The sequence below is a fragment of the Macadamia integrifolia genome, chromosome 14 (assembly GCF_013358625.1).
Source record: "Macadamia integrifolia cultivar HAES 741 chromosome 14, SCU_Mint_v3, whole genome shotgun sequence".
Classification (NCBI taxonomy): domain Eukaryota; kingdom Viridiplantae; phylum Streptophyta; class Magnoliopsida; order Proteales; family Proteaceae; genus Macadamia; species Macadamia integrifolia.
In genome coordinates, this window is record NC_056570.1 from 23,546,644 (window position 1) to 23,618,732 (window position 72,089).

Sequence of the window (72,089 nt, forward strand, 5' to 3'; positions counted from 1 at the left end):
TTGTTTCTAAGCCAATTACGGCATCTAATCTAAAAATCCATACATAATCGGGAAAACGTCATCATCATAATCCATCTTATGGCAAATCCATTCTCAATCATTAAATCAAGTAATCATGCATATGGAATTTAAATTACAACATGTTTAGTTCTAAATGCATTGTTCATACATCAATCACATGCATGAGAATGGCAATCGCAATATCAATATGTTAATGGATGCAAATGATGGCAAAAACACTCCACAAATTAAGATCAAAGTCCCCTCCCCACTTACCTATTTTGGTAGAAGAATCGACACTCTTGGTACGGCCGTACAGGTAAGATTCGAAGTGAGAGGATGAGTTTCTTGAATCCTAGCACAGACAAAGGAATTAGAAATGCCTATAAATCAGGGCCTTAAATGACATAAGATATGGTCACTATATGAATAATAGCATAAGGAAGGTTATCGATGAATTTGAATTCAATCGGAGCTCATTTGGGTTATTGGTAGTTCATACAAGTGGGTCAGGGAACCCACCAATGAAATCTGTAAGACCGGCGGGTCATACAGGCAGGTCAGGAACCCGTCGGTCTTACCCGTCTGTAGAACTCAAGGGCTCAGGTGTGACTAGTAGGTCCTCACCGGTGGGTCAGGTACCCACTGGTCTTACCCACCGGTAAAACCCGAGGGCTCAGGTGTGGCTGGTAGGTCTTCACCGGTGGGTCAAGCACCCACAAGTCATACTTGTTGGTTCTCTTGAACTCTGTTGTTTTTCTTCCTTCTTCTATTCCAACCCTTGGAACTCCAATGGGGTGACTCTCACTTCATTTCCCATACATTCTAAGCTTCACCTACTTGATTGTACCATGGATCTTAGATAACAACAAGATTTGGGGGAAGAAATCATGCATTTACTTATAAAAGCCCCAAATCTTGAAACTTTTTTCCCCAAACTCAAATGCCACTTCAATAACCTCCAATCTTTGTTTCTCTTCACAAATGCTTCAAAAAAAATCACACATAATGGCTTTGTTACCCTCTAGACCAAACATATACAAAGAGGGTTTCATCAAACCTCAAAATTCATGGTGTTACTGACCTCAAAATGAAGATCTCAAGTCACCGGATGTTATTCCGGTGACGGACAAGCAAGATGTGGCTCTGGAATCAAAGGGGTGAGCCTCCTTTCCCTTCCTTCTCTCCTTCTTCCTCTTCTTTACTCCTCTCACACACTTTTGCTAACAACATAAATGAGGGAGAGAGAGAGAGAGAGAGAGAGAGTTATAGCTATTTATACCCTACTGTTATAAATATCTTGTAAGGTCTGTTTGGTTTTTCCCATTTATAGACCAAAACACATTAAATCGCGTTTTCGGGCGATATAACCGACATCTTTGGGCATACAAGACCTCATTACAATGAAGAGGTCGAAATGCACGTACTCATCCAATCCGGGCATGCTAGGATCCATAAAACCCCAACAGGTGGGTCACATTGGTGGGTCTCGCACCTTCCAATGACACCCACCAATTGGCCAAGCAAGCCATCCATGCTGTATTTTTCGAGAAAAACGGAGTCTTAACATGTATTTCACTCCCGCCACGTGTTGTGGGTCAAGTTCCTACCATTCAAGTATGATAGCGTACCTTTCCTATTCATACATGGCCTTGTGATATGTGCAAGGGCACGGCTTAGGTGTACGGATCATCTAGGGTACTAGAGCAATCTCATCCGGCCACCCCGCATGTGATGTCGTCCTTGCCATCATGCACCACAAGGCACCGGCATCAACCTATTCCAGTTCATATCTTGTAAGACAAAATTGAACCAACCAATCAATAAACCGGGTTTGAAGAGTAGGGCTCTACAAAAAGAGTATCTGAATATGAAGCATTCTCAACCTGTTGATTTAGAGGATTGACCACTAGCCACTAAAATCCAATTCCTTAAAATTGTCTTTTGGTTCTGTTGATTCTATATATAATCTAATCTAGATTTATAGTAGTTGGAACAAAATTAGTCACATTGGAACTTGATTAAGATTTGGTAAACGATATAAGAAAAACATCCTAAAAAACAGAGTATAGCCTACTGTAATTTGAAAAAAAAAAAAAAAAAATTTGCCACAAGGCAGAAGCTTTGATTAGCTCCTCTAGATTGAGTGTGCTGCTATAGAAGGGTAACAATTCCCCAAAAAAATCAATAGATCTGTTGGACAATTAGAATGAATTTCAGATTCAACAGATCTGAAAAAATATCCCAAAATAGAGTATCACATGGAGTGATGCAGAACTTCAATTATAGAGGATCAGGGAGGCTGATCAGCATCAAAACATAGCTCGAGTGTACCTTTTGGAAGGGTGATTCAACCCTTAAAAACTAAGATAAATGCAATGAAGTCTTCTTCTAAATCAAGGTTCTCATTCAGAAGATGGATTCAAAAACAAAATTGAACCTACAAAAGATTCAAACAATGAAAAATTGAAGAATGAGTTCAACAAACGTACCTTCCAGATCAGAATTCAACAGAAAACACAAAGATGATTGGTAGAGGCTCCGACGATGAGAGATGAGAGAAGGAAGAAGACGAAACGATTACCCAAGTCAATAATGGAGACTTACGGGTCTTAGGTCTCTTGACTGAAACCCAAATCAGGAATACCTTAGAGTTTAACTTCTACTCTTCTCGTGTGATGATACATGACTGAGAGAATGTAACAGGAAGAGATTTGAAAGCTTTATCAGAACCCTAAATAAAATATAGGTAAGAGCATCCATTAAAAACCCTAGACAAAAATCAAAGAAGGGTAAAAGGCTTACCGTTCTTACAGCAAATGTGTTTGAAGATCAGATGCTTCAGGTGCTTGAAGATGGAAGAAACTATAGTCCAAGAAGATGGAAACCACAATCGATTTTCCAAATCTCCAATGAAGCTTCTAGCGTCGGTTTACATCCGAGAAATGCAGTACCAACGAGCAATTGAGGAATGTAAACCGAGAAACATAGTACCAACGAGCGATTGAGGAAGTTTTCACGAGTTGCAGATCATCGCTTAGGAGCTCTTGGGAAGAGCGGGTTTGTTTCTCAAAGTTGCAGAGTAGTGCTCCAGTGGAATAAGGGGAGTTGTGGGACGAGAGAAGAAGCGTGGGCTTGAGAGGAGAGAGTTGGACTTGTCAATTCGTTCGAATTTAACACGATTAAGAGATTTGAGCATGCAGATTTAGAAGGAAAATTTCTCTAATTTAGGGACAGTTTGTTATCCGTCTCCAATTTTGCAACGCAAAATTTGTCTCCAATGATAAATATGTATCGAATTAATTGTACAGATTTCAATTCGTTCGAATTTAGTGCGGTTCAAAGATTTGAGTGCGTAGACTTGAAAAGAAAATTTCTTTAATTTAGGGATAGTTAGACATCCGTCTCCAATTTTGTGACAGAAACTTTCTATCTCCAATGATAAATATGTATCAAATTAATCGTATAGAATTCGATACTTTCAAATTTAAAACATTTTATATGTTCTGTACTTTTAGATACGTAGTGATGGAACTATTTGTCTCAAATTATTTATTTAAGGATAGAAAAAATCCATTGTAATAAAGATGTACATTCAATAACAGTATATGTAAAATTTAATCATAATAGCGACGGAAAAACATTTCTGTCCCATATAGTGCGATAGAACTATATCCATCCTGAATAGTTTATCTAGGGATGGAAAGTTATCCGTTGTAATAGATATAAAATTTATTCATAATAGCGACAAAAAAATTCCATCCCAAATATTGGGACAGTAACATTTTTGTCCCATATATTGCGACAGAACTATATCCGTCCCAAATGGTTTATTTAGGGACGGAAAGTAATCCGTTGTAATAGATATAAAATTCAATCACAGTAGCAATGGAAAATTCCGTCTCAAATATGGTGATGGTAAAATATCTGTCTCAACTGCTAAATATGTAGTAACGGAATTATATCCGTCCCAAATGGTTTATTTAGGGGACATAAATTTCGTCCATCCCTAAAAAAGTGTCCCAAATACCTTATTTTCTTGTAATGTTTTAGTAATGTAAGGAGCACTACAATGTCCTAATCTACCATGCCATAAATCATAAAAGAGTCAACAATGTAAACAGAAAAACTTGACATTTCATTAATAAGTTCAGATACACTTAAAACAAATAAACCATCACTCAAAAAGCCTTTGCCCACAAATACATCATTTTTCAACAATACAACTTTATTCGACTCAAAATACAACTTCAACCTGGCCTTGTTTAGAAGTGGCCCTGAAATCAAATTTCTCCTTATATCTGGAATATGAAGGACATTTTTCAAAATAAGTGTCTTTCCAGAAGTAAGTTTTATTGTCATTTGACCTTTTTCAACCACACTTGAAGATTGGGAATTTCCCATGAAGACCTTGTCATCAGTTTTTATAACAGAGTAAAAAAAGGAACTTTGATCTCCACTGATGTGCCTTGTAGCACCAGTATCAAATACCCAATCCATTGGTTTTTCAACCCTTTCTTTTTGCTCCTCCAATCATTCTTGAAATGACTTGGTTTTTTACAAATGAAGCAATTACCTTTTTTTTTTCTTAAAAGATTTGTCCTTCTTAACATGAAGGCCCTTCTTAGAGTTTCCTTACTTCTATGTTTCAACCAAATTTGCTTTGAGTTTGGGAGTCTCAATAGCCTTGTCTTTTGTACTGTTCCTTTCTCTTGTGCTTCATGGTTAACTTAAATGGGTTCCAAGAAAAAGAGAGTTTCTCAATTAATAAACAAATAACAAATGCATCCAGTAGAATTATATTCTCCTTTTCTAGCTTCTCAACAAGTACCTGAAATTTGTCAATCTGGGAGGATATGTCCTCTCCATCAGACATAACATAATTTAGAAAGTTGGACACCACATACGTACTACTCCCTGCATCTTCAAGAGTGTACTTCTTGGACAGAGCATCCCATATCATGTATGCACTTTCAAAAGAATTATAAACACTATATAACTCAAGTGAAAGTGCATTCAAAATCCGATTCTTGTCTTGAAAATTGGCCTCCACCCAAGCAAGTTTTTTTTTATTCAAGTTCAGGATCCTCACTTTGTAGTGGCTTGGGTTCTGTCAATGCAAAAGCAACCCCAATCTGAGACATAGCGAACAGAAGCATTTGCTTCAACCTTTTGAAAGTTTGAACATTGAATTGGTCAATTTTTTAAAATTCAGAAATGACCCCCATCTTCTCCATGACAGGTTGAAGTAATCCAATTGTAGGCACACCATTGGTGGGTGTTGAAAAGTAAGTAGGTAATAATGGTGGAGCAAAGTTAACAGTTGGAATTGGTACATCAGTATTGGTAGGCAAAGTTGGTGTGGCTCCACTTCCATTAATTTCAGCATTTGCATTTACGTGTATCAGAATCCATATCATTTGCCATAGCCTTATACCTAGTTTCAAATACCTTAAGATTGAAAGTAAACAGAAACCAGACAATAGGTATAAGACTTTGACAAAATTAATAGAAATTAATTACAAGTAAAAGATGACTGGCTTGTTCAAGCAATCCTTTGAAAACAATAGCAAAAATTGTCTGTTTAAGTAGAGTTGATTCGTGTACAGATACTACCCTTAAGGTATTTGAATGCCTCCGTATATATGTATGCAACCGGGTTGACCTTACGTTCTCACCTTCAAGATAAAACAACTCTCTAATTACTTAAGCTGCACTCCAATTAGAAATTCCCATAGGTATGTCCGAAGGTAATACTCAGAAATTTAAATAGAAAACAATAACAGAGAGAAAAACAGAGAACAGAAGCACTTGTTGAGAACAGAGAAGCAAAAACTCTCATAGTATACCAGTACATGAATACAGACAGAATACTTGTATATATTGAAGGTAGGCCTCTGTATATGAATGGGTACACCTGTATAGGTACCCATAAGTATACAAGTGTCTCTTTGTATAGGAAGGGTACATTCACTTATGGGGAAGGTTACATGTCACATTCACCAATAATATGTCCCTTAGGAAAAAGTGTGGAATCAAAAATTACATGTAGTAAAAAATAAGTTCTTTGAACCACCCACAACCGACCTCGACCTCGGACTCGCTCACTCAGCTCAACGCACAGTTCAAAAGCACCCCAGGAATCCCCACACACACATGACAAGGGAGAGTACCTCTCCAAAGGGTTTGCACCCTTAACAAATATTCCTACATATATATATATATATATATCCAAGTTTTCTTTCATCCCTAAGCAATGTGGGACTAAACTTTTTTGCGAGTTGTCTTTAGCTCATTCACAACTCCACAAGTGCTAAAGACAAAATAGTAAAAGTAGAAAAAAACACTTTTGAGGGGGAAAGCTGAATTTCAAAAATACTACTTTGGATTTCCAAAAGACCATTTTGAAAAGACCAATTTGACCATAGTTTGATGTAACGTAGATCCAACGGCTGGGAACCCCCAAACACGCAGGTCAAGATACTCCCAACCCCTGGATCTGTGCTACTCGTCGTGTAGTACTACAGAGGATCTGCATGCCCATTTCAATGGAAACGGATCAGGTTCACGTACGAGAACATTCTCGTAAGTCCCTGCTCCGTGGATATGGAATCTATTAAATGAAGAGAGAGAAAATGAATTTCATATCCATGGGATGTCTCGTACGTGAATGTGATATTTTTTCCACCATTTCAACTAGCCATAACTATAAGTAGGTCTGCGAATAGGTCATAAGTTGGCCCAGATTCAATCCTAGCCCAGCCTGTTTATAACAGTTAGAAATTAGGCAGAGCCTGCTCCAGTTTCAGTAGTAATTAGTGATATCATATCTGTATAAGAGTGCTCCATCAGAGAGCATTGTTTCAAAAATAGGATCAGTATCGACAAAATTGCCCAGTTTGGGTACTGGTTGAGACTGATGCATCACCAATCCATTGGTAAAATTCGTTTATAGAAAGGTAATAAAAATTGATTTTTTAAAGACAGTAGGGAAAAATCTGTTTGATCCTGATCTATCCAGATCGGTACTGGTTGAGATTGATTGGAATTTTAAAAACCATGTTGGAGAGTGCTGTGGGACTTGGCTGGTAGATCAAGTTCTCCTCTGGAAAAAACAAAATCTGTGAAACAAATCTTTCTTTTTTGTGATTTTTTTCTTATAAACTAAGGCCTCTTTGGTATCATTTTTCTTTTTTATTTTTGTTCACAAAAATAATTTTAATTGCATTTGGTATCATTTATGGATTTTCTTTCTATTTAAAAAAAAAAATTTGATATAACACAAAAACCAAAAAGAGATCAAGAGTCATTTATGTGTTTTGGCCAAAATTGATTTTCAGTTATTTTTGTACTAAACTTTAATGAGCACATGCTTAAAGTACCAATATGGGGGGTAAAGTAATAATTTGCTTTGTAATTAGAAATCCAAGCCCCTTGTCCCCTCTTCTTTAGTCTAAAGTGGATAAGAGAGAGTTACAAGGAAGATGGGTAAAGGGAATCTCTTCACCCATTTCTTCAAAAAACCATTTTGCACAAAGGGATACTTACTTCTTATAAAAAACCATTTTTGTCAAGTAATTACCAAATCATTTTTATATTTTGATAAAAGAAAAAACTGTTTGAATAAATGATTTTTGTTAAATAGGTAAAAAACAAAAAGAAAAATAACACCAAAGAGGGCATAAGATAAGTTTGGCCATGACCACCCAATGGGGACATGGTTTTAGAGCACGGCATTAGAATGAGCATCGATCATCCCCAAAATTGTTATGGTATTAGAATAGATCAATATTGGATCACCCGTATTGGACAAAAATACCTCTGCTTACCTTAAAAACGATTTTTTTTTTCTTTCTTGGTCTGCACCATTCAACTGATATGATATCAGCTAAGTATTAAGATTGAACACTTGCCAAACTGATACTTAGAACCATGATTGGGACGGCCTTGTAGAAAATCTTGCAGCGATGTAGGGACTATGATTGTGATTGTGATTCTTCCTCTGCAGTCGAGGTTGGGTCTATGTTCTAATAGGAACCCTCATTCTTAGCTTCACACTCATTTCTTTATACCCGTCTACACGTCTCCGCTTGACTTAGGTTTTCATCAATTGGGTACTGCGGTAAAGAAGAAAAGAGAATATGGATATATGAGAAAAATTAAGCAATCACAAAGCCCCTGTTTGTTTGGAAGAAGTAAATGGGTACGATAGTAAAGTTAGTGGAAAGAAAAAGAAAGGAAAGATGGGAAAAGTATAATGGTTGTGGAAAGAAAAAGAAAGGAAAGATGGGAAAAGTATAATGGTAGGGCCCACATTTATAAAATAAACAATTAATTGTTACATCTTTGGAAGCTATCCTCTCGTTTGTCTCTTGACTTGGGTCTTCGTCTATTGAGTCTCGCCCAAAAGAAGAAAAGGGGTGGGAAAAGAAACGAAAGATGGAGAAAATAGAATGGTGGAGCCCACATGTATAAAACAAACAATTTCTCCCATCAGACTAGAGGAATCCATTGCACTTTCCTATTCCCTATCTGAGATTTCTTTTGGTTGGTGGCGGGGGGAGACGCAACGCTACAGGCTACAGTAGAGTCCTTCCAACGCCCGCACCGACAAAGACGTAGTAATACTGTAACAGACCCAAGTCTTAGCTCTTACTTTCATTAATAACCGTTGGATTGAGATTTCTTAGCTGTAAATATATGAGAGAGAGAGAGAGAGAGAGAGAGAGAAAACCGACACCTTCGCTACAAAATGTCAATTGACCGATATTTGGTCAATTTTTTTTTTTTTAAAAATATTTGGTCAATGTTGTGTACAAAAAATTAAATGTGGAAAAAGCTTATACATTATTATTTCACTTAATTTTCTGATTCCGAAGCCTTCATCTTTACATTGTTCACTCAACTGTCTATTGATGATCCCATAAGAATGAGGGGTCTATAAATTAGGAGTCAAACATTAAGGAATGTATCATCACTGCAAACCAAGTAAGCAAGCAACGATGGGCAGCTACAGCACTACCCTCCCTTCTTCTTGCAATCCTCCATTCTTATCCTTTCTTTGCCTAATCATCTTCTTATTCATCAGGTATAAATAAGTGGGTCCATTCCTTTTGAAATAGGGAATATGAAAAACCTGATTGGCTTATCAATAGGCTGGAGTAAATTCACTGGTATGATTCCCTTTGTCCTAGTTAATTTAACCAACCTTGAATATCTATACCTGCACGATAATGAACTCAGTGGTCCAATACCTTCAGAAATTGGAGATATCAGAAATCTAGTTTACTTGCAACTAGATGGCAACAAACTCAGCGGTCCAATCCCTCCTTCTTTTGCTAATTTAAGTAAACTGAAGATGCTCCATTTGTTCAACAATCAATTATCGGGTCCGTTGCCTTTAGAAATTGGATATATGAAATATCTGATTGAATTGGACCTATCTCAAAACAAACTCAGCGGTCCACTCCCTCATTCTCTGTCTAATTTAACTAGACTAGAGACCCTCTATTTGTATGACAATCAATTATCTAGTCTAGTGTCTTCTGAAATCGGAGATATGAAAAATCTGATTGACTTGGAGCTATCTTAAAACAACCTCAGTGGTCCAATCCCTCATTCTCTATCTAATTTAACTAGACTATAGTTCCTCTATTTGTATTCCAATCAATTTTCTGGCGCCATACCTCAAGACTTTGGTAGCCAAGCATCCATTGTAGAATTCTAGTTGTTCAACAACCTCTTATCTGGAAGCTTACCGCAACAAATATGCCAAGGACGATCACTTCAAAGATTCAAAACAATAGTCTTGCGGGAAATATTCCTGACTTCAAAAATTGCACAAGTTTAATGAGAGTTAGACTTGGAAAAACCCTACAAGTAGGAAATATAACTAGTAGTTTTGATGTATATCCACATCTTTAATAAATTGATAAGAGTCACAATAGACTATATAGTGAGCTCTCACCAAATTGGGGAGAATGTAAGAATTTGTCAGCCCTAAAGATTTCTAGAAACAATATTAGTGGGAAGATACCACCTGAGATTGGTTAGTTAACATGACTTGGACTACTTGACCTTCTTTTCAACAAACTTGGTGGAGAGATACCAAAGGAATTTGGTAGCTTATAAAATTTGTCCCACTTGAATATAAGTGGCAACAATATTTCAGGGCATGTACCGGTTGAAATGGATAAATTAATCAATTTGGAGCTTCTTGACCTCTCGGCCAACCGGTTAACTAGATAAATCCCTGCTCAACTTGGTCAATGCGCCAAATTGTTTTCATTAAATTTGAGCTGGAATTCATTGAATGGAAGCATTCCTTCTCAAATTGGTGATCTGGTATCCTTACAAGCTCAATTGGACATTAGTCATAACTCAATTAGTGGACCGATACCTCCACAACTCGCAAAGTTGATGACACTGGAAAATTTGTATCTATCTCATAATTTTATCACAGGCTCAATACCCCTTTCTCTTGAAGAGATGGTTAGCTTAGTATCTCTTGATTTGTCGTATAATGAGTTGGAGGGTGTTGTTCCTAATAATAGGATTTTCAGAAATGCTTCATTTTGAAACAATAAAGGGTTATGTGGTGACCTTCAAGGTCTACTTCCCTGCAATCAATCTCATAGAAGCAAGGGATTGAAGAAAAATGGACATGAGGTTGTCATATCCATCATTTCTTCTTTGATAGGAATTGTGTTCCTAGTACTTGCAATTATCGATGCTTTCTACCTCTTGTGAAAAAAAAACGAAAAAAGGAAATACAGAAGCAACAACAAGAAATCATGGCAATATATTTTCAATATGGAATTTCGATGGCCAGATTGCTTATGAGGACATTATTCAAGTAACAGAGAATTTTGATTCCAAATATTGCATTGGAACTGGAACTTTTGGGAATGCTTACAAAGTAGTGCTACCTACTGGCCATGTTGTAGCGTTGGAGAAGTTCCACCCATTGGAAGGTGAGACAATAGTTAATGATGAAAGCTTTAGGAATGAGATGCGCATATTAACAGAAATAAGGCATCGGAATATTGTCAAACTTTATGGATTTTGTTTCCATCCATGATGCATGTTTCTTGTGTATGAGTACATGGAAAAAGGAAGCTTAGCATGGATTTTGATCAATCAAGAAGAGGCTATTGGATTGGATTGCTGAAAAGAGTAAATGTCATTATAAGTGTGGCCAATGCTTTGTCTTACTTGCATAATGATCGTATTCCACCTATAATTCATCGAGATATTTCAAGCAAAAATACATTGTTGGACTTGGAACTTGAGACTAAGATATCTGATTTTGGCATTGCAAAACTATTAAATCCAGACTCATCTAATTGGACTTCACTTAAAGGAACTCATGGGTATATTGCTCCAGGTATGTAAATCTGTCCCTGCTATATACTATGTTTTTATTGTTTTTTAATATTTATTTATTTTCACATCAGTATTTAAGATCTAGGACTTTTTTGTTGAATTGGGCCATTGAATTGTATTTGTTATATATGTGTATAAAGTGTTTATATCTCATCGTCCAAAAGGAGTGAATTGTTATATTTTATGAAAAAATATCTTGTCCGAACTTTTGAAAGATTTAGTATGCATTCATCACAACTTTGATAAAAAAAATCGTTTTAGTACACAATGTTTCCATGTCCAATTGTTATGATATATGTTTTTTTTACACTTAAGATAATGCATATATAAGTTAGGATGAGTAAAATATTTTATTTTATTGAGTAATTAAATAAAGAAACTAATGAATATTGTAAATTTCTTATATCCCCTTGAATGTCTTGGTGGTCATAAAAAAACTGGGCAATATATTTTTGTAAATTAACTAAGGAATTTAAGAATTTTGAAGGGGATAAAAACAAAATAGAACATTGAAATTACTCATTTGGAGTGAAAAAGAAGCCCAACTATATTCCGTAAGTTACCGTATTAACTTGTGATAAATTATTTGCTTTTCCCAAATTATTATATAGAAAATAGATATCCCCAGGACTATCGCCCTTTCCTATTGAATTAGAAACAAGTTATTATAACTACAGTTCTTTTTGAATGCCCAAAGTTTGAGGAGTCTAGGCCAAACCTACAGAATTTTATCAATCAAGACAAAGTACATATGGTTGGAGCGCCACATCCTACCCTCATATCTATCCCAAAATAAGGGTAGACCACCCTTAATTTGAATTTATTTAAACAAGATTAAAAATACATTGGGTGAGTGTGGTAGAGGGCATATGCTGCCTTATCTACAGACATAAAAACAGTCCCTCAGATTTTTTTTTTTTTGGGTGGGGGGTTGATTTATGTAGAATTCTTGGTAATCTCTACTCTTCATGGTAATTTCAATTTTGAGGATCTCTACCATATTGGCTCAACATACATTTAATGTTTACTCTTTAATTTTTACATTAAGCCAAGCTTGCCGAAATTGATATATCATTTTTCTATGCTATATATTTGACGGGTTAAAAACATATAAGATAAGTTACCACAGGAGTAGACGGTGATGTAGACAACATATTCCCAAAACTTTTAGCAGTGACTAAAAGGACAAGAATTTATAGGTTGTCCCATCTAGAGAGTTATTCAGGCATACCCTATTTCTATCATATGGTATGTCAAATGGGGATGTAATGTTTGTGGACAAGTGGACTAGGTTCCCCCCATCGTATCCGGAACTGTAATTGACACATGAAAAGACTTATTTGCTAATGTGAATAGTATATAAAGAGTGTTTTACTTATACATAATATGTATATATAGGGTGCTAGTATCAAAAGCCACAATACTCACTAGTAAAGAAGAAATATTAGGCACAAGTTTCCTCCAAAACCATATAGAGAAATTTATTTACACCAGCCACCAATTTTTACCCAAGTGCCCAATTGAATGGGACACAAATTTTGTGGAGAGGCAGAGCCCTAGGTCCTTTGTTCACATGTGAAGTTTAACCTCAAGGAGTTTTCAGTGGATAAATAAAACATTAAAATATTCATGATTACAGAGAGAGCGGCATAGACTACTGAGAGATGCATGGACAGAGGGTAAATAATTGAATTTGAACTTTAAAATTGACACCTGATGAGTCCATACCTTTCTCTGCCATATCCATCATTTAAAATATATTTTAGTTTCTTGTTTCTATTTTAGAATTTATTTATTGTCTCATTTATATACTTTCACTAAGCCTTTTACTTTTGTCCCTTGTAAAGCTTGCCTACACCATGGCTATAACTGAGAAGTATGATGTATATAGTTTCGGAGTAATCGCACTAGAAACAATTATGGGAAGGCATCCAGGGGAGCTCATCTCATCTTTAATGTCATTAGTTGACCAAAAGATGTTGGTAAGGGATGTCTTAGACCCATGTCTCACCTTTCCATCAGATCAAAAGGTTGTGAAGGAAGTGATTTATATTGTGAGAATAGCAATTGCATGTTTACGCAGTCACCCACAATCCCGTCCAACTATGCATCAAGTATTAAAAGAGCTACTTGTTTGCTGACCATCATTTGTGGGGCATTTTCGTACAATTTCTGTAGGTGACCTAAATGATGTTGACGTGAAATAATTGTGATGGGATTGAAGCGATTCATTTGAGACTACACTTTAAATTAAACAATAATTCTCAAGGTCTGCCTTTCTGTTGTTATTATTTTTTTAAATCCAATGTTCAAAACTATATAACCCTTTTGGGATTTTGATAGGGATGGTATGGCTGAAGTTCTCATTGTAAACCGCACAACTAGCTAGTCTTTATTTATTTGAAGGTGATTCTTTTTTTATTTTTTTATTTTTTTTTTTGGCTTAAAATCAGCAAAGTATATATATTAAGAATGAAAGATAGAATACAGAAAAAAAAATCTAAATCTTTTCTAAAAACCTTTGTAATTATGATTTCTATATTTTAAAATCTACACTTAGCATTGGTAGTTATCTTATTTTAGTTTTACTAAATGAGGTTTTTTTAATGTCAATTTAATTCACCATGATCCCTTTCTTAATTTGGAACTTAGAAGTGGCAGTTGAAGTTGAAGGAAGCCACAAAGGTTGCTCTTTTGTTTCAACCTCATGTTGTAGTCGCAATTGACTCAAAGGGGTTCTCTTTTCACCTCTTTAGACAATTATGTGGTAACATTCTACCACTTTTCTTTTGTAGTGCCATAGAGACTCAAATTTTAGTTGTATATGATATTATTACAAAATGAGGAAACTTTATGCTATCTGATTATCTTGTTTCTTATCTTATGCTCTAGTCAACGAGTCTATCAAGGTTATTTGCCTCATCATTTTGTGGATACAGAGGGAATATGAAGAATTCAAAGTTCAGATAAATGAGTCGATTTTCATGGCAGAGAAGGTCCCCGAGGAAGGTTGAACTATGCAAGATAGAACTCCATGGCCACGAAACAATATATGGGATCATCCAACTAAGGTGCTATTCTATTTACAGCAGCATGATCCGAGTACCATTAATAGTAGGAGAGCTGTTAAGAGTATGCCTTTCTAGTAGGTTAATATGTGTTAACATACCACAGTTAATCTAGAATGTATTCTTCATGAGAATGTTGTCATACTTAATATCAATTCATTATGCTTTTTGTGCTTGGACGGGGGATCCTATATGTATAATATTTGATAATTAGGTTTCTATCCTTGTAGTGCATTTATACACAAAATGTGGCATCTTTAAAATGTCTACTTATGAAGCATTTTCTTGAAACTAAACTACATTCAAGGACTAGAAAATGCTAAAATAGTTGGGATCCATTGGTTCCTTTGTTTCTTAATGTATGATTTGTGCAACATATATTTCTTAGACAAAATGTTGTTCGTGATACTTAAGCAAATGAATTGCCATGTTTGGTTTATGCTTCTTGAAAGTAGCCACCTGAATTTGATCACCACAAAAAATCTTTTTCAATTTGTTTGTTTATTGAATGTGAGGATCTTTGCAATCATTTCCAATTCACCTTATATTTTGAATGTTGACTATGAAAGTTATACAAGCAGGATGTGTTTTAGGAAGGCAAGCATTTTATGGCTATGATGCCCCTGTAAAGAAGAAACCTCTTAGAAAGACATAAATTGGTAGTTGCGTTATGGTTCTTGGGAGAAAATCAAAGATTGTGGAAAAAGATAAAAGGGGACAATAGGAAATGTGTTCGACATAAGCACCCTACTCTTGACTTGGCATGACTCATGTTGGCTCATATAATCAGATTGATATGGAAGTAGTTGAGTTGTGGGACCTGAACACGGAACTCCAGCTTTAGAAGAGGAATCTCGCATGCCAACTTTCTTTAGCTTAGACCCAATTGGCTATCTTTGCGGTATTATTACTTCCATTGCTCCAAAAAAATTTGACTGTCCTTTGCTTGTTCCGCTATATCCAACTTTATTATTTATTTTGTTCTTTGCAATGTGATGAAATGTCTACTATAGGAAAAGTCTGAGACCGATTGAGATTAAGGTCTTGTTGTGCCGATTTTGTCCAACTTTTAAGTATTTTCTTGATGGTTTTTTCCATAATTTTTTAGAGAACGATAAGTGTTCTTAGTGTAAATGCCTTTTCAAATTTACTCCCACTCTATGGTCCTCAACTATATCACTTTTAATCATATATCTTTCTTTTCTATTACTATTACAATGACCAACCTTTCTTCATTCTCCAAGTTTACATGTTCAAGTATGGTTTCTCACATGATGTATTTCTCCACTATGATCTTGACTGTTGGGTACCTCCCCATGATCAAAACTTGGCTTCTACTAAGGTGGGAGCCAAGTAGTTGTAATCCCTGGTAGCAGTCAGTGGAATGGAATCTCAAGGATAGGGGTGGAAAATTCCACCCAAAGAGGGTATTTTCAAACCTGTCCCTCGGATTCTATTTCCTTGGCTGCTACAAGGAGTTGCAGCCAAGTAACTGCAACTTGAGCATCAGCCAAATTTTTTCCTCTCCTCATGTGGAGGGGGACACATGTCCTTGGTCTTTGGTGGAGAAATACAAACCGCATGAAGCGGTTTTGGAAAACCCTCCCTCTCTCTCTCTCTCATATGTTAATTATATAAGATAGATTAAGGTGGTAATTAAAGACATCACCTCTCTAATTGTCTTCATTTCTTGTTTTCTATCCAAAGCCAGGTTAGTTCCGTAAGTTTCATATTTCACGAGAAATTTTCATAAAAGAAGAAGGTTTTTTTTGTGCTTTGTTTTGTACAAGAATTGTATTGTGACGTCATGACAGAGATCTCCTTGTGTGAAGATAAGGAAGGTGACAGTTTTTTCTTTCATTTTCTATTGTCAGTATTGAGATGAGACTGTTATTATTTGTGTGATTCCACCTTATTATTTGGTGCGAGATTTTATTATCCAACAGCGGCTTATTGTTATTGATGCTTATCAATAGCCTCTAGTTTATCTAGAGAGGAGCATTGCAATCTTATCATTTAGATAGTGAAAGTTTGATTTGGACTAAATCCCGTGATTTTTACTATTCATACTGGAAAGGTTTTCCACATTAAAAATTGGTGTCTTCTATTATGGTTTAGCTTCATTGATTTATCTACGTTATTAGTTCTTCATACATTGTTGTTATATTATATCTCTATTAATTTGCACACAAGTAAGAACATGCTCATTTTTCCCAACATAGATGACATCGGAAGCCTTCTTTTAGACTAGACTTCTTTAATCTAGAAATTAAAAAAGAAAGGTATTTTGTACTCCCTTGCTTTTCTTTTGGTCCTTCTCACTAATCTCATTGTACTTGGACAGATATCTATAGGAATTAGATTTATCATTTATTATAGGGGCAATTACTATCACTCCCTCATACTCAACCTAGTCCCTTCGTCCTCATCCTCCCTACCCCACACCCTCTCCTCCTGTAGCCACCTCCTCCTACAGTCACCCTCGATGCCTCACCCATATTTCCTCACCCCCACCCTTTCCTTGCTTCAAGAAGGGACTCATTGATGGCACATAATACTTGTTCGATCTCCACTCTCAATCCTTCTACATATCACCGTCTCTTATTAGGATCCGGCTCCTCTCCTTAGCACCCATTGCCCAGGTCGACCCATAGCTACCTTGGCGAACGCCATGCGGCAAGGTGATGATCCAATGGTTCTACAGAGGCTTGGTGAATGAGGCGCCAAGAACCATTGGACCATTGCCTCATCACGTGATGCTTGCGCAAGTAACAATGGGCAAGACTGGGCAATGGACGCCAAGGAAAGGAGCCAGATCCCTCTTGTTATTACTTGCTTGAACTCAATTAAAGTGTATCTAGGAATGTATGCACCCCACTTTCCACCATTTGATTTGATTGGATGAGCTGCCAGCAGGATCTATGCATACCACCCCATAAATGGGCCCAAAGCCCACAGATTGGGCTGGGCTGGAGTGAAAAATATAAAGACGCACATGTAATTTTTACAATAATTGCAAGTGGATTGATTTGGAAGAGAGCTTTTGAGTTTCACTTTCTCCAAGTTCATGATCTGCGTAAAAAAATAAATTAGGAGGGAGAAATGCGTTTACGTCTAGACACAGCAAGTGTGGAAAGACCGTGCTACTCCCCTGCTGAAAATGCTCCTGCACGCCCTTCCTAGAGGATGATTATAAGCCAAAAATTGCAACAAACTAAGAAGCACCACAAAAGCCTTAGATTAGGCAAATGAGAAGAAAATATAAGGACCAGATAAACAACCATAAATTAAGTTTTTCATTCCTTGGAATGAAGGTAATACGGGAAAAATCTTAAATGGTGAGTCCGTCCAGTATGGACGACATGACCATCCAAGTCACTAACTTTTACAAGATACTTTAAAGATTTCTTAGAGTCATGCAAAAGGGACAATGAAAAAAAAAGGATCGATAATGCAATCAGAAGAGGAAGGCCACAAATCAGTAATATCGAGGAGTGAAAAATCCTTGTCTGGATTCACAATAGCTAAATGAGGCAAGGATTTGGGTTTATGGTTCATGGGTTTAGATGAGTTTGAAGCTTTGTATACCTTATACAACCCAAGCCCAAGATAAAGGACCTTGGATTTTCAATAAATTGACCTAAACTGAGACCAAATCTTCTTGAGCAGTTCTAACTTTACTGGGCGAATCTTATTTATTTAATTGTCTGGCCCATCTCAACTTCCCATAACTAGGGTTGTCAATAGGTCTTATCTTTTCAACCAAAAACGGAAGAAGAAAAATTAATAGGTGTTATCTTGACCAATGTCCAATCCGAGCCCAGCCTGATTATAGCAGCTCCACTTAGCCAAGTAACAAAAAAAGCTTGGGAGAATGTTTCGCACGTAGTTACCACTTGTCTTGTCTCTTGGATTGATAATTTTACGGTTCAAGCCCAAAAATCGTGAGGATACTCGAACTATAGATGTCTGTTAACACACAGCGCCTTTGAACCAGTGGAACTACACCCAGGTTATCTTGGATTGATAACTGTAGGTTAACTAATAGATAGCTCGGGGAGGTGAGCACCCGTATATTTTGTATAGCCCACCATGTATGAGTTTTTCCTTTTTTTCTCTTTCAATGGTTCCTATTAATCTTATTTGAAAGGTTTTTTCTTTTTTCTTTTCTTTTTTTTTTTCTGGCAAAATCCACAGGAGAGTAGATCCCATGACCCTTATAACCTATTGGTAGGCATTGTACCAACCGCAACTATGCTAGCAGTTGTCATTCTTCATATTGAGTTAACTATCTAACCTCTTAAAAATATGTTTTGAATCTCTTCAATGATATATGCTTTGCAATTCATTTCACTATTGATAATACATGAGTGCCCATCGTGCGAAGGCTAACAGAATCCTTTGGCCTTACCAATAATTGAACTCTAGGCACCAACTTGCTCTATTCAAGAAATGACAAACCTGTAGGTTGGCATTTAATGGTATTTATTAACACACATGAAAATAAAAGACTTCCTAAGGCTACATTATGTCACAATTCACTTCATGTCCCACGTCTCAACCATCGCTTTACTGCATGGTATCGATCACCATCGATATTGATAATAATATTGATATTGATATATATCAGGTTGGATCAGACCATTTTGTTACTAAAAATATTGATATAAAATTTATTTGAACCATTTTTCTCTCACCTATTTTAGTACTTATATGATATCAATCATTGTAGATTGATCAAGTATCGATATCTACCACGATTGATTCAATCTCAATACCTAAAACCATGGTCTCAGCCCCTTGTTCCTCTCCCCAATTTTCCCAATCCCTTAGACCAGGTATGATGTACGGGACAGAATGCTCAACAATTAAGAAGTATTATATCAATAAGTTATGTGTAACAAAGATGAGGATGTTGAGAAAAATATGAGGCAAAATTGAGAAGAATAAAATAAGGAATGATCATAATAGGGTTCATTGGCGAGTCGCTTAGGTTTATGATAAGCTCCGAGAAAGTTGGTTGAGGTGGCATGATGATGTTAAAAAAAAAAAAAAAAAATACCTAGGATGCCAGTAAGGAGTAATGATCTAATTTAAATTGAAAGAGCTAAAAGAGCTAGGGATAAACCTAATATGATCATAGAAAAAAATAGTGAGAAAACATATGCATATTTCAAGTGTTGTCCCGGGTTTGACTTTCAAATAGATTGGATTGGAGGGCTAGAATCCACGTTTTTTATCCCATTTAAATGTGTTTTTACCAATACTTTCGTCATTTTTTTCTTCTGCTGCCTTTGATAGAATCCATGTTGTCGAGCCCATTCAGTAGATATAAGGTTGAGTTGTTGTGTTGGTTAATTATTTTTCAAATCTAAATATTTAAAATCCAAACTGCCCATTTTCCTTCTTTTTTTTCTGTTTCTGAAATATTTGATCTTATTTTTAATCGTCCTGTTGGAATTCTGAGTCTATTTAAACATATCACACCGAATGAAGTTTTTTTTTTAACCATTCTCATTTTAACTTACTATAATTGCTACCCTAACTTAACCTGATTTGACACAAACAGGGCAATTCTCAATCGGAATGGGATCTGATACAGCAACAAGCTGATTCATTGGCTATCAGCACCCAACCTAGGGGTGTCAAGAAAGTCTAGTCAACCCGAACCCACCCTAAGCTGAATAGGGCTTGGGTTGAGATTTCAGCCCATAGGGTGGATTAGGGTTGAAATTTGAGGTCGGATTGGGTTGGGCCTGGGTTGAGGTCTCACCCAACCCAACCCTGTATATTAAGTATATAATAATATAAATATGTTAATGATTATAAATGAGTACTTATAGAAAAAAAGTCTATGAAAAATCAATTGTTTTCCACAATCTACATGTATGACCAATAGTACTTAGAAAAAAAAAGTAACCAATATTACTAAGCTGGGTTGGTTTGGTTAGGCTAAGCCCGGCCCAATCAAGGTCCATTAGGATTGGGTTGGATTAAGCTAAGCCGACAAGGTTGGGCTCAAGCTAGGCTGGATTAGGGTTGAATTAAGGCACCGTTTGACAACGTTCAGTTTCTTCCATTTCTGTATTTTCTTGTTTCCAGAAACGGAGAAACATCCTAAAAAGCGTTTGATAAAGTTGTTCTATTTCACCCGTTTTTAGAAGCATAAATCAAAATTTATGCATATTTACAATTCTAGAAACAACCTTAACGAAACAAGTCTGTTTCTATAAACGAATTTGAGAGAAAAAAAAAAAAAGGTTGTTGTGCCCAATAAATCTCTCAACTAGTTAAACGTAAAAAGAGGCAACCGATTCCGATGATACTATTGGAGTTTTTAGTGGTATTATGTCTGTAAAAAATGTTTAGAGAAATAGGCTTATCAAACATCAAAAAATCCGTTTTTGTTTGTAAAACTTGAAAAACCATTTCTATTGTTCCTAAACACAGAAACAAAAGAAATGTTATCAAACGGTGCCTAAGAAACTTTAGAATTAGGTAAGGGTTTTAAAAAACCTAGCCTAACTCGGCCCATTTACACCCCAAACCCAACCCATCCAATCAAGTTGATTTTCTGGTTGAGAAAAAACCTTACTAGGTCTGATCTTGTGGGTCCATATATAGCAGCGTAGATGAATAAAGCTACCAACCCTTTTCATTCAAGTTGATTTTCGATACATCCAAGGCACTACTGAAATAGACACTCCTTAACCATATAAATCATAGTAGGCAAATCACTGTACACAATAAAAACCAAACTTATATCATTGATTAACAAGAACTTGCTGGTAGAAAGAAGAAACGTGAAACGATAATGAAAGGGTTCAAAGAATACCGATGGGATGTGATGGGGCTCTGTATTGAAAGTGATTGAAGAGTAAATTCTCACATGGCCAATCTTGAATTTGTTCACCTAATTATTCCAATGATTAGAATGGTCAATTCAACACTAATTGTCCAAAAAAAAAAATCATTGCACTAGGTCTCAAACGATTGATTCGACCTAGTTTCGATTGGGCTGAATCAATTTAAACTGAGAATAGGTGAAAGTGAAACTGAAGTTAGTCTGATAAGGAAATGTTTGGCTTAAATTTATTTTGATTTATGATTAAATTTGGATTCGATTTATTTCGATCTTATCTTATCTTTGCATGGTGCTTGACGCAACTATTTTCCTTTTGTGAAAATTGAATTTTTTTTTTTTTTTAGGTAATACCTTATATCCACACGAGGCATGATGGATCTTACATTGTAATGAGTTTAGGAGATTAAATTTTATTTTTACTTGCGTTCGCAATCAACTCTTTCAATTTTGTTTCATTAAGAAAAGGTAAGGAAAAAAAATATATATATATATATATATATATATCTTTGGCAAGCTTGTATAGAGGTTATTCAGGCCTCTTTGGTATTATTTTTTTTTTTATTTTTTTTTATTTTACCTATTTAACAAAAATTATTAATGAAAATCATTTTTTGTCAAAACATAAAAATGGTTCGGTAACTACTTGAGAAAAAAAGTTTTTTGTGAGAAATATGTTGGTATCTTTATGCGCAAAATGTTTTTTTTTTAAGAAATGGGTGAAGAGATGTTCCCTTCACCTATCTTCCTTATCTCTCTTTCTCCACTTTTAATTGAAAAAGAGGGGGCAAGGGGCTTGGATTTCTAATTACAAAACAAATGACCACTTTACCCCTCTATATTGGGACTTTAAACATGTACTCATTAAAATTCAAAGCAAAATTAACTGAAAACTAATTTTTATCAAAACACATAAATGACTCTTGATTTCTTTTTGGTATTTGTATTTTATTCATTTTTTTAAAATAAAAATAAGCTCCATAAATGATACCAAATACAACCAAAACCGTTTTGTGAGCAAAAATTATAAAGAAAAATGATACCAAAGAGAGCCAACTAATAATCTATTTTTGTCACATGGAAGATACCTGACAATCTAATTATTGCATATGTGAGGATTGTACAGAAATAGCAATGAGTTTCAATCAAATACTCCCAAATATATGATCAGCATAGGATATTCAATGCTTTCTATTTTTACCTCTATGATCTTCATATTCTCTCTCCTCTTCGCTCTAATTTTACAAAGTGTGTCATGTCCATGGTTTCAAATATCAGTCTGGGATCGGTCATCTCAGTCGATCCGTGATCCGATACTAATTTGGATAGTTTTAGGGGTAAAATAGACCGATACTTACCGATCCAATCCGATCCAGATCAGAATGCTATCGGTATCGACAGAGATTGATACCGATATTGATATCGTCCTCTAAATCCTTGGTCGTGTCTTCTCTTACATATCCTACCCCGTTTGCTCAAATATCTCTCTTTAGTTTTTTAAATTATTTAATTTGTTATTGACCAATAATTATTGGATTGAAATTAACCTTGATGTTCACTTCTTATTACGATCTCATATCAATCTTATGAGGGTTGATCTCACATAGAATTAATGTGGATTGATATGATTTTGAGTTCCTTCACTTTGTAAATCGATTCATAAGGTTGAATTTTTTTTATGTCTAATTTTGATATCAAAGCAATCGATGCTCATCCCCACCACCCGAGCACAGGACAATCGGGGGTGGAACTTTGTGAGTAAAATTATCAATTGATTCGATTCAAAATAAAATATGTACAAGTCAAAACCAAAATAAAATCAAATAACTTTCCTAACATCACAAGAAAAAAAACAAACTGAATGATACCTTTCAACCTTTTTATACAAAATTCAAAGTAATCAGAAAACCCTTCCTCCTTGAGAGAGTCGGTGAAACAGAGTTCGACAGTTGAGCATTTACAGTAAATGAGAAGCGTGTTGTTGCTTGGTGTGAGCCGGCTCTCATTTATTATGACAGTTGAGTGGTGGCAACATCCGAAACTTTAATTGCAGACACCCAATCCAACCATGTCCACTGTTTTATCTTTTTATCTTTTTATCTCTCTGTTCTCAATGAGTTTCTCAGTAGCTCTTTCACAATCAATCCACCTTATAATGTGAAAACTGTGAAGAGACAAGACTTTAGAGTAACTAACAAACGAACTGTTAGTCCACTTTTGCCTTACTTTGACGTTCCAATTTTTCATGCCCTCAATCATGGCTGTGTCCTTCTTCCTTAGAGCTTTCCGTCCATTAAAACCCTGAAAGTTCAGTTTTTCTCGCAGACCCAGATCGCCAAACTAACAATTCTTGTTGGTCATTCTTTTTCTCAATTGTCAACTATTTTTTTCTTCTTTTTTTGAGAAAAAGTTGAAGGAACCAACTACCAATTGTGACTGTAGTGACGCTTCTCAAACTTAAATTTGGAAACTTTTGTTGGGGTTTGTCTGAGACATGCAAAGATTGAAACTTTTGGTCGGGTTGGTTTTGGCTGAAAGGAATCGAAAAGGACAGTGATTGGTCCACGAAATTGATTTTCAGCGCTTTGGAGTGTCCCACACGGAATTTCGTTTTCTTATTTAATCATTGATGCTTCGTTGTTTTCTTCCCATCGTTGTTTAGTTTGGTTGGGTAGATGACCAGAACTGAAAACAGAGTTGTCATTTTGGAGGAGCCTTTGAAATCTTTGTTCTTAATTTCTTTTGAGGGAGAAGAGGATCTGTGATTGGTGAAGCAAGTAGCTCTGGTTTTGGTGAGATACCCATCAATAAAAAGATGATCTTTCACTGTTTTTGGTGATTCTCGAAAGATTTGAGCACTTGGGGTTGGCTGGGAGGTAAAAACCCATATAAATTTTAGACTTGGTGGTACCAAAATCTGGAGGAAAAAAAACTCAACGGATTTCTTAGCTGGAATCAACAGTGCTGAAAGTTTGATAGAGCCTAAAGGGAACCCTCAACGAAATCTATCTTTTTTATTCTTTAGAAGATTACAATCCATAGTTCATTTCTGATATTTGGGGTTTGGTTTTGCTATAGAAGATGGTTGCAAGTGTTGATTCCGTAGCAATTAAATTATATTCAAATGGGTCTGTTCAGAACTCTAATGGTGTGGAAGAGAAGCTTGATGAGCTTCGTCGCCTTTTGGGCAAAGCTGAATGTGACCTGCTAAAGATTGTGGGCGTTGGAGCAGGTGCTTGGGGTAGTGTATTTGCAGCCATGCTTCAAGACAGTTATGGTCATCTTAGAGAGAAGGTTCAAATCAGAATATGGAGAAGGCCTGGCAGGTCAGTTGATAGAGCCACTGCAGAACACCTCTTTGAAGTGATCAATTCAAGGGAGGATGTACTAAGGCGTCTGATCAGGCGTTGTGGATACTTAAAATATGTTGAAGCAAGATTAGGTGATCGAACATTGTATGCAGATGAGATTTTGAGAGATGGGTTCTGCTTGAACATGATTGAGACACCTCTGTGTCCTTTGAAAGTTGTGACCAACTTACAGGAGGCTGTGTGGGATGCTGATATTGTGATAAATGGGTTGCCATCAACTGAAACCCATGAGGTGTTTGAAGAGATCAGTAGGTATTGGAAGGAAAGAATCACTGTTCCCATCATCATTTCTCTGTCTAAGGGTATAGAAGCTGCATTGGAGTCTGTCCCGCACATAGTAACACCCACACAGATGATTTTTCGGGCAAGTAAGACTTCTATTTTTCTTAATTTCATCATTTTTGTTCTTTGATTTCAATGAATGATCTGTTTAGACATGTTTTATAGCTTACATTTTAAGGTCCTTTGTTGAATTCACCAGTGGATTTGCTTCTGTTGCTCTGTGGGAGCAAACTAAGTGCTTCTTATGGTGCCTGATTTTGTGAACACCCCTTGTTTAAGTCTAGTGATAATCTGAGCCTGAAGACCGCTATATCTGTGTCTATCTTATTATAAATTAGAAGACACACTGGCCCCAAAAAAAACATGAAAAAAGAAAGATTTGAATCAGAATTGATAAAAATGATTCCATGGCGCTCTCTTCGGAGGCATTTCTTTGATTGAGTGGTGAGTTAATGAAATCTCAGTCCTCTCTTGAACTAATGAAATTGATAATATTAGAGACTTCTTCCATTTATCATGAGGCTTCCTACTCGCGGCATGCAAAGCCAATATAAGTGAGCTTATGCTTCTCCAATTCTAATCACAGAAATGGTATGGCGGTCATAAGCCATGGTGTACCCCCGGTGTGAGAATGCACAGAGATTCATTGAAGTTATCATAATAATCAATAGTTCTGTTAACATATTTCCTCTTAGCATGATTTCATAGGCTTATAGTATAGAGATTTATGATTCCATATCTAGGAAAATATGACTAGTATTATCTAATCTACATCTTGACACATCAAGCACTTAACTTAGATGTGATATGTAGTTGTCATTCCTTGAGAAATCTTAAGATTTTGACATCCTCCATTGTTAATTTTTATCATTTTTATCCCTCTGCATAGGAAAATTTATTTATTACAAATTCTTTTCTTTGTATGTTGAATCTGTAAATTTTGTCCCTCTTGTGTGTCCTTTAACTTCAATTTCCTTCTAACTGAAGAACAAATGTGTGCCCTACAGCTAGAGTGCCCATGGAGAATATACTTTACCTTGGAGGACCAAATATTGCATCAGAGATCTACAACAAGGAGTATGCTAATGGTCGAATATGTGGATCTGAAAAGTGGAGGAAACCACTGGCTAAGTTTCTGAGGCAACCTCATTTCATTGTCTGGGATAACAGTGACCTTGTAACTCATGAAGTTATGGGGGGCTTAAAGAATGTATACGCTATTGGAGCTGGTAAGGTTTCAGTCTCTAATTATTCTTGATGGGACTTATCTAAATAATGAACCAAAATCTTGTGGATCAAACATGGTTCCTGTTCCTATCTGTCAATAGAAACATGGGTTTGTTATTTCTGGGATCATTAAGAACAATTATTAGTTTCAGAATTAACTTTATAGGATCACCTTCTTGAATTGGTTGAACAGGAATGGTTGCTGCTCTAACCAACGAGAGTGCTACCAGCAAATCAGTATATTTTGCACATTGTACGTCAGAGATGATATTCATTACTCATTTGTTAGCAGAAGAACCAGAGAAGCTTGCAGGGCCTTTGCTTGCTGACACTTATGTAACCCTGTTGAAAGGTCGTAATGCATGGTATGGTCAAATGTTAGCCAAGGGAGAATTAAGCCTAGATATGGGTGATAGCATCATAGGCAAGGGAATGATTCAGGTATGGATCCTGGTCCTAGTTCTTTCTTGAGTGCATCTATTCACATGGTATGATGTGTTAGTCTTGTACAGGTTGACTCTTAAAAAAGTTATAAAGGGCATACCCAGTGCATGAGGCTCCTGGAGTTTGGGGAGGGTCATAATGTACACAGCCTTACCCCCTGCTTCACGGAGAGGCTGTTTCCCAACTTGAACACGTGACCACTAGGTCGCAATTTTGACATTATAAAAGGGTCAATGCTAGTCCATAAAAAAATAATGAAAAAGGAATGGAGTCTTTTAGCTGATGCTATCATATGTACAGTATCCAGTATAGACATTTTGGGTGGTTGATATTATTTTTCCCCTAAAACAATTCTTCCCTATTTAGGTTTAATATATGAAGTCATGATTACCAATCTGCAAGTGGCCCAGAATTATTGATCAGTTGTCTTTTGTTGCAGTAGCTTCTAAATTTATATGTATTACAAAACTTTCATTTGGGTATGTATAAATAGTAACTGCCGACAAGATGGTCCATCCTACTTGGTGCATTAGCATGGAAAACTAGAGATATAAAATCTCTATTACACAACCATGTCACTTCATTGTGATTTACCTGTATGAGTCATCTTGGATCCTACATTATTTACCAAATGGAATTAGGAAGTTATACCAACCTGGCTAGTTGTGCCCACATTAAGAGATGGATATCATTGGACTTAAACAAATTCATATTTTTTCCACACATGCTTAGATTTTCTCTTGTGCACATGACCCCCCCGCCCCCCATTTTTTTTCCTTCTTTGTTTTTCTTATTTACAACTGAATCTAGAGTGCTTACTCTGCCTTGTATTGCTCAGGGAGTATCTGCTGTGGGAGCATTTTACCAACTACTAAGCCAGTCCAGCTTAAGTGTCTTACATCCTGAAGAGAACAAACCTGTTGCCCCAGTGGAACTTTGCCCAATCTTGAAGACCCTATACAAAATACTAATAACAAGGTAAAACAAGTTTATTCCTATTAATTTTTTTGTCATGATTGCCTTCGGAGTCAATTCTCTCTTGACTTTGTCAGCATGAAGTTGGCTGTGTATTCTATCCCGATTTATCTGACTAAGTGTTTGGTCTATTTGAATCTAAAGGGAGCTCCCATCACAGGCCATCCTTCAAGCATTGAGAGATGAAACCATGAATGATCCCCGTGATCGTATTGAGATTGCACAAAGCCATTGTTTTTATAGACCTTCACTCCTTGGGCAATCTTGATCAGCTGATACTCAACATAACGGGCAAAATTGATATGTAATCGATGCCCGTAGAAATAAGGATTGATAGCTGAGTGGAGATTGTGCTTGCGGATCTACAAGATGAATAAGAAGATTAGTGTTACGATACAGATCATGTATCTCAATTCGTTCATTTTTTCCCTGCTCTTTCAGTTTGTTTGTCTTTATAGTATCAGTTGTAAAAGGTTCAATTCATCAGTATATAATGTGCTATATTATTTTTCCCAATGGGAAAAAATGTGGCTCTGGTTCTGGATGGAAGTACTGGGGCATTAACCACCATTGCGGCACTAAAGCACTACATACCAGTCTTACAGCAGCCTCAGCGCAAGATATTCTATCTGGGATAAACTTAATCCAAAATAAGAGTATATAGTTATTATTTTTATTGATGGTTCTGTTTTGTACTAAAGGGTAACACACTTATCCTTGGAAAACAATTTTTTTCCTCAATTATTAATGTTTAAAACAACAATTTTCCTCATGAAAATTGAGGATTTCAATCTGCACAAGAGAAGCAAAGGTATTCTCAACTCATTTAAAGTATTGAACATATCAAGGATATTTATTCTTGAGATTATTATTTTTTTTTTTTTTTAAACAGTAATGAACTTGTAGTGAATCTCCCACTTCTGGAGATTTAAATGGTCAGAAAATTGAGAGATTTAGCCCATTTCCTTGAAAAAAAATGATCAATTCAGTCATGTATCATCAAACTAGAAGATGATGTTGACAATCTATTTGATCAAAAGTGCTTCTTCCAACACCTGTGAGGTTCAACAACAAAACCCAATAAACCAATGTGGATACTAAGATATCCTACTCCCATAATGAGGAACAGAGACATCATCTAGAACAATGAATACCTTAATAGTATCACATAAGGGAAGCTAAAGGAGAAAAATCTATCTGTTTATACTGCAAATTAGGTACCTTTACACATATATCCTCAATCCAATCTCTTTTGGGTCAATAATCTCTACCATCTATGGAGGGCTTTTGAAGGAAACTACAATCAAAGAAAATAAACAAGGAATGCAAAGATGTGAATGATTAGCTTCATTACAAAATTAATTGTTCCTTTGCAGCATAATTCAGAAGCACTCCTCTGGACCTGATTGCAATAACATCAGGGCTCAGGCTATATGGAGAATGTCAAAAAGGGCTCAAAACAGCTTGATTTGACATGTTGGATCTCCAAATCCTTCACCTAATCACCTGTTATAAATCTTCTTCTGGAAACCAAACACCAAAGTTTGTGTTTCCTTCAAGAACATCCAATACAAATGCAGCTGTTGCAGTTCCCACCGATCTATAAACCATTATCCTGGTGTTAATCTCTGGCTTAGAATCAGAGTATACAACTATCCTAGAGAGTGACACCAACAGAATAGAACTTGAAAACATGATTTCATGAAACTTAAATCTTGGGAATTTTTTTTCTAATTTCTCCAAGGCAGGTTTCCGCGCGCGCACACACACACACACACACACACACACACACACACACACACACACACACACACACACACACACACACAGATTCTACAAAACCAATGAAACACTCATGTAGAATATGCTATTGTTGATTGTCATTAACAAATACGACATTGATCAGACTATGGAATCTTGCTACATTTGATGGTTTAGCCAAACCCATTACTCAAAAACTGAAAATATGCGATTCTCCAAGATTTTTTAAACAGTAAGGGACCTCGTACAACCCAAAATCCCACCACAAAACCCAAGGTCATGCTGATATAAAACTGTTCCATTTGAAACACACTACCTTCATCTGTTCTTCCATGCCCATCTTCAGTACAATTCAGTGTGAGTGGAGGTCCACAGAGTTCTGGGTTTCCCATAAAGCTGGATGCATCAAAGCTTTGGAGTTGGGTACTCAATGGAATACTACCTGACAAATTGTTATATGACAAGTGCAAGATACTCAAAAATGTTAGCTTTGACATGCTTTGAGGAATTTCACCAGAGAGTCTGTTAATTGATAAATCCAAAGATTCCAATAATTTCATGTCCCCAATCTTCTCAGGAATGTTTCCAGTCAAATGATTTCTTGATAAGTTCAACGATCGCAACCTAAGAAGACTTGTTAATTATTTGGGAATCTCTCCTGACAAATCATCGTCTGAAAGGTCCATGCTCATTAGAAGGTTAAGATTATAGATAAACTCAAGCTCATTTCCTTTGATAATCAGCCATACCTCCTCTACATGACCTGCATAATCTGGTAACTGAGAGTAAGGAACAAGTACTTCACATGAGGGCTGAGAGACACTTGTAGCTTCATATGATACCTTTTCTTTGGCCAAAGCACTGAAATTGCTGAAGCATTGAGGTATGGTTCCTGAAAGTTTGTTATGAGCAAGGTCCAGGATTTGAAGTGATGACAGGTTACAAAGTTCTGATGGAATGCTACCACCAAAATTGTTTGAATTTAAGACTAGAACTATTAGCTTCACTAAGCATTCCCCTAACCACATCGGTATGTTTCCAGAAAACTCATTCTTATCGAGGTCAATGATCTGCGACTCAGTGCAATTTTGCAGAGATGAAGGAAGTTCACCAGAAAGATGATTATTGGGCAAATGCAGTGATTGAAGCCCAGACAGAGAACCCAAAGAGCTTGGAACAGTCCCAGTGAAATTATTGTTTCCCAAATTTATGGCTTCCAATGAATTCCAATACATCCAACAATCAGGGATCTCTTCAGATAAGAGATTGTTTGAGAGATCAAGAAGCTTCAAGTTGCTTGGTTCATTCATCTCTTGACAAAGAAAATTGGACATAGATCCAGAAAAGGAATTGTTAGAAAGATCTAGCTGGTGAACATTGGAAGAGAAATGTGGTAGTGGGCCCTTGAGTTTGTTGGAACTTAAAAATATCGAGTAATCATAATAAATTTTCAGTTTTCTTGGGAGTTCACCATGTATCTGATTGTAGGAGAGATTCAAATATGAAATTTGTGAAGATAAGTTTCAAAACCAAGTTGGAATTTCATCAGAAATTCCCGTGGAAGATAAATCTAGGTAAGAGATGCTCTTCTGAGTTTGAAGCCATCCTGGAAACTGAGGTCCTACATGCCATGATCTCATTTGTATGTCTTGAAGTTGGAAAGGAGGAATCCAATCAGAGCTAACTTTCAAAATCAATGAAGTTGAAGATGCATAGAATGCTTTCAATCTAGTGAGATTGGCAAAGTGAACCTCAGACACCTCACCTTCCAAGGAATTATGAGAGATGTATAATTCCCCAAGTTGTGAAAGATTTCCAAAACTTTCTGGAATAGATCCATTCAATTGATTACCAGGAAGATATAATATTCTTAATGATGACAATCTTCCTATGAGCTGCCATATCCCAATTGATTAGGCAAAGAACCTAAAAGATACAATTCCTGCAACTTGCAAAGATTTCCCAATGTTGCTGGTCTCTCACCTTCAAGCTCATTGCCCCAAAGATAGAGCCTTGTAATTGAAGTTAGGTTACCAACCACACTTGTAATTGAACCTCTCAAATTGTTATCAGAGATGTCAAGGGTTACAAGACTTCTCAAATTATACAACCAATCAGGTATGGTAGAATTAAAATTGTTTTCTGAGAGGTCTAGGATCTTCAGCGAAGTCATGTTCTGAAGACCAACAGGTATTGGACCATAAAAAGAATTCCAGCTCAATTCAAGCGAAACGAGGCTCGGAATACTGAACAACCAGTCAGGAGCTAATGAATTGAAATTGTTTTCCAAAAGGTCAATGATGGTGAGTGATGAAAAGTTAACAAGTTGAGCAGGAAGATCATGAATTGGATTAAGCTCACAAGATGATAAGAATAAATCCCTTAAAGAAGGAAGCTTATTCAATACCTGTAGGTAATCAGTTGAGTTACTGAGATTAATTCCACTCATGTCAAGGTACTGTAGAAAAGAAAGATGAAAAAGCCATAGCAAACTATTAGCATGTAATCCAGTACCACCATAAGATTAAAGAAAAGAATTTGTATTGAGATCAAGATAATGCAAACTAGATAGATTCCCTAGTTGATGAGGAACTATTCCACCAAAACCAGCATTAGAGATGTTAAGATATCTCATGCTCTTAAGGGAACCAAGGAACTTAGAAATCCGAATTGTTGGTGTACGATGTCTTGTATTTTAGATGCAGTTTAATCCAGTGAGTACTGGTACAGAGGCCCCAACAGAACAGAATGGTGGTCCTGCTTTGACAACATGTCCTGTTCTGTTATTGCAACTAACTCCTTTCCATGTGCAACAGTCTTCACCAATCCAAGATGAGAGCCAATTTGTTGGATCTTTAAGACCCTTCTTAAAGCTGAGAAGGGCTTGTTTCTCTGCCTTACTACAAACCACTGCTGTGTTTGTACTACTAACACTAGAGATGGTGGTTTGTATGCATAGGAACATAAGCAAGAGAACCTCAAAACTTTTCATGATTAAAAAACTAAGAACAGGGTATGAAAAAAGAAGGAAAACTTGAATAACTTGATATATGAATTGCCAGAGAATGCATTAGTTTCAGATAATTTATAGGCAAATGAAGATTTTTACTGGTTGATTGGGAAGGAGTTGGAAGTAAAACTAGTTTACAAGAGTTGCTAGGAAAGTAGAATTAAATGGTCAAAAATCAAAGGCCATAAAGTCAACAGTCTTGGATCCACAGACACTGGAGTCAAGAACCCCAGTTTTTACTTTTTCTTTACCCAAACTTCCTTGCATCTTCTTCCTAGGACTTGTGGTGATAGAGTACAAACCATAGTTGGTAGGTTAATGAATTCATCAGATTCGAGTTCAATTGATTTTCCCCTTGAATCTGTGTTCATAAATACCGAGAGTTAATCTCACATTAGTTCACTATCGGCCCTAATTGATTTTGATTGGGCCGGGTTAGTCCTGATTTTTGTTAAGGTTGGGCTGATCTTGATTGACTCTATTTTTGTGATTTGTGTCACATATATTAAAAAACATTTAAAAAATAATATATCAGTAGCACAAATAAAATTATGAAATACAGCATAATAATAAATTTTTAGGACATCTAAACATAAAAATCAATTATTCAAATTTTATTGTTTTAAATAAAAGGATACAATAATAACCTTAAAATATATTATATATATATCATGGTTAAAACCAAGACCAGTTTGGGCTGGGTCTAGGCCTCAATCAAGCCCAGCCCCACCTTGACCCAGGGTCAATGACTCAATGTTTTTCAACCCTAACCCACCCTCAGTGTCAAAAAATCTTAGAGCAAGCCTTGTTGAGGCTCAAGGTGAGTTCAAGGCATCAGGGCAAAACTTACACCCATTGTGATACTTAGAGCAAACCTTAGTGCTAAGGATGCCAATTTATGACCGAAACTAGAAACCGGACCGGGACCAACCCACCAAGAACTGAACTGTCCCATCCATTAAGTTATTGTTCCGGATTTGGATCTAAATCTGGAAATGATTAATAAATTGGATGGGTCGATTTTGGGATGGGATTCCCACTAGTTGTAGAACATTAGAACATTGACATAGGCTAGAACTAGAACCGCACCAAGATCCATTTCAAACTTGCATTTGATCATATATTTGGTGCTGGTGATGTGGATTTTTGGAATTGTTGATTTATTGGTATGCAAATGAAGATTTTCTTGTTAAGTATTTTGGTTCCTATTTCTACTTGAATGCTTATGGTTAGATGGATATTTGATTATTTGTATGCTTGAGAATAAATATTATTTATTTGTATAGTTCGGAATGGATACTATATTATATGCTTACATAAAAAATTTTAGAATTTTGGACACCATAATAGTTCTTGGAACCAAAACTGTGCCACCCATTACTAAACAGTCTGAATCCAAATCCTCTACAGCTAGCAGTGAGGTGTGGTGAATATCAGACAGCTGAGAGCATCTGGGTAAGCGTCCCAAGGGACTCCCAATCACCAATGCTCACTGCACCCAAGCAGCGGCTGCAGATGATGTTCACATAAACAGTCTTGAATCTCAGATTGGAACCAATTATCGAAATTTTTACAGTCCAATGGTTGGCTGTTCATGGACTGGCTGTACCTCAAGAGATGGAATAGATAGGGCTCCACAAGTTGTTAATTCACCACTGGGGAATTCACACGAAAGGGAACAAGGAATTACCTTTTATGTCTAAAACTGATTAGGAATTAGACCCATTACCCAAAATCGGACCAGTTTACAACCTTGCGTAGTGCAAGTGAGAAGATTACACTTTCCCGACACCTTGGTTAACAGAAAAAAAAAGAAGATTACACTTAGTTTGCCATGCGGAAGGCTTATGTGGTAAATACTAGTTTTGGAAATCTATGGAATTAGCCATCTGTTTTATTCTTTTTGTAGAACTTCTGTTTGTCCCCAGAGCTTCAGTCTCGGTGGACATACCATGTAGTAGAATTAGGTGTGTCATTTATGAAACCTCTCTTGATATGCCATCCACCAAACCAATTTCCCAGGGTTTTCTTGAATGTATAAATAATATCATTTCAAAAAAAAATCATATATGACATGTGAGAATCATGTTTTGTAAAAATTACATCCACTCTCATTTTGAGTGATGGTGTTAAGTTAAAGATTTAGAAATAGGAAAAGACAATACTAACACTTATATAAATTCTATATAATTCATCCCTTATTATTGAAACCTCGTCTACTTACATGTACTCCATTAAAGACCTGCAAGACAATCGCCCCATTGAAGATGGTGAAGCAGAGAAGAAGAGTTAAAGTTTATCTTTATTTCTGTTTTAGAGTGATAGAGTCAAATTATGTTTCACTTTTAAATTAGGAATAGGTTTTGATGGATTCGTTTTGCTTAATTTATATAAAGCAGATTGTACCCAACAATTTAGTTGGATTTTGGAAATTGAATAAAGTTTGTTGAACAGTGCTACCAAGAGTTGTGGTGTGTAAATCTGTTTGGTTCTCCTCTGGTAATCTCTCTTTCATCTCACTTTTTCGATTTCTTCTTCTTTCTCCTTTAATCTGTCCTACCCTTGCCTTTGCTATACTCTGTTTCCAGTGGTACCTGCAACCAGATATGAATCAATTCCAACCATCCTTCAACAGTACAGTATCAATTGAACTAGTTTGTCATTATGATGTGTCTAGTTATCTCACATTTTCGCTTATATAACAGTTTTACTAATCCAAAATCATCCTCTGGTGGCAATTAAAACAACACAGTACAAATAACTCAAAACCTTCACCTTTCTGGAGCTCCCTTTGGTTGCAAGATGAACTAAAGGGAAAGAAAATGAAGTTCTCATACCTTAAATATATACTCCAGATCATTCCATACTTAATAATTAAATTTTAATTTATTTTGCATCCAAAATCTTTTGTTATTAAGATGTAAAATAAAAATTACAAGTAAAATATATTATTACTAGATATTATTAAAAAAAAATTAACTAGTTTATACATTCACATCAAATAATGATTACAAAAATTTCTTTCTTTAAGTTTGAAACCATTTCACTTCGTTTTTCTTCTCCTTTTCCTTTGAATTTCACTTGCAACCAAACATAAGACACCTAGAGATATCTAATTTTGAAAATGTCTTTATGTCATCTTCCATTCTACATTAATATGTAGAGTGGGAGAACAAGGAAGTCCTAAAAGTAAGTTGGGTAAGTAAATATTGCTCTTTAACTTGCCAAAAGAGTTGTAAGATGTAGAAAACCTGTCAAACTCCCTGAACATTTAACCTCATGAGATAATGTCACCTAGTTCCAGTGTAAACAATGGTTTCTAAGTTCCATTAATTATACATAAACAGAGTCTTAATTACTGATCCTGAACAGGGTTTGTTTTCTATTTTCCTGATTCCCTCTTTCTGGGTAGTAGTATTGCATTGTACTCATTCCTCAACCTGTCATATATTTCTCTTAATGCTTTGAAGGTCTCCTTACAGTCATCTGGAATCTCCTTTAAGTTCTTCAAATGATGCTTCACTAACTCAATTTCTGTCTTTAGTTCTTGAATCTTTGATGATTTCTCCCCATACATTTGCTGTAGTTTCTCCGACTCAGACATTTCTTCTGGCTGATTTTCCTAACAGAGATGTAGATTTAACATTTATCAACTCATAGTGATGAATATAAAACCAGCAGAGGAGAGAGAGAGAGAGAGAGAGACCTTAAGGATTGGATGGAGTCCTAACTTCCTTGAATGAACTGACACCCTCCATGATTTCCCAACCTCTGGAAGACATTCTTGAGCAGTAAAGCCATTTTGTTAATTAATGGCAGTGTTACCTTCCTAGTCCTAGCCTCTTGATTGGTTGTGGCTCAGAAAGCACAATTTGATTCTGATAATCCTACAGTGCTGCAAGTGCTATACTTTGCTTTATATGCTTTTCTGAACAAGTTAAGAAGATACAGTCCTGAACCCAGAAGCAGATACAATAAGAATAAATGAAAAATACCCAAACTGAAGCCAAAAAGAGAAAACCCAAGTGGATGAAGGGCCCAGGTCTCCAGTCATTTTCCCAAGCTAGTCCAAAAGTAAAGAAAAAAATATGCCACGTGGTGTATCATTTTGGGCCCCACTGAACTTAGGTCTAGAAATAGATTGCAGCTAAAGATTACAGAAATTCCTTATAGGGTGGAACCTGCAGGTCCTGTAGTACCTTAGCTATCACTTCCACCACCACATGATGGACTGAGCAATCTTGTACAGAGAGAGAAGGGAAGTTAATTCTTGTGGACACAGAGCATAGGTCAGTCTCAGGATCAATATAGGCCAAGCCTAGCTAAGGGTCTCTTCTGTTGTGTGGTAACCCTCATAAGTCATTTCAGTGAGAATCTATGCATGAAGTTTTGTACTTGTAGACGCTGTTCTGAAAATGGGAGGGGCCACAGCCCATATAATGATTATGGACGACAGCCTACATATCCACTGTTTAGGGTTATGAGTTACATTGAGTATTGGGACATAGACCCTAGTCGAGTGAGATTTAGGATTGGGGTATTGAGACTTACTGATGAACTCTATCCTAGAACCATCCAATTGGAATCTTCTACTACAAAGATGGGAAGGGTAGACCCTAGCTTCTCCAGCCATGGTTCTAGATTCCAATCCAAGTACAGCTTTTGCACAGGGTCTAATACACTTCTGAAGGCCAGTCAACAAGTAGGTAAAAGACCTGAAAGAATAGAACCCAGAGGACACCGTACGATAAGAATCTTTCTTGGGCAGCAGAAGAAGAATAGAAGATACATGATCATTGTGAATGATTTTGTAAACCATTCGGGAAGTTCAGATAAACAGACCTTAAAATGGAACTCTGTTCATTGATTTCTCTGTATGTGTGTGTCTTCTTCCTTCTTTCTTTTTCTTCTTTTCTCTCTTTCTTTCCACATGGACTGTAGTAGAAGAGTCCAATCTATATGTGATTCTGCAACCACAAAACAAAAAAGCCCTTATGCACTTCACATTTCGCTCAACTTCAGAGAGTTCTTGTGAGTTCTGAGCATCACAACGTTGGTCAGAGAATTACCCTAATTCCAAGGAAATCTGTGCAGACTCTTGCAGAACCAATGTGCATTCTCTCTGCAGAGATTTGCACTTCCATCTCTCTCTTGTTATATATAGCGGCAAGTGTTTGCACATGTACATAGGGGTGTGCAGTCTTAGGTAAGGGCACAGTGATGATTGTACACCTTTGTGTCTATGACGTAGTGGATTCTCAACTGATTGAAAAGTTGTATCCCATATAGTAGCTTGTTGGATTTAGTGGTTTTTTTTCTAGATCAGATGATAAATTGATTCCATTTTCTAAATGGGTTAATGAATAAGGTAAAGAATTTTGGGTGATTGAACCAAGTTGAATTCAAAAGCATGAGAATTCAAGTGCCAATGAGTTGACGTAGTGACCTCTTCCTCTGTGGCTTTCCTCCAGGGAGAGAGAATTAATTTTACCCGAAAAAAAAAAAGAGAGAATTAATGAGTTTTTCCATTGGAAAAAGAGAATTAGTAGTTTCTCTCTACAATGAATGAAGAAAGAGAGTAAGTGGAGGAGTTTAGAGTCTTCTTTTTTAAACAAGTGGAAAAATAGTGGTTAGTTGTTAAAGTTAGTAAGGTAGATGGAGTGATCAACAAGAAAAGAGAGAGAGAGGTGGTGTCATTCTTCCAATAGAAAAAGGAGAGAGAGAATTAGCGAGATTTCTCTAAGAGAAAAACAATGTTGTTGAGTCTACAAAATTAGAGAATGCCTACCAATGTGGGTAGTGATGATCCAAGTGCGTTGATCCAAGTAAAAGCCAAGCTGTGAGGATTCTTGTGAGTCAAGAAATACAATGTCATGCATATATGTAAAGTGACTAAGCAAGAAATTAAGATGAGAATGTAGAGTGAATGGGAGTAACGAAATCATGGATTTAGTTCTCGGTATCGGTCTCTGGCAATACCGATTCAATCCAGATTGGTATCAGACAGGATCGGTGCATATCGATCATTTTTGCCCCTTGCTTTTCAGAAAAAATACATTTTTTTTACTGTTTTACCCTGAAACGATACAGATAACCAATCCGGATCGATCAAGGATTGGAGATCAGTCTCAACTGATACTGATACGATAAGATTAATACGAGACTGATACTTGAAACCATGAATGCAATGCAACGCCTGAACAAATGACTTAGGTCCCAAATTTGACATCTAAATAATATCTACTGCCGTCTCCTAATTAACTATTTAAATTTATCCAATTGACATGCCACATGGAAAAATAGAGATGCAATGATTGGATTTTCCACCAAGTCTTCAGGGCATGCATCCATATACTCCACATTGCCTTCTCTATAGAAGTGTCAAATGACTTATAAATGATCATGTTGGACAGTTAGTAGCCATCCTGAAGGCTTTGTTGGAAGAGTTGGTACCAATTGCTTAATGGTCAAGGATTTGAAAGGCTGGTATATATAACGACCTGATTTTCCTTCAGTCACGGTCAAGGGAGACCGAGGCCTTTGAAAAATGTTGAGAGGATATCACACAACAATTGGTGAGGTAGTATTGACCAAATAGGAGCATAGACATTTATCGCCATTGATATCCGTCACCCACTATAAAAAAGACTTTTTCCTCTATACGAAAGGTAAGGTACTATTGACCATTTGTAAATAGGAGGGCAGACATTATGGCCATTGAGTTTCTTTACCCATTGTGAAAGGAAAACTCTCTCCCGTTTCTGAAAAGGTGGGTGACTACCGGCCATTCATGAAACAGAGAGCAGAAAACTTTTTCCTATACATGAAAGGACGTCCTTGAAAACATTCGTAAATAGGGGCACAGCCATATATGGCCATAGAGAATTTATGGTCAGGCGTGGCCTCTTTCCCCCTTCTAAGTTGCAATCTTTTCCTCCTATTGATTAATAAAAAGCCAAGGACATGCCCAAAACTCTGAATATTCCATTTCAAAATCATTAATAAAAACAAGGGAAAAGGTCTCTAAGCCCGTCTCTCTCTCTCTCTCTCTCTCTCTCTCTCTCTCTCTCTCTCTCTCTCTCTCTCTCCCTCCCTCTTGACATGACCTCCTCGTTGCCTTTTACACTTCATTGGTGTGTTCACCTATGTCTCTAAAAGGTCTATGATGTATGTTTAACTCTAGAAGGTCTATGAGGTATTATGAAGCCCTCTCTAATATCAGAGCAGGTCCCAAAAAAAAATAATATTAATGAGGAAGAAAAAATACTACCCACTAGCATGTCTACAGTCTACACCTACACAGCAGATACAAGAAAGAACAGACTGAAGATGCTCGCACATGTCCTCCCATTGGGTGTGCCAGTGGCATGTACCTGTGCCTGCGGATAGCATTCCCTTGGCTGTTTACTGACAGAGATCTTTGCTGCTTCTACACGACAATTTGGTTGCTAATGCTTTCATCCAAGTATTTTCCAACAAACATTAAGCTATTAAGTATAACATTAATGAATGACGATGTGTTAAAGTATCAATATCATGTAACATACTGGAAAACTGGTTTTAAAAGACGTATCGAAGAGACGCTAAATACAATTCGAATATGCAATATTGATATGCTTGTGAATTGCAAGAATGCAAACCTTTATACCATAAAAAAATAATAATAAAAACAAAAATAAAAAACTGGGATTTCTATGTTTTGGCAGTCTACCAGTATTGTGTCGGCTCAATACAACTCTGTATATAGATATTTTTATGTATCAGTTCTATATCATGTTGACATGGTCATCCTTAATAAGTATAATGCCAAGATATGACACCATGGTGAACAATTAAAGATGCAAATGGTGAAAGTCAATCATAAAACCACATAAATCATATTGCCTGTTGCAAGAGCAGCAGCTTATCATGTACAAGCAATCAGAAGTCCCAAGGACCAAAATTGAAAACCTTTTGCAGAAACCCATTGCAAATTTACAGCCCATAAAGATCCATCTGCTTATTCCACTCCCGAACTCTCCTTGCTTTCAGCTAAAAAGTTATATACAAGAAAGAAAAGAAAGCACGTAGGTGAAAGGAACAAAGCAATAGAAACATACCTACTACCATACGAGTTCGAGAGTATCCAAAACAGCTAAAATCTGACAAAGCGGCGAACTATATTGATATTCCTAAGCAATAACACTATAATAGAGTCTGTCACTCATGATCCATCTTCGTCCTAGGTGGAAGTTTCTTGGGCCAGCTCTGGTGGCATGACGTCCTTAGACTCAGCAAGGACCTTGTCAACCTGCTTAGGCAGCACTTCGGTAGGGCCTTCTCCCTTCTCTTCAACTGGTCCTTGTAGTAATCTATCCACAATGTCAGACTTCTTCTTGGTAGATAAGCCTTTCAAGCCTCTTTGCTTCACATGAGCCCTCAAAACATTCATTGTCAATTTCATAATAGCACCACGGTCAGTAGGCAATGACCCTATAACTTCATGAGATTCAAGAAGGCCACAAGACTTGGATAACTGACCTTCTCTTTTCCTTTTCTTTCCACTTGGCTTATTTGCACTATGATTATGGTCAGGAGCAACACAGGATTCCTGGCAAACAGAAGATTTGCAGAATTCCAGACCTTTCTCACTGTTCATCTCAATTGTATCCCCTTGCAATGTTGATTTCCCGAGAGCAACACTAGGTTCATTGGAGTCCCTGGATGCCTGATCTGTACCCATTGATCTCTCAGCCTGTGGCTCTGAAGGCAGACATAAGCTGTTATGATTATTGTCACCAACAATTCTTGTTTCTTGGGCCACAGAAGAATTGGAGATCTGCAGCTTTTCCTTGTTTGTACTATTGACTGAATCCCCTTGCAATGTTGAATTCCCCACAGCAACACTAGGTTCATTGGAAACTCTGGATGGCTGATTTGAACTCATTATCCTCTTCACCTGTAGTTCTGAACGCGGACATAAGCTCCCGACGATTCTAGGCTCTTGGACCACAGAAGAATTGGACAGATGTAAGTCTTCCTTGCTTGTAATCTTGACTGTATCCCCTTGCACTGTCTCACTAGTTTCCTTGACCTTAGCTACATCCGAAGTTTTTGTACTCTTCTTTCGCATGATTGGTGGCTTTGAAGGTAGAAGTAATTCATCATGACTATTGTCATCTACAACACCAGGACCTTGGCCCTCACAAGAATTGGAGAGCTGTAGGTCTTCCTTGCTTGTACTCACAATTGTAACTCCTTGCAATGGCGAAAACGCTGTAGGAGTCTCACTAGGTTCTTTAACTTCAGCAATGTCTGAACGCTTTATAATCTTCCTTTTCTTGACTTGTGCCTTTGAAGGTGGATGTAAGCTGGTTTCACTGTCATTAGATTCAACACCAGGTTCCTGGAGCCCACAAGGGATTGGGTGAACTGTTTTCTTAGTTGTCTTCTGGTTGTTGGCACTATTATTCCTACAAGTTGAACCAGGTTTTTGTCTTTCTTTTCCCCTTGAATTGGAGGATGTAATTGAAATGACATCTGCAATAGGAGGAACACATGGTTCGTGGCCATCCACAGTGTGGAACTGCATTTCATTTTTTGTCATTTGCCCTTGCAACTTCAAATGCGAATTTCCATTCACAGTGCTGTCAGTTGCAGAGATCCTGGATTCTTGTACTGCCATTGTATCGGACATAATTATATCTTTTGCTACATTACCTAATAAATCTGAAGGTGATTCTGCAATAGCATTATCAGTGCCCAAAATACCAGCTTCCTGGGCTGTAACTGTGACTGGATAATTCATTGACTTTCCATCTGGCTTCATTGATAAATTTAAGCCGATGTTGATAAAAGGAACATTGGATTCCTCATTACCTAGTAAAGCTGAAGGTGATTCTGCAAGAGCATTATCAGTGCCCAAAATACCAGCTTCCTGAGCTGTTACTGTGACTGGATGATTCATTGACTTCCCATCTGGCTTCACGGATGAATTTAAGCTGACGTTGATACATGGAAAATTGGATTCCTTGACTTCCTCTATTGTAATATTTTTCAAACTTAAGGAGCTCAAGCTTTCCTCATCATCAAATTTTCTCATTGCATGGCTTAAAGCATCTGATCTGAAATCTTTGGCACAAGGAAAATTGGATTCCTTGACTTCCTCTATTGTAATATTTTTCAAACATAAGGAGCTCAAGCTTTCCTCATCGTCAAATTTTCTCATTGCATGGCTTAAAGCATCTGATCTGAAATCTTTGGCAATGATAGACGAGTCTAAACTGATGTCTGCATGAGTGACACTGAGTTCTACAATTTCATCTGTTATGCTACTTCCTGATTCAAAGTTGCTTAAACTTTCCCTGTCACTGGATTCGCCAGTTCCATGACTGAAAGCATATTTGCTGGCAATATCTTCAGTCTGTTCATTACAGAAGGCAAAAGGAAAATGAAAACGCTTTTTATTTATTGAGAATCCCTGCGTCTACAATTTTGTACTATCATATATTCCAACTTAAGTGAACAAAAGCAAGGATAAAGTAGGTATATGCAGGTACCTACTTAATAAAAGGTAAATTAGGAGATAACAATAAAAGTTGAAGAGGCAACTAATTTCTGATAACTGAAGTTCTGAGGCATCTCTATCCAGTAACATTTTTTTTTTAATAGGTAGGGAGGGAAGTAGGTGATAGCCAGGAGACTCGAACTCGAGACCTCCTAGTGAGCATGGGATTTTTGCACACCACAGATCACCAACTGTGCTGGACAGTTGTGATAAACCTTTTTGGACCACTTGATGCTCTCATTCACTACCAACACACAATACCATAGAACAGAATCTCCAATGTGAAGACCCTCATCATAGGGTTCTTCTGATCGTATAGATGCCCAGATAATTTTTGTCAGACACAAAATCAGCACATGGAGGTTGGTGGAAAACCGATTTTCTTGGTAATCGAAATATCAAGTAAAAGCATCCATACAGAGTGCTTCATAGGTTCAGAGAAGCAAGTCAAGGCACAGATGACTCACAATGGAAGAGCATGGGACTGAACCTAACCCAAGAGGTTGACTGATTGACAAACCCATAATTTCCAGGTACCATCTTCATGAGTTCAGAGAAGCAAATCAAGCCACAGATGACTCACAATGGAAAAGCTTGGGACCAAACCTAATCCAAGAGGTTGACTGTTTGACATACCCCATCATCTCCAGGTGTCATCCTCCAAGCTGATTTCAAAGGGAAGCAAAGAATTTCATACTGTTCCATCACCAGGTACAACTTATATGTTGAACAAAACTGACACAGAAAAATGATTTCTGCAAGTCCCTAGCTGATAACAGAAACTAGCAGATAAAAAAATTGAAGATTCTATTAACTTTTGCACTTCAATATTTACAACTAGATCCCTCAACCTTTCCATTCCTAGAGAGTACAGAAGCTACATAACAGTTAATTTCTGATGAGACGAAAAACCCTTGTAGGGGTCTCAGAATCAATAGATGAAGACCATAGCACATACAGCCAAGCCACCACAAGGGGGGTACAGAAGTATTCACAGCAAGCATAAAGTTTTTCCTTTGACACCAATTATGTACACATAGATAAGTGGGCATCAAGAGTTTTTTCTTATTGTAAGTTTCAACTTTCAAACAAGAAATATCCACATGCAGAGCTATGTGAATATAGACAAGTGAATCAAGCCATATACCCGCCCAGCAAATATGTAAACCCTTACTCTCTCTCTCTCTCTCTCTCTCAGACTAAAAACCCAGAAAAAAAAAATTAGATTAGAAGAAGCATTTGAGAATCTGTTTATGCCCATCAACTAATATCTGGTTTTGGGTTAAAAAAGCTCTTGTTCATTTTGATTAACAAAAAGAAAAAAGGTTGTCAGGCAGAAAATAACTGGAGAAATGCCTTATCTAAAGCTTCCCCCCTCTCTCTCTCTCAAATATTCACTAAATTGATGCCAACACAAAAATAGCTCCCCAACTCCAACAACTGGAACGTTTAGTACTTAACATTTCCACCATATCATAAGAACAATATGGCATCACCAGCATACACGCATGAACGGTCTTACCCCTACCCCCTAATGATAAACTCTAAAGTGGAAAGTCCAGTGAGCCACATTAGGCACAATCATATTTTTAAATCATTTGCATAGTGTTCATGAAAACTGAAATTAATTGAACAAAGTTAACCACAAATCATCCTTTTATTGCTGACAGCTTTAACATCCCACCCTTAGCACCCCCGACCTCAACCCCAACCCTAACGCCAACCCCAACCCCAACCCCCAAGATAAAGGCAAGATTTGAACCCAAGACATGGCGACAACAGGCCATGGTCTTTACTGGCTGCACTAGCTGGCACCTTCATAGTATGAAAATATTTGGTTACATAAACATATCACTTAACAATCTCCTTAGAAACACCATACTTTCAAGGGTGGAAAACTATCTCATACAAGAGGAAATTACCACATTACAAAATCTTCCATGTCCCAAAGCCACCCTCATTTAAAATATCAATATCTCAATTGGAATATGTGATCACCTACATATTGTGACTCCCCGTAACCTCCCATAATAGCCACCCAACAAATGTCTCATGTAAACTCCATTATTATATATATGACATCAATCACCTTGTATAGACATGAACCATTTTATGTTTGATCATGTCACAAATGGAGCAATTCCTCTTAAAACACTAAAGGAATGTTTACAACCATACGTTTTTTACTGGATAAAAGAGAAGTAGCTGCCTTCCTTCTTCATCTCAACGCAAAGGAAAAAGTACATCTGTCACTCAATATACAGTGATCATGCTTTTCGAGAACTAGGCTCAAGCAATATATTAAAGAAGTCTATAGCCCAATCCAATCTTTCCCCTTTTTTCAGTGTATCAAATTCTGGTTATAAGTAAATAAAAGAAAGCTCCCGACCAACAACATCACAAAGCAACTGTAAAGGTGATTAAAATTCCAAGCAGAATATTGTGAAGGAAAAAAAAATAAGCCTAACATTTTCTTATGCAAATTTCTGGACAGCTTCAGTGTTGATTCTGTAAAAATGCAATCAAGAAATCCCTTCTCAATAGAATAACAGGACAACAGATTGCAAAATGGAGTGAGTTATAATGAGAAATATTTAAATTTTGAGAAATAAAAACTGTGAAAGCACCAACAGCAAACCTGTTCAGATTTACTTTGGCAGTGAGTTCTGAGTAAAGCCTTCAACATTTCAGAAATTCTCCCGGGAGGCTCCCCATGCATCAGTGACTGAATATCATTATCACACTCATTTTGCACATTTTCATTCTTCAAATTCCGTATCAGAAGATCCAAAAAGTTGGTTTTTTCTTCCAGACCGTTACAGCATATTTCAAACCACTCTTTTAATTTGTTCTGTTCAGCCCACTCTAATTGGGTTTGAAGAATTACCAGATCTTCTTCAAGCGCTTCAATTTCAATATCTGCCTTTGATATCAATTTTCTTAGTACTTCTACACAAGATTTCTCATTTAGAGCATCTTCTTCTATCACATCTTCAGCAGAAAACAATATAACAAGCTAGTTAGAATAACAATACTATAGCTAAAGTTTCGTAGAGGGGGGGCCAAAGGCTAAGAATATGAAACAGCAGGATAACACCATTACCTGCACCATAACCGAAGTAGAAGTCACACTCCCATTCATTTTGTTGTATACCAAAGCTGTTTTCTGGTGAATCTGAAGAGTCATGTTTTAATTAATAAAAGCAAAAGCAATGATGATACAAATATTTTCAAAATAAAACATGCTCGTAGAGAAGGAGGGAGAGGACAGAATTTCCAATTAAAATATCAAAATGAATGGAGAAACCTTGTGTGTATGACGGACCCCAGAGATCCCCATCCATCATAACTATATGACAAGATATCCTGAAAGTACAAATAAACATTTACCATGCTATCATATATTTAAAAAAGAGTGAAGGATGATATGGCTAATAACCACCCAGGTTCTGCTGAACTACCTAAAAAATAATTAATAACAAAAATCTAAAAACTAAAATAGGTACATGAAGACAGTACATTAAATACCACAATCACTACCAGGACTTTGGAATGAAGTTTCCCCAAGCAGGCCAAGACAACAAATAACGCTTACCTTTGTCATGAGGATGCATTTGATAGCTATTTAAAACTATTTTAGAGACCACATACTAAACTTCATAATTGGCTTATTATGGCAAGACCAGACAATAAACTTTACAGAGGATGAACTGTAACAGTGCCAGATATACACCAGCTCCAATACATGCTTGTACATCTCAATTAACAAACATACATGCTTTGTAAAACACCTCATGTTCTCCTAAGAAAGAAATAGAAATAAGCAATCAAGAACAAAATCCAGTAACATGATGACAGGAAAAGAAAAATGATTAACACGACCACAGCTATTTCTGTTCTATATGGAGGTAAAACTTGAAAAACAATATGAGAGCCTCAGAAGGATGGAGAGAATTATTGAGATGAGAGCCCTTAAAGGATTGAGAGGGTAAAATTCTCAAACAGATCCAATTAGTACTAAGATAATAGTGACTTAGGGTCCACAGAAACAAGGACAATATGCGAGCTTTACATACTCAGACTATTGTTACCACAAATGGAACTTGAATTTCCCAATAAACATAGAAACTCAAGGAAAATTCTATCACATTGCAATTGAAATTTTGGAAGACGCTATCTATTAGTTGAACTGGTTAGAAAAAACAAAAAGCTTCTTAGCACCCCTAATTTCATTTAATGGTGATCTTTTACCTCTGTCCATGAAACATGTGAGTATGCATGCTCGCTAGTTGCTGTGAAGGGATTTGGTGTCAAAATGTAAAAAACCATATGGGGAAGCCACAAGTCTAAACATAACTCAACTAACCCTTATCCGACAGGAGTATCTTGGAAACAGCCTCTCCTGCCAAGCAGGGAGCAAGGCTGTGTACATTTACCCCTCTCAGACCCTGCAGTAGGGGGAGCCTCCTGCACTGGGTTACTCTTGGGTTACTCTTTTTGAGAAATTATCAGAGCAAGAGACATAAATCAGATAGTGGAAGGGGAATGTAATCTATCTCAAAGCGTCAGACCAAAAGTATGCACTTCAAAACCTTTTGCAATGCTTGGTATTGATCAGACTTGCTGCCCTATTTGGGGCTCACCACCTTACACATCACCTGGTGGCTGGTGGATTTCCAGATGACTAATGTAAATCCAACCAATAACAAAGAAGAACGTTGCAGCAGGAATGAGCCCAAGCATTTAAAACAACAGAAAAGCAGGAAGAAAAGAAACAGAAATTGAGCTAGTCTGCAGTTTTCACCAAACCAATTACAGGCAATGTAGCAGTTCAAGCTTCAAATTAAGTAAAAGACAGCTCTCTAACGAAGCACACAACATCAAACAAGAAAGAAACACAAAATTTATGTCCGTATTCATAAAAAATGAATCAAAGAAAATAGAAACAGTAAAATGCAAATAAATGCAGAAAGAATTAGAAGAATATACCCTACAATTCTTCTGCAAATCGAGAAATGCAGCAAGAAACACTGAACCAGGAGGCTTTTCAGCTTCGGTACTTCTGGTAAAGATTAATTTTCTAGGGTTTCAAAGCAGAGAGAGAGAGAGAGAGAATGAAGTCCGAGTGACAGACACAGAGTAACATCGCCCGTTTTATGAGGGCGAGAAAAGGCGGCAAAGAAAGCGACGACCTCTCAGAGCAATGAGTAATGGTGATTTCGTAAAATAAACTGTCATATCAGGGGTAAAATGGTCATCAAAACTTAGAATGTGACCTTTTTGGGAAGGAGCTTCACAACGCGGGAACAGACTCTGTACGGTCAGTCCTCTGGATTTTGACACGTGGCTAACTTTTCAGACGAAATTGTACCTTTGTCTTAAAACGGAGTCTATCAGAGTCAATGATGGCCCCACCCCACCCCCAAGAGTTCCTTTGCTAATCGTGTTGTACTACAATAATGGTGGGACCTACAAACCCCAAATCTGCCGATGGAAGAAAAAAACAGGAGATTGTCTGTACTTACAATTTATTCTCTCTGCCAGGTTGGTACATAAGAGAAAAAGGCTAATTCTGGTCCACAGATTAAGTGGGGTCCACAAGGGGTGGGCCCACTTGGGAGTTATATGTTACATCAAAACCGACCATATCAGATCTTAACCCTACCAACTCACATAACCGTTCAATTTGGATACGTTAAGAATAAGAAGAGTTATCATGCAGTTTTAAATTTTCAAACCTACTTGATGGGAGATGTAAATGTGTAAATGCCTTTCCAAAAACAAAAAATGTGTAAATGCCACTTGTATTATGATAACTACTGTTCATTGGAGGTGGGACCCATTTAAGAGGTGGATTTTGACCACATATCAGCTTGAATGGATGGTATCTGCTGTTGTCCATGTGATTGCTTTCTCGTATCTATTTTTGAGGATTAATGTTGCTTTCTAAACTCAACACTTGCAGCATAATTGGTCTTTTTGGTAAAGTGCAGCATAATTGGTCACGCGGTAGGTTTTGGTGGTTCCAAGTTTTACTTCTAAGGAATCATCACATTTTAATTTGGGAAAATTACAGCCAGGTATCTAATATTTGGCCAAAAAAAAAAAAAATTTGGGGGGGTGGGAAAGTGGGACATTATCTGAACAAAAATGTTAGGGTTCCTTTATTATAAGGTTTTTTTTTTTTTTCAGTTGAAATATATTTTCAATTCTACACATGGTTGGTTGTTATTTCTTAAGGTTTTCTGTTGAAATACATTTCCAATTCTACACATGGTTGGTTGTTATCTCTTTCTCGGATACAATCCCACCCCCTCCAGCCCCCCTCCCCTCCACTACATATCACACTTGTGGCCTTTCCTAATCCTTTACTCATGCATCTTTCTTTTCTATGCCTCTCCTTGCTAGCTTGTCCCCCACATCTCCTTCCCTCCCATCTCTATTAGCCCCCCTCCCTCATTTTAGACATTGGTCACAATCCTTTGCGGACCCCATCCATCCCTTAACGTGTAACTTTAGCCCGAAACCCCTTATGCTATCCGTATTGCACCCTTCCTCTTCTTATGCCCCCACCCCCACTCCTCTTCCGCTTGTCGCTCCCCTGAGTCTCCCTCCCCTCGTCCCTCTATGTATCCCTCACCCCACTCCCTCCTCTTCCCTGAGTCTCACCTCACTATTCTCCTCCCATGTTTCTCTCTTGAATTCCCCTCTCCACCCACACAATCTCCGTCCTCCGCATCACTCCTTCCCTACTACCGCCCCCATTGCCCTCTACAACTCCCAACTCCCATCTCACCCCCTCTTTGCAACCCTCATACACCTCCTCGACCTGCAACTAATGACTCAACCCACTTCTGCGAACCCCACCTTACCCTTCATTTGCAACTACCACCCCCAGCCTCTCCTCTTCCCCACGTCCCCACTCCTCTTGACACAATAGAAGAAGAATTAGGTTTGTTGCACTTGGGTTGCTCGATGGATCAGTTCAATACCATGAGTGTAAGCGCTCCCTTATCTTACTTGAGATCCTCAACTGCTCCTCTACCTCAACGCCTCATTGTTGCTGCTTGGTTTCCTCACCATGTACTTTCTTTCTGCTCCTCTACCTCAACACCTCCTAACCATGATCTTCTTATAAGCCTACTACTACTTAATAAGATGATTGGCATTCCACTTTTTGCTGGCCAGCTCTCCTTCACACACTTGTATCGTATGTCACTTGGGGGATATATAAATTGAATTCAATAGAGACACCACATGTAGGGCAGAGGGGGTGGGGAAGGCGGTTGGGTGGGCATGGGACAAGTTGGTAGGAAGGGGAGGGGTGCATGGTAGGGGGAGATGCATGGTAGAGACCTAAAAGAGGAATGGAAGAGGGAGACACTTGTGGAGGGTCAAGGACTCAGGGTAGGTGGGGGTGGAGTGGGGTACTACCGTTGCAGAATAAGCGTGAGAGAACTAGCCATCAATAAAGCTGAAAATATGTCCAGCTTAGATAATTAAGAATGGACTAATGAGGAATCCCAAACATAGTTTTCAAACTTGAGGTATCCTAAATGTTGTTTCTTCGAATGTTAGGTGCCTCAATTGTAATTTACCCTTTTAATCTACCCATTCAAATTTCATTTGCGTATACTCCAAACTTTGAGTACACTTCACTAAGAAAAATGTGTATAAATAAAAATCTAGCACATGTCAAAATTTAGATAGAGAAAATTCCCCCTAAAAATATGCATGTGAATGAAGAAGATTATAGGTAAGGGTGGCAATGCGTGTGTGTTGTGTTTTTATTTTTTTTCTTTTGTTCATGGTCAATATCAATTTCTTAATAGAAACATGAATGTTCAAGGCCTCTAGTTGAATCATGCCCCTAACACCCTAGGACAGACCACTATTAGTTAAAACGTGTTTTTTTACCGTTTAAAACGTGTTTTCCCATATGCTATTATACAATAAGGGAAAAAACAGAAACGGCAAAAGAATCCATTTTAAACGCGTTTTAAATGGCCGTTTTAAATGCGTATCCATTTTTTAAGGGTAAAATAGGAATTTTATTAAAAAAAATTAATTAAAAAAAAATCCTATTAGTAAAAGTGAAGATTGAAGACAATATGGTACTTGGTTTTTAGTTTTTAACTTCCATACTATCTATAAGAAAAAAATCTCATCTTCTTATAACCCATTGAGTAAGGAGAAGCTAAAGCTAGCAACATCTCATTTTCTTGTAACCCATTGGGCTATTTTATCTTGGGACTCCCAGTGCTTTTGGAACACTAGATGCATGTATACAGGTAATAATCTCTCAAATTGCATGAGTATACTACCCTTTTTTGGTTTTGTTTTTTTGAAAACTACATGTTTAATACTCGTATCATTCGTTTTCGTCCGCTTGCCGTTCTCTGTTTTTTTAACCCTTTTTTTTATCGTACCATTCATCATTTTTATCTGTTTAAAACCCGTACCATACGTTTCTGTTTTTTTGTCATTCCCTTTTTAACTAACAGTGGGACAGACCCCAAGGAATCTACATCGAAGAGCAGAAAGTGAGAAGGCAAGGACACTCAAGGGATGGACCTGAGACTACTACCCAACGTTCTCCTAGGGGCAATTTTTGGCTAGATTCTATTTCTCATGGTTTAGGTATCGGGATCAGGGGATTGGTATCTGGTATTGGTATTAGATTGAATTGGGGATGGTATCGATAAGTATTGGACAGATCGGAAAGTTTTATCACCAACGATACCAATACTTTAGGGTATTTTACTATATCCTCTGTCTATATCGTGCAGTATCAATGTTGACCGATATTGATAATGATCGCCCGATACAACAGATCCAAATCCAATACCTAAAACCATGTTATCTCTAGATAGACGTCTGGGTTGAGGGCATCCAAGTCAGCTTCAAGCCAAGGGCCTGAGCCCCAAGGGAAAGGTCATTAGGCTGGGGTTGGGCATGGGCCTTAAAAGACTAAGCCCTAGTCGGCCTAATTACACCGCATGAGTTTCAAATTGGATCCTCCTCTGTTTGAAAACAGAGGTTCTTGACTTTTCCCAAAACAAAATTACTTCTGGCTATCCTGGTTTAAAATTTTGGATTGAAATCAGCTGAGTCTCTTCCGATTCCAATTTGATTTCAAATCGAATCGCCCTATTATTGTCTAGAATCGATTGGACATTTGTGGAACTTAGTTGAAATTGTTCAGATTCACCTTGACTCGATAAAAACGAAAAATATGCAAACAATTGGCCCCGATCAGCTCCAGGATGATTCAATAGATCCGGTTCAAGTTTTGAAACAGTAATGTAAACCTTTTTTTTTTTTAGTGAAACAGTAATGTAAACTTGAAGTCCCCAAGGAGTTTTTGGTTTTGTTTTTGTTTTTTTTTTTTTTTTTTCAAACAGACAAAGATAGATTAACTAAAGTTAGGACTATTACATAGCATATTCGACTGATATTGTTTCTTCAAAAGGGCCTCTTTGGCTAGAGTTTTAAGGTCCCCCATGTACTTAGCATTAGTTGTTGAGCAAAAGTTAGGGTGAGTAGAGTGGTTATCTAATTCTATACATACTAATATCAGAGTTCTAGATCATAAATTAAGCATAGGATTATGATTGTTTTGTAATAGCCATCCAATCTCCTTCGCATCGCTCCATGCCTGATCTATCTTCACTTGCCATGCTCCTGCCTTGGTTAAACCTTAGAGCAACCCTATAGCCTCCGCTTCACCATCTTTTCCTATCATACAAAAGTTTGATTCCATTAATAGACATTTTCCATGTGAAATAAGACATAAGGCCCATGTTGATACCCCCTCTAGTATCCATGATACTGATTATGATGATGGTGTTTGTGTCTGTGTGTGGGGTTAAAGTAACATTTGGTTGCATCCAATCAGATTGTGATTTGATTTCCAAATTGATCATCCCATAGGAGATTCAGAATTCAATCTGCTTGATTGAATGGTTGAAATCCGATTTTTGATCATAGAACACATGTTGATTCCTGTGTTTCCAAATAAAGTAACTGGTAAACATAAAGATATGAAAGAATCATGTTTGGTCTTTCTTGGGGATGAGGCCTGAGTTGAAACAGTACATTATCATTTTATTCACATATGAAACCGGGATATTATCCGGTTTAAAGCCCAATGGTCCAACAGCCCAACCCCGCTTTGTAAATTCACACTCGAATAAGACATGGAAAGTGGTCTCCCTCTTGTTATGGCAGCATCCACAAATGGGATCCATATCTACCCATTTGGATATGATATCCTTGGTGGGTAAACCGATATTAATGGTTCTCCATAGGAAGAGTTTAAATTTGGGGTGGATCTTGGTTTTCCAGAAAAACCACCACCACCTTGCACATGGAGAGATGCACATACACCTGTGGGAACAACCATTAAATTTTGTCAATGAAGTGTCCTTAATATATCTTGCGGCCATATTAGTCTTAAAAGACCCCTCTTTCAGTAGCAAACACCACCACTGATCCCTTTGTTGAGAAAATAGAAATTGAGCAATGATCTCAGTGACATCTGATGGTAGTATCGAATTTAATAGTTTAGTATTCCACTGCAAATTGATTGTGGTGTCATTAACAGTTGTAATATATGGATTTGTATTTTTAAAATTCACCAGATCGAGAACGAGATTTCCATTTTGGACCCATGGATCATCCCAAAAGGAAGTATTAAGTCTATTACCAATCTTTCTGATAACGATCTTTTTTAGCCAAGGGATGATCCTAATAATTTTATTCCAGCAAAAGGATCCACATAAGCAATTTTCATTAGTTAATAGTCTCCATCCTAGCTTAGGCCTTCAAGGTTTTGGGACCAAATAGAGATCTGTTGTGGAAGTACCTGGCCTTAAGAGTCTTGGCCCATAAGCAATTTTCATTAGTTAATAGTCTCCATCCTAGCTTAGGGAGGGTCAAATTATGAGTTTCTGAGTCTCTAATTCCGAGGCCACCCCTAGCTTGGGGTTGGCAAATTGTTTTCCACACAATGAGATGTCATTTATTCTTGTTATTTTGGTCTCCATTCCAAAAATGTTGGTAAATGGAATCCAACTTCTTGCAAATGGTTTTTGGAAAAGTAAAGCAATTCATGAGATATGAGGGTGTTGAGGCCAGAGTGGATTGAAGCAAAACACTTCTTCCAGCAGAGGACAACATTTTGGATTTCCATAGGCTGAGTTTACCTCTAACTCTTTTTAAGAGTTTGGTAAAAGAGAGAGTTTTAGCCTTTCGATGGAACAGATTGGTACCTAGATAAATCGAGTTATTGTCCATTTCCTTTATTCCAATGGCCTTACATAGTTGATTTTTGGTGGGGCCATCAACGTTGAAGCTAAATGCTAAGCCACTTTTTTCAAAGTTAATGGTGAGTCTATAAAGGTCTAAGAACAACTCCAGAATACATTTGATAGTGACCAAGTTATCATGATTAGCTCTACAGAATATAAAACTATCATCAGTAAAAAACAGATGAGTGATTTCGGGAGCATACCTGGCGATTTTAATTCCTTTGAAGAGGTTGAGTGAGATCCCTGTATATGGCCAACGGTCTAGAAACGACTTCAATAACAACCATAAAGAGAAATGGGCTGAGAGGGCATCCTTGCTGGATTCCTCTTGAGGCTGTAAAGTGATTGAACCTTGAGCCATGGATTTTAATTGAAAATGAAGTGGTGTTAATGATGTTCCGAATCATATCAATCCATTTTTCTCCAAATCCCAAAAATTTGAATATGGCTAGGATAAATCCCCATTCGACCTTATCATAGGCTTTCGCCATATCTAATTTAATTGCCACAAAACCTGCCTTGCCTTTTTTCCTCCTTAGGAAATGGAAGATTTCTTAAGCAATTATAATATTGTCAGAGATTTATCTTTTGGGAATAAAAGTAGCTTGGTATGGGGAAATGTCCCAGTTCAGAATTGGTTTGAGCCTTGTTGCGAAAAGTTTTGCAATGATCTTGTAAGAAACATTACAGAGGCTAATCGGTCTAAATTCATCCACTAAGAGAGAATTGTCCTTTTTTGGAATCAAATAGATGAGTGTGTGATTAGTTGGGGCTAGCAATATGGATGAATGGAAAAAATCAGCCACGAATTTACAGATGTCTTCACCCAGGAAGTCCCAACACTTTTGAAAAAAATATAGCCTAATCCATCAAAGCCGGGAGCTTTAAAGGGTCCGATGGGAAAGACAATATTCCTGATTTTGTATGTGTGGGGGGTGTAGAAAGTAGGGAGGTATGATCTGTGTCCACAAGGGAAAAGAGGCATTTAATAAAAGATGGGTTTAGAGGATTGGCGGTGGTGAATATCTGGGAGAGAAAAGATGCAAATTCCGAAGCAATAGCCCCAGGTGATGATAGTTTTTCCCCACAATTATTAAAAATAAAGTCAATTTTCCTCTTGTGAAGATTTACCTTGGAAATGGAATGATAGTACTTAGTGTTTCTGTCCCTATTCGTGATGTACAAGTGGCTGGATTTCTGGTGCTAGAATCTTTCCTCCGCTTCCAAAATCCAACTTACCTTACTATAGATCCACTCCATTTTGGGAAGAAAATCGGAGAGACAGGTGGTCTATTCAATATTTTCCAACAGAAGAAACTGGGATAAATAATTAAATTTAACATTTTCAATGTGTCTAAAGGTATCCCAGTTCCACCTTGATAAATTCCTGCTTAAAAAGGCAAGCTTCCAAGTGAGGGAATCACTTTCAAGAGCTTTCCATTTTTCAGAGCAAAAGGAGAAAAATTCTGGGGCCATCTACGCATCTTGATAATGGAAGAGCTTTTTAGATTTGGATGTAGGTCCAGAGGTATGAAAAATTATCGGGTTGTGGTCTGAACCAACTGATGCCAGTTTAGAAAGTGTTGAGTTTGGGCATAGAGGGATCCAATCAAGGTTCGCATACACCTGGTCAAGGCATTCTTTTATAAGATTTGGAGGTTTTTGCTTGTTTGACCAGGTATAAGGGTTATCTTATGGCCTAATGATGTGAAAGTCATGAATGGAAAGGAGATTCTCTAACAAATTTACCGATGTGGTGGGTTTGAATGGGTTACCCCAAAATTTTTGGTCCTGTGAAGTGATTTCATTGAAGTCCCCCAAAATGACAAAGGGAAGCTTAATGGCATCGAGATGATCATTTAAACTGGGCCAAAACTTGGTTTTAGGGTTCGAATGGGAAGGAGAATATAGGAAAACAATGGCCCAGCTAAAAGGCATATCTGGGGTGCGATTCAAAACAATTATGAAAAAACAGGTGCCTGAAAAAATAGATTTAAAGGAGAGGGTTGGTTTCAGCAGGAGCCATAAACTTCCCTTCTATCCATTTTTCCCTGTGCTATTTATATACTTTGTGGTCATAGTTCTTGAGGGAGGGGTGCAACTTGAAAGTGTTGTGATCAGTTACTTTGGTTTCAGATAGAAAATTATGTCCGGGTTCATAGATCTAACATGTGAAAGAAGACATCCTCTAGTAGTAGCCAAGTTTAGGCCTCTTAACATTCAAACTTAACACATGCATTGTGGAAAATAAAAAAAAACAAAATCTAAGAAACAATAAGGATGCACAGGTAGTTGTTGTTGTTGTTGTTTTTTTTTTTTTTTTTTAGATAAAAATTTTACTAGACACTAAACTACCTACAACAAGATCAATGGACACTTTTATTAATAGAAAAACCGCAAGAAAAATTAGCATAACACACATGCACAAGTCAACAGTAGCAGGGATATTGGACAACCAAGCAGTTGGAATCAAAATATACCTTGGGAAGAATTCTCTTCCAATATTTCTTCTCAAAGTTATACCAAGACAGCACCAGGCTTAGATAAACACAGAAGAAACAAGATAAATAAATTGAGAATGGATGGAAAATATGAATTAGAGTTTCCCGGTTCTTCGTGGAATCATCTGGCTCTCTCCCCTAAGGCAAGTCCTCATCATTGATTTGTCCATAATGTTCAGGTTCATTGTTCCTTTTGCCACCATCGCCTGAAACAGCCCTCCCTTTGAATCTCTCCACAAGAAGGTCAATGGTGTTTGAAGGGTCATCAGTTTCGGCTATTAGGTCACATATGCTGCAGAAGGTAGATGTGTCTTGTAGTTCCAACCGTTGTCTCTTACAGGGCCTAAGCCTCGATGGCCCCTCTCCTGTAGGGGTTGGTTGCACTGGTGGTTGCAGTGGAGGGAAGACATATTGTATGGTCACATTGCTAGGGGAAGTATGGTCAGGTGTCGGTTTCAAAAGGCTTTGAAGGGTGGTAGGGCAGGTGGCATCAGTCACAATTGATGGGAAACCTGTGGCAAGAGGTGGCAAGGCAGCATTGTGGGGTAGCCCGATGCTATCGGCCAAGGGTACCAACTGTCCAACCGGGGTTGGTAATATGGGATCGAAGGGGGGACCATGGCAGGCGCAAAAGAGGCAAGAATGTTAGTTTTCCCAAAAAGGATCTTCCAAGTTGTAAAAGGAGGCCAATGATGCAGACAGATCGGCCAAGTTGTATGGGTAAGGCAGTGTTTGGCCCACCTGCATGGGATTGAGGGTATTTATGGAAAGTTTTGAAGTTAGCACGGCGCAACCTCTGCACTCGATGGAACCGATTGTGAGTGTGGCATGGTGCCACCAATGGAAACCATCGAGACAGGAACCAGCATGGGCGGAGTTTCAATATCAAAAGCCACAATTGGCTGCCTCTAGTTGACAAAAAGAGGTTTAGTAACAACATCGGTGAATGGGAGGGGAATAGACTGATCCGTCGAGTTCATATAGTCAAGGCATAACTCAAGAGGGTGGGTTATGGAACCACACAAAGAGCACAGAGTGGTCAGTTCAAATTCGAAGTTAACAGTAACAGATTCCCCATTTGGAAGGTGGATTTTGGAGTTCAGAAAAACTGGTCTATGTTTCTTCACTGTAACCTTAGCTCTCGCAGTGTTAAATGGAAGTCCAAGTTCCAGCAAGTTAATGCTGAAATCCAGAATTCTTCCCATGCATGACACTGCTGATCTAACATTGTGAAAGGAGAAAGCTTTGGCTGGGATGTTCTCTATTTGAACCCAGATGGGAGTTTATTCAAGCTCTCTTATGGATGCTTCAGAATCAAGGGGGTAAATTCCAAGTTGCAAGAGAAGATTGTCACTCCACCAAGGAGAGTAGGAAAACACACCTTTCTTGGCTTTGACAGAGATGAAATCCACAAGGAACGATCCCCTTTCAGAGCAGCATACAAAGATGGCACCTTTCGGTTCCCATAACGAGACCAACCTATCTTTGAGTTCAACAGCAGCAGGGAAGGGTGCGTTAACCACAATGCTTACGAAAGAGGTTGCCGACGGGGAGCAGGTTTTGGCAGAAAGGTCTTCACCAAAGTCGATCGCGAGTGCCTCCCAGATTGCTCGAATTGGAGATGAGGGTGTCGTTTTAACCGCAGGAGATTGAGGTGTTGTTTAGCCATATTTCGACTGTCTCGGCTGGAAACAGATGGTGAGGGATGGGAGGTGGGTGGAAGTGGTTTAATAGCAGGTTTAAGACGGGTTGGGAGTGGACAGTGTTTCACAGAAGAGGAAGATGGGTTAGATTTCCTCATTGGGTTGGTGAGGAATGAAGATTTGATGGGACAAAAGGTAGTTTATTTAAAGGGGTTGGTGGAAGTTAATGTTGGAGAGGAGGTGGAGGTATGGTTTAGGGAGAAAAGTTTAGAGATGGTGTTCGTTCATGATGGGAGAGAGAGAGTGGTTTGAGAGTCAAAGATCCTTGGCCTGTTCCAGACGATTTGAGAGAGAGAGAGAGAGAGAGAGAGAGGCCGGAGCTTCCACTCAGAACCGAGGGGGGCGGAGATAAATGTGCAGACGAGAGAACGAGAAGAAAAACAATAGATTAGTGAGTTTTACGGTAATGATCAGGCAGAAGGGTTTGGAAGGCACATGGAGGGAAAAAAATCGTCTGTAATTCCGATCTCGTACAATTTCGTAAAATGCCACCTTCAGGGGGTGACACGTGTATTAATACCAATGTAATGGTCCAGATCTGATTTAAATGACTCTTCACTGATTTAAGGTTTTATTAGTTTTACCAGATCTGGACTATTGCATTGGTATCAATACACGTGTCACCCCCTGAAAGTGGTATTTCACGGAATTGTACGAGATCGGAATTGCAGACGATTTCTACCCCACATGGAGTGGGGTGATGGAAGGGTAGAGACGCTGAGGAAAGCTTTTCGGAGTTCCTAGAGGATGTCTTCAGCAAACTACCATTTGATGACAAAGTCCCGAAGGAGTTGTTAAAGAACCTTTGGAATCTGAAAGGGTATTTTGAAAAATTAAAAATCTAATAGAAATATCCCAAGAAGTTGGCATAGATTCCATTTCTCTCCCAATACTTTAAGCCCTAACATGGAACATGATTCAGCTGCAACCTTGCTCGCAATCAAAGAAGTGGAATCTGAAAGGGTATTTTAGAAAATAAAAATCTAATAGAAATATCCCAAGGAGTTGTTTTCTTTTTTTATTATTATTATTATTATTATTAAATACCCAATGAGTTGTCATAGATTCCATTCCTCTGCCCATCCTTTAAGCCCTAACATCGAACGAAATTTAGCTGCAACCCTAATCACAGTCAAAGAAATGGAATCTAAAAAGGTATTTTAAAAAATACCAAAATTTAAGAGGGTATTTGTGAAACCAAGAGAAGTGACCTAGAAGGGTATTTTAAAAAATACCAAAACCTAAGAGGGTATTTGTGAACCCAATGGGAAACTGATCTAGAAGGGAATTTTTGGATAATAATAAAATCTAAAGAGGGTATTTATTAAATGACCTAGAAGGGTATTTTGGAAAATTTAAAAATCTGAGGGTATTTGTGAACCCAATGGGGAAGAGATCTGAAGGGTATTTTTGAAAAAATAATAAAATTAAGGGGGTATTTATGGGACCCGGCTCCTCTCCAATGATTATACCCACCAATGACCCTCTAAGGACCATCCAAGGGTTGGGAGGGTTTGGTCACGCATCCTACACTTAGGAAAACCATAGAGTTTCTGTTTGTCGAGGAACTTGATAATGTCGAAGCCATCGTCATATTGTGAGAAGCAGTGTTTTGACAAAAGATAATAGTTGATGGAGACGATGACGACAAGGATCTCGCTAAGGGGATCGACGGATGAGTTTCACCAAATGGACCTGGGTAAGAAATCGAGCCATGTAGAGGGGATAAATGTCTCTTTCTCTCTCCTCATCCTCACCCTCCATATGGCATGTGACAAGTGTCCAATACTGCAACTAGCATTGCACCGCACACTGCATAATCTAAGAATTGTAGAGGATCTGAATCCTCCTCTTGGGGTCTCTATATTAGGCTTTTTTAAGTTGATGTAATCCTATGAATCAAACTTTGCTTTGTCTTAATATATTTTTGGTTAACCCCCTAAAAATATTGTTTCTTCTTATTGTAAAGGAATTGATTTGTTCTCTTCAAGAGAATCTTCAATCTCTAAAGCATTAAATCTTCAATCTTTAAAGCATTAATTCTAGCCTTTGTTCAACATCTATTTTTTAAAGGATAATTTACATTGTCATCCTTTAGAGAATACCAGTATTATAGGAAAACTCCTGTTTAATATCAAATTACGTAGATTTCCTACCGTCAGTCTTTGTTAAGTGATGCTATGAAATGACTCTTTAGCCCTTATGAATAAAAGACTAGTATGTAACCCATTTCATTATCCTGAAAATCCCCCTCTTTGTCACTGTACTCTCCAATTTCATTCTCCCCTTCTGTCCTTCTTTCCTCATATCCTTCTCTCCTTCTGTATGCTGCAGGTATAATACCAGATCTGTATGATTCTGAACGACGACATAGTTTGCCAGCTCAACCCTACCAAGCATCTTTACCCAAAAAAAAAAAAAACTCCGCCAAGCATCAACTAAACATTGGATTCGATTTCCTCTTTGGTGAGTGAATCGACTGGGAACCCTATCAAAATGGCAATCAAAGCTTCGATATCGATTTCCTTGGTGATATCGGCTATCTTACGCTGATGATTCTTAGAAGGCGTTGGATTGTCATTGATCTGCATCTAGATGATCTCGTCCATCATCTTCTCGTCGTATATGCTTGATTTGAAAAGAGGATGGAGGACACACAAGCCATTGACAGCCGTAGTGGATGGAACCATCTCTAAGAACTGCTTCTTTCTTTGGCGGTGCTTTTTCCATGTAGGAGGGTTTTCTTCAGGAGCATGGTTTGGAATCACGTCAAGGTGGTCTTCTGGCGGCCGCTTCGTAGTGTCATCGATGTGTTTTTCTATCAAGGAGTGTGAGGCATAGTCATCCCATGGTGGATTTGGTTTTCAGGGGTGCTCTGGAGGATGGGGAGGTGGTTTTGCCAACGGTACTTGTGTATTGGGAGGATGGGCATGGGATGCTGGGACGTGGTTTACAAGGGTGGTTTGGGGATCCGGGAGATGGTTTCCCGTCGGGTTTGGAGGTGGTGTGACGTGATTTCTGCAGATGGCCCAAGCCCTAATTCACCCACAGACAAACTCCCATGGCCTCAGCCAAGAGGGGTCCACCAAGCCCTATGTTAGCCACAACATAAGATCCTGTGGACTTGAGGCAAAGGCCTCAACCATGGTCAAGCTCACAACGATAATAAGAAGCTGAAAAGCTTGAAATCTAAAATGAAGGTGGTTCTCGTGAACATCAACTTAAATTAAAGAAAAAAAGGTGGGTGGGGGGTAAATATATATATGCCAAAACATATCCAAGCAAATATCCAGAGAAAGAGGGACTTTATTCAGTCAGATCCAACTAAAGCCAAAGATTAGATACAAGGAAAAATGGTGACTACCCATCAACCAGACAAGAAGAGAAAATTTCCGGTGAAAGGGGACCCTTTTCTGAACATTTTAAACTAATAAGAGAGAGAGAGAGAGAGAGATCCCACTCTGAAAATTCACAATCAGGTATTGTCTCAAGTGCTTGAAGCGAAAAAAGAAGAAGATGCATCATGAGGTAGAGAAGGATCTATAAATAAGATCAAAGCTCAATTTATGATTTTTAAGTGCCATCCATTATTCAGGATCCTTCTTTAGATTTGGGATATCAACTGAAGCATCGGGAGGTGGGGAGTCGATGAAGGTCTATGTGAGATTTGGTGAGAGTTATCAGCAATGGATCATCCATGGATGGGATGGGATTTTTGGGGTTCGTGGCGGGCGTTCTAGAAGAAGTGAGGCTCCATGATCTTTCTTGAAGAGCATGGCCAGGATGGTTATGCCGGTGCCTCCGTATACGGCTCAGCACCAGTTGTGTTCTATACTCCGATGGGTTGACCACCCTTTTGCTCCAAATTTACAGTCGGATCCATTGTTTGGGGCTTCTCATGAGCCACTTGAGATAAAGACAGAGAGAGACTATCACGCCTCATTCCTATAGAACCGGACTGGTGACTGGGTTCCCTCCGGGTAACCCAAAACCACCAAGATCATTTGATATAGTAACCACAGCAGAACAAGCCACACATAATCAATGGAGTATAATAATACAAATACAGCGGAAGTCTTGTCATAATATATTTACATGTGGGCCCGTAGGCATGATATTTACACAAGAAATAACAATTTAAATATCGAAAGCACAAAAAGAAAAATATACCAAAAAGAATAAAAAAGCACATCCAGCAAAATCTGTCACTGTTGCCCAGCAACGCAACTCTCACACGGGCAGCCTTCATCGTGTTCGAATTCTTCAGGGACCCACAAATCCCCCACTGGGGTTTCGTCAGTGGGACCCAACATGGGCTCCTCTACTGAATAGCCTGTAAAATCATCTAAAAAGGTGTGTACACGAGGGTGAGCTCACTAGCTCAGTAAATGGAAAGATAGATGCACACAAGCCAATGCATTTCAAATGAATACTATATGCATGAAATTCATTTTAATCCTAGTCCACCTAAACAAATCATTCTAGGTTATATGTAACGTGATATTCACCACCACAATGCACGTATGCCCTGGGTCCAATATGCGTTCTCCATCCCGTGATACGTCCATAGGGATATCGGAGAAGGTCCACTGTGAGCACTCGAAAAAGTAAATCGTAGTCAAATCATAGCAAAAATGTAAATCGTGGCTGAACCACAACATAAATTAAAAGTAGTACGATTGGCCCTCTGAATATATCACTAAGGTTTTCAACTATCCTAACGATCAGCCAGGTGTCATTCTAACCACCACGGTGGTCCGCAACTGACGCTTCCCCCAGTGATAACCCAACACGTAAATCTCAGTTGGAAAGGGTCGTAGGACGAGGGTTTATGAAATCCTAACCACATGCTTCTACATAAGATAGTATAACTGCATAGTTCTTCCGTGTACCATTCCACGATGAACCAATGCATTTATTTTCAAGCCAACTACGGCATCTATTCTAGAAAATCCCACACATGTTCAGAAAATCGGCATTATATGCATCACATGATAAATTCATTCTTAAGATGCAAAATACAACAATGCGTATAGAATTTAAGATTTAACATGTTCAGTTCTAAATGCATCATTTAATCATCAACCATATGTACGAGAATGGAAATTAAAATGTTAATATAGTCCATAAATGCAAAGGATGCCAAAAACATTCTACAAATTAAGAATCAAAGTCATCTCCCCACTTACTTATTTTCATAGAAGAATCGGCACTCGCGGTACGAGTAAGATCTGGAGTGAGAGGATGAGTTTCTTGAATCCTAGCACAAATAAAGGATTTAGAAATACATATAAATCGGGACCATAAACAACATAGGATATTGTCACAATGCGAATAATAGCATAAGGTAGGTTGTCGACGAGTTTGGATTCAATCGGAGCTCATTTGGGCTACAGGTAGGTCATACAAGTGGGTAGGGAACCCCCAGTGAAATATGTAAGATCGACAAGTTAGGAACCCACCGGTCTTACCCGCCGGTAAACACAGAAGTGCAAAAATGACTGGTAGGTCACACCGACAGGTCAGGCACCCATCGGTCACACCCATCGGTAGAACTCGAGGGCTCAGGTGTGGTTGGTAGGTCTTCACCGGTGGGTCAGGCACCCACTGGTCTTACCTACCAGTTCTCTCGGACTTTGCTGTTTTTCTTCCTTTTTCCATTCTAATACTTGGAACTCCAATGGGATGATTCCCACTTCATTTCCTACACATTCTAAGCTTCACCTACTTGATTGTACTATAGATTTAAGACAACAACAAGATTTGGTGGAAGAAATCATACATTTACTTGTAAAAACCCCAAATCTTGAAACCCTTTTCCTCAAACTCAAATGCCACTTCAATAACCTCCAATGTTTATTCCTCTCCTCAAATACTTCAAAGAAAATCACACACAATGGCTTTGTTACCCTCTAGACCAAACATATACAAAGAGGGTTTCATCAAATCCCAAGGTTTATGGTGTTACTTACTTTAAAATGAAGATCTCAAGTCACTGGTCGTTATTCCGACGACAGACAAGCAAGATGCGGCTCCAGAATCAAAGGGGTGAGCCTCCTTTTCCTTCCTTCTCTCCTTCTTCCTCTTTCTCCCTCTTCTTTACTTCTCTCACCCACTTTTGCTAACAACATAAATAAGGGAGAGAGATAGAGTTATAGCTATTTATACCCTAGTGTTATAAATATCTTGTGAGGCTCATTTGGTTTTACCCATTTATGGACCAAAACATATTAAATCGCATTTTTGGATGATGTAACTGACGTCTTTGGGCATACAAGACCTCATTACGACGAGAAGGTTGAAATGCATAAGCTCATCCAAGCTGGGCATGCTGGTGGGTCACACTAGTGGGTCATGCACCTACCAATGACACCCACCAGTTGGCCAAACAAGCCAACCATGCTGTATTTTAAAGGAAAATGGAGTCTTAACATGTACTTCACTCTCGTCACGCATTGTGGACCAAGTTCCTATCATTCAGTACGATAGCGTACCTTTTCAATTCATACATGGCCTTGTGATATGTGCAAGGGCACGGGGCTTAGGTGTGCAGATCATCTCGGGTATCGGCTCTATCTTGTCTGGCCACCGTACATGTGATGTCACCCTTACCATCATGTACCACAAGGCACCGGCATCAATCCGTTTCGGTTTAGACCCTGCAAGACCAAACCGAATCAACCGATCAATAAACCACGGTTTAAAGAGTAGGGCTCTACATCTACCCCCCTCTTTAAAAATTTCATTCTCGAAATTGAAGTTACCTAGTAGTCCAAGAAGATGAGGATACTTAGCCTAGATATCAGCTTCTTTCTCCTAGGATGCTTCCTCAAGTGAACAATTGGCCCATCACACATTTACAAAAGCAATGGATCGGTTACAAAGAGTCTTAATCTTCTGATCCAACATTTTAGCAGGCTACTCCTCATGGGTCATATCTGCCTCTAAGTACTCTGGTTCGTCTGTTAGCATGTGTGATGGATCATGTATATACCTTTTCAACATCAAAACATAAAACATATTGTGCACATTGCTGAAAGACAGTGGAAGGGCCAACATATACGCTACTGGGCCAACCCGTTTTAAGATCTCGAATTGGCCAACATATCTTGGACTCATCTTACCCTTTCTGTGAAACTTATGTAAGCCCTTGGTAGGAGAGATTTTCAGAATTACTTTCTCCCCTTCCTAAAATTCAATGTCTTTTCTACGATTGTCCGTATAGTTCTTTTGACGGGATTGGGCAACTTTGATCTTCTCACGAATCACATCAACTTTATCGCAAGTCATCTGTATCATCTTTGGCCCAAGCATTCGTCATTCTCCTACATCATCCCAATATAAGGGAGCTCTGTACCTTCTACCATATAATGCCTCATATGGAGCCATTCCGATCATTGATTGATAGCTGTTGTTATAAGCAAATTCCATAAGAGGTATGTTTTCTTCCCAACTGCCACTCATTTTCATTGCATAGGCTCTGAGCATATCTTCTAGTATTTGTATGATTCGTTCAGATTGACAGTCAGTCTGTGGATGAAAGGCAGTGCTTAGTTTCACCTATGTTCCCATAGCATACTGGAGACTCTTCCAGAATTTAGATGTGAACCTTGAATCTCTATCCGATACTATACTAATTGGTACTCCGTGTAAGCGAACAATATTCTTCATGTAAAGTTGTGCTAGCTTATCCATAGAGTTGGTGGTCTTGATTGGAATGAAATGGGCAGTCTTAGTGAGTCTATCAACTATCACCCAAATTGCATCCATTCCCTTGGGTGAACGAGGTAACCCGATGACAAAGTTTATAGTAATCATATCTCATTTTCACTCCGGTACTGGGAGTGGCTGAAGAGTGCCATATGGTCGGTGCCATTCTGCCTTGACTTTCTGACATGTAAGACATTGTGCAACATATAAGGCTACTGTGATCTTCATCCTTGGCCACCAATAACTTTGCTTAAGATCTTTGTACATCTTAGTGCTTCCGGGGTGAAGCGAGTACTTAGAACTATGTGCTTCCTTAATTATCTTATCTTTGATCCCCATGTCACTGGGTACACACAATCTGCCTCGAAATAATAGTGCTCCTTCCTTGGCTATTATGAAGTCAGGATCATCCATCCTATGCTCTTGGATTTTAACTCTGATTCTCTGCAAGTCAGGATCCATGGGTTATTTCATGATTATTTCATACCTGATGGATGGTTGCACCTGTAGGGCTGCCAGAGATAGGGTTAACTGCTTAATATCCTCCGACTGCTAATCAAGCTCTAAGGTAGATCCCTCACTCAAAATGATCTCATCCATTAACATGGCTTCTTGCTTTAGCCGTGGAGTGGTGGCCAAATAAGCAAGAGATACAGTATCAGCTTTCCAGCTCAGTGCATCAGTCACTATATTAGCCTTACCTGGATGGTATTGTATATCACAGTCATAATCTTTCATAAGTTTTGGCCATCTTATCTATCTCATATTCAGATCCCTCTGGGTGACAAAGTACTTGAGACTTTTGTGATCACTGAATATCTCGTACTTTTCTCCATACAAGTAATGGCGCCAGATCTTCAAGCCAAAGATAACTGCCGCCAATTCTAGATCATAGGTGGGATAATTCTTCTCATTTTCCTTCAACTGTCTAGATGCATAGGCCACTACCTTGCCATATTCCATAAGAACGTAACCTAACCCAATTCTGGAGGCATCCGTGCAGACAGTTATCCCACCAGTACCTTTCTGGTATCGTCAATATTGGGGCTGACACCAATCATTTCTTTAGTCCTTAAAAACTATCCTCACACTCCTTTGACCATTCAAACTTCACTCCCTTCCTGGTCAACTTGGTCATTAGGGCGGCAATTCTAGAAAAGTTCTCAATAAATTGTCGGTAGTAGCCTGCTAATCCCAAGAAACTTCTAATTTCGATGGCATTCTTAGGAGCTTTCCATTCTATAACTGCTCTTACCTTCCTTGGGTCAACTTTGATCCAATTCTTAGACACAATGGGCCCTAGGAATCCAACTTGTTTCAACCAAAATTCACACTTGCTGAATTTTGCGTATAACTGTTGTTCTCTCAATGTTTGAAGTACCATTCGTAAGTATTGTGCATGCTCTTCTTCTATTTTCGAGTCTATCAAGATGTCATCGATAAAAACGATGATCCATTTATTAAGAACATCATAAAATACTAGATTCATTAGATTCATAAAGGTTGCAGGCGCATTGGTTAACCTAAAAGACAGGACTAGGAATTCATAATGACCATATCAGCTCCTAAAAGCTGTCTTGGGTATATCACTGTTCTTTATCTTGAGCTGGTAATAATCGGATCTGAGGTCGATCTTAAAAAACACTTTAGCACCTTGCAACTGGTCAAAAAGGTCATCTATGCACGACAACGGATACCGATTCTTAATGATTAATTTGTCCAATTCCTGATAATCAATGCACATAAGCAAACTCCCATCTTTCTTTTTGACAAACAGAATTGGGGCACCCCAAGGAGATACACTTGGGCGTATGAACCATTTCTCTAATAGATCCTGCAATTGAGTCTGTAGCTCCTTTAATTTGGGTGGTGCCATTCTATACAAAGCTTTAGACACTGGTGCCACTTCGAGAATAAAATCAATGGCAAACTCTAATTCCCTGTCAGGCAGAAGCTGAGTTAGGTCATCGAGGAAGACATCAGGAAATTCCCTAACTACATTTAATTCCTTTAATAGTGTGACCTTTGCTTCTACATCCTGTACTGAAGCTAGGTAGCCCAAACATCCATCTTCCAATAACTTTATCGCCTGTAATGCAGAGAGAAGAATCTTTCTAGTTTGTTTTTTCTTATCCACTTGGTACACAAGCTCTTTGCCATCATCACTTACCACTTTAATTTGCTTTACATCACACATGAAATTTTTCCTAATGAGTAGATAACTAGTCTATGCCCAATATGACATCAAAATTTTCATGTTAAATTTGAAAAGTTGGGCATCCAACTTCTTCCCCTTTATTTCAACTGAACATGGCCCATACACTTCATTTAATTGTGTTACCATACCCGTAGGTGTGCTGACGATCAATTTACTTTCTAAATCTCTCGATGTCACATCAATCTTACTAGCAAATCTTTTAGATATAAAAAAATGTGATGCACTAGAATCAAATAATACATGAGTTAGTATTCCCGAGATAGATAGGGTACCTGCTACAACATTGGGGCTTGCCTCAACTTCTTCAGCTGACAATGCATACATTCTCCCTTGAGGTTAATCACCTTGAGTAAAGGCGGGTCTAGGAATAGGAGGCTGATTCTGCACCATAGCTAGCTTGTATGGGCAATCCTTTGTAAAATGCCCAAGTGAATGGCAAACATAGCACCTGTTCTGAGAGGCTAGCATTGGTAATGGTACCCTCTGTATCTGGCCCTGTGTAGTAGGAGGACAAGGCAGCTGTGGAGCCATAGGCACCGAGCTAGTGTTCGAGCAGAAAGAGGTGGTACCCGATCTACTAGCTGGTAGGGGCATGTAACCCGATAATCTATAGGGCTACTGATATGATGGACCATAATTATATGGCCCATGAAAGCTCTTGTTTGGGTTACCTGAATCTGCATAGAGATTGGATCTCTTCCAAAGTCCAGGTGTAGTGGAAGACTCTTCCTTTTACTTGTCTTCTATAGTCTTGGCCTTCTAGACAATTTGAGCAAAATCGATCAAGTCCATAGCCCTCAAAATTGTGCCAATAGATACCTTTAGCCCTTTCAAAAATTTCTTTGTCTTTTCCTCTGTTGTTTTCATGTGTGGAGGGGCAAAGTATAATAATTCCTCAAACTGCTGCTGGTACTTAAGGGCCCACTTGCTTCCCTGAGTCAAAGATGAGAATTTAGTCTCCTTTCAATCTCTGAAGCTTGAGGGATTATAATTTGATAGGAACATTTCTTAAACTGTTCCCATGTTGGTTTTAGATGGGTTGCTAACAAGATAGGCTTAGTAGCCTTCCACCATGAATCAACTTCATTTTTTAACTGTAACCCAGCACAGATGTGTTTCTGAGGTTCTGTACATTCTACCACCTCAAATATCTTCTCCAATTCTTGGATCCACCGATCCAACTCTAATGGGTCACTCCCCACCTTGGTGAAGATAAGCGGCAAGTGCCTCTTAAATGATTCGACCTACCTTGCAATAGTGGTGGCCGGTGGATAGTATGGAGGATATGCCAGATAGTACTGGTACGAGAGAGGCATTATTTATGGAGGAGTGCCATGAGGAGGAAACCATGGAGTAACCCCAGGTGGAGTACCTCTAGGTTGATCCTGTGGTGGTGCTGCAGGTAAAGCACTCCCTTATGTCTCAACAGGTGATGCTCGAAGAGAAGCAGCCCCCGATTGTACTCCAACACCGGGTACAACAGGAGGATCTTGTGGAAAAAGTACCCCATGACCCATTTACATAGAGTACAACTGTTGTTGTACAACATTTATAAAGGTCTACTGTTATTGGAGTAGTTATTGCTGGAAGGCCTGTTGCGGCTGTTGGATAAGAGCTGCAACATCATTAGGAGTAACAACAAGAGGAGGATCCAGAATTTCAGGGGTAGGTGTGCCCTCAACTATATCTTCTTGTCTGGGACTCACCCGTGGTCGAGGTTCCTAAGGGTTTGGTGGTCGTCCAATAGGATGGGAACCACGCGGGACCCCTCTTGCACTACTGTTGGATCTCGTACGTACCATGATCTTTGTACCTGGATTGCATCAAGATTTGGTACAATTAAGTGCCACATTCATTACATGTAAGCACAAGATCAATCACACTTATATCCCCCATCACACATTTGCAGTGCAGTTCATCATCATAGCACGTATTCCAACATTAAGTTCTATATTGTATCATAATTATTTCCTCATAAGCATGTATGGAAATTTATCTTATATTAGCTAATAGTTTGCATAAAAGTGGGCTACACAGGGCTAAAAAATCAAACCCCATAAATTTTGGAATTTCAGGCCAAAATTTACACACCGGTGGGTGGGTCATTTTTAAGACCCGCTGGTGGCAACCCACCGGTCTTGTCGTGGATTCGGTTTTAAGGGCTGAAAACCCTTATGTTTCAAAACTCTTCATTTCCACCCTCTTCTTCTCTTCTCCAAATCGCGCAAGGAAACCAAGAGGAGGTCTAAAGAGCCATTGCTAGCCCCACACACCCTTCCATGTGCACTCAAAGCCCTTCAACTTCATCTTCAACCTCAAGTAAGTAGTTTTCCCTTTTTCTCTTTGGAATTTCGGTTTCTCTTGTTTAATACCTTCAAAATTTTCTTTTTCTCTTTGATTTCTTTCCAATGAATTGAATGTGGTATGTGAGTTTGTTATTTCCTTGGTGTTTCTTGTCTCTAATCATCACATATATCATCTATATGGATTGAATCCCAATTTTCCCCAAAAAATTTTGCTATTTTAGGGATTTCCCCCTTTTTCCTTTCCTTCCTTGCACAATGTAGGATTGAATGAGTCTATACATTCATAATTGGTTATACATTAGTGGTAGGAATGCTACATTGTACATATACACCACTTTCCACTATTGGCATGAGTTTAACCCCATTTCTAGGTTATTGTTCTAAGAAATTTGGGGCTTTCACTTGTTTGGCCTCAATATGTCAATTACATATCTTTTCATGGATTGTCCCCATTATCATATGGTATTGCCATCATTATAAAATGTTTGGATATATCAGGTTCATGCTACTCTTGTGAAATGCTCCATTTACTCTTTCTTTTGGGAAAATTTGCCAACTTCTTCGAATGATAGGCAAGTCTTGGCATTCACATGTATCTATGTCTTACACAATGTATCCATTTCGTATCTTCCATTGGGATTAACCTTAACATCAATGCTAAAAAAAAAAAAAAATTTATTTGCCACATATAAGATTTGCCATCTACCTTTAACATATTTTCTCATTATGTCAATGGTTTAAATTCATACCGTTCTTCACCCATCATATGACACATTACATGCATTATTTGTCCGATGTTGCATAATATAATGTGTGTCATTTTCACTACTCATTTCCTTGGGGTCATATTGCTTTGTTTCCTTATTTTCACTCTTTTGTTTTACTTTTCCGTCTTAGCATCCGATTGGTTTTCTTACAGTCTCTTTTCCAATCCCTTTCAGGATGTCATCACTCAAGGGTAAGGTAGTAGCCTCTTCTTCCAGGAGCAGGCATTCCTCCAGCAGGAGAAGGAGGGGTTCCTCTTTAAATTTCTTAGCTTCCTGAGCTCGACCAACTCGAGAGCTATCCAAGGAGTTTGAGGATTATGACGAGAACATGTTTCACAGTCCTAAGGCTACACACTCTTGGGTTGAGTTCTCTAAGAGGTTTGTTTCATTGGAGAAATTCATGGTGGTGGAGGACTTTGTTCGGGTTCGATTACTTGAGAAATTCACCGCAATTGGTTGGCAATCCGTGCTCACTTTCGATCAGCACAGCTACCCCAATCTCATGAAGTTATTCTACTGCAACTTGGAGGTGGTATATGATGGTAGGGTGTACACTATCACCAGTTGAGTGAAGGGTCGGAACATTAAGCTTCTAATTGATTTGTTGGCGGAGATCCTAGGCATCTCACTGGAGAGCACGT

At 38.1% G+C, this 72,089-nt stretch overlaps 4 protein-coding genes and 1 long non-coding RNA gene across 6 annotated transcripts; 1 reads left to right on the forward strand and 4 right to left on the reverse strand.

The window, feature by feature from the left end:
- Positions 1-23,872: 23,872 nt before the first annotated feature.
- On the forward strand, positions 23,873-28,405 carry LOC122061130 (probable glycerol-3-phosphate dehydrogenase [NAD(+)] 1, cytosolic). Its single transcript, XM_042624325.1, has 5 exons — positions 23,873-25,054; positions 25,976-26,197; positions 26,389-26,636; positions 27,478-27,617; positions 27,759-28,405. The coding sequence occupies exons 1-5, from the start codon at positions 24,397-24,399 to the stop codon at positions 27,880-27,882; spliced, it is 1,392 nt and encodes a 463-aa protein (XP_042480259.1). The 5' UTR covers positions 23,873-24,396; the 3' UTR covers positions 27,883-28,405.
- A 718-nt stretch (positions 28,406-29,123) lies between these two features.
- Positions 29,124-30,685, reverse strand: LOC122060743 (receptor-like protein EIX2). Its single transcript, XM_042623845.1, has 3 exons — positions 30,039-30,685; positions 29,670-29,897; positions 29,124-29,271 (listed from the first exon to the last, which is right to left on the reverse strand). The coding sequence occupies exons 1-3, from the start codon at positions 30,683-30,685 to the stop codon at positions 29,124-29,126; spliced, it is 1,023 nt and encodes a 340-aa protein (XP_042479779.1).
- A 213-nt stretch (positions 30,686-30,898) lies between these two features.
- LOC122060744 (receptor-like protein EIX2) lies at positions 30,899-32,367 on the reverse strand. The gene is made up of 3 exons (XM_042623847.1): positions 32,098-32,367; positions 31,359-31,833; positions 30,899-31,200 (listed from the first exon to the last, which is right to left on the reverse strand). The coding sequence occupies exons 1-3, from the start codon at positions 32,365-32,367 to the stop codon at positions 30,899-30,901; spliced, it is 1,047 nt and encodes a 348-aa protein (XP_042479781.1).
- Positions 32,368-34,663: 2,296 nt separating this feature from the next.
- Positions 34,664-36,480, reverse strand: LOC122061121. 2 transcript variants are annotated; one of them, XR_006134562.1, is made up of 3 exons: positions 36,092-36,480; positions 35,866-36,007; positions 34,664-34,979 (listed from the first exon to the last, which is right to left on the reverse strand). It is a non-coding gene; the product is annotated as an uncharacterized LOC122061121 (long non-coding RNA). The 2 variants fall into 2 exon arrangements; XR_006134561.1 differs by lacking the exon at positions 34,664-34,979 and having other exon boundaries at positions 35,627-36,007.
- Positions 36,481-40,230: 3,750 nt separating this feature from the next.
- Positions 40,231-48,068, reverse strand: LOC122062090. Its single transcript, XM_042625734.1, has 5 exons — positions 47,921-48,068; positions 46,239-46,297; positions 46,035-46,106; positions 45,570-45,922; positions 40,231-42,787 (listed from the first exon to the last, which is right to left on the reverse strand). The coding sequence occupies exons 2-5, from the start codon at positions 46,276-46,278 to the stop codon at positions 40,607-40,609; spliced, it is 2,646 nt and encodes an 881-aa protein (XP_042481668.1). The 5' UTR covers positions 46,279-46,297; positions 47,921-48,068; the 3' UTR covers positions 40,231-40,606.
- Positions 48,069-72,089: the final 24,021 nt, after the last annotated feature.

Coding starts and splice junctions, on each gene's coding strand:
- LOC122060743 (XM_042623845.1), bottom strand. CDS start 30,685: ATGAATGAACCAAGCAACTTGAAGCTTCTTGATCTCTCAAACAATCTC. Junction 29,898..30,038: donor GACCTTTCAGACGATGATTT/GTCAGGAGAGAT, acceptor ATCAATTAACAG/ACTCTCTGGTGAAATTCCTC. Junction 29,272..29,669: donor AGTGTGTTTCAAATGGAACA/GTTTTATATCAG, acceptor GTCACTCTCTAG/GATAGTTGTATACTCTGATT.
- LOC122061130 (XM_042624325.1), top strand. CDS start 24,397: ATGGTTGCAAGTGTTGATTCCGTAGCAATTAAATTATATTCAAATGGG. Junction 26,198..26,388: donor TGTATACGCTATTGGAGCTG/GTAAGGTTTCAG, acceptor TTGGTTGAACAG/GAATGGTTGCTGCTCTAACC. Junction 27,618..27,758: donor TACAAAATACTAATAACAAG/GTAAAACAAGTT, acceptor TTGAATCTAAAG/GGAGCTCCCATCACAGGCCA.
- LOC122060744 (XM_042623847.1), bottom strand. CDS start 32,367: ATGAAAAGTTTTGAGGTTCTCTTGCTTATGTTCCTATGCATACAAACC. Junction 31,834..32,097: donor CTGTTGGGGCCTCTGTACCA/GTACTCACTGGA, acceptor TCTTTTCTACAG/TACCTTGACATGAGTGGAAT. Junction 31,201..31,358: donor TTGGGGCAATGAGCTTGAAG/GTGAGAGACCAG, acceptor GATCTATTCCAG/AAAGTTTTGGAAATCTTTCA.
- LOC122062090 (XM_042625734.1), bottom strand. CDS start 46,278: ATGATGGATGGGGATCTCTGGGGTCCGTCATACACACAAG. Junction 46,107..46,238: donor GGGTCCGTCATACACACAAG/GTTTCTCCATTC, acceptor ATGACTCTTCAG/ATTCACCAGAAAACAGCTTT. Junction 45,923..46,034: donor CTACTTCGGTTATGGTGCAG/GTAATGGTGTTA, acceptor TTTCTGCTGAAG/ATGTGATAGAAGAAGATGCT.